The sequence below is a fragment of the Ambystoma mexicanum genome, chromosome 2p (genome assembly GCF_040938575.1).
Source record: "Ambystoma mexicanum isolate Mex_15411 chromosome 2p, UKY_AmexF1_1, whole genome shotgun sequence".
In the NCBI taxonomy this organism is placed as follows: domain Eukaryota; kingdom Metazoa; phylum Chordata; class Amphibia; order Caudata; family Ambystomatidae; genus Ambystoma; species Ambystoma mexicanum.
Window position 1 is genome coordinate 250,225,859 of NC_090923.1, and position 72,089 is coordinate 250,297,947.

The window sequence follows — 72,089 nt, forward strand, 5'->3', positions numbered from 1 at the left end:
CACTAGAATCTCTGCAACATTCCTGATTCTTTCTAATCATGTTGTGTACCCCCACATGCACAACACTATTAATGTAAGTGCTGCCCGGTACTCCCTTCCTTAGGAGATAAAATGTGCCAACTGCAGCAAGTCTTTGACCTGTTGCGAAATTGTCCAAGATCTGATGTAGTGCTAAGTGCCTGCATTAAAGTGTGAAGTGCCCAGTACCTAAATGAATTGTAGTGTGACTGGCTGCGTTTTCCTATGGGATTGTGCCATTATAAAATTATCCTGTGAATCAGGCCCTTAATATGAACATGCTCTAGTTTCGACGAGAACTTTGCCTTCAACAGGGCTCGTCTCTCTCTGTGTATTGACTTTGCGGTACTCTTCTGGTGTCCAAAAGAAACTGCTCACTTCTGGCCTCTGCTAAAACTGGGTGGAAGGGGCTCGTCCTTGCTGAGTCTCGTTGCATACAGTTAGATCGGTATGTTGAGTTCTTCTTGTCTGATTTTCATTGCTGGCTGCATCTGAATGACTAGATGTTAAAGTGATTTGCTCCTAAAGTAATAAGGGCTCCTTTTGGTCGTATCTTATAATAACGCGCTTCCCCATTGGCAAGGTATAACAGTAAACCATGGCGGTTTGTAACATATTGTAAGCTTGATATTGCTGCTTGGATGCTCAGAGTTCGCCGATATGCTCCCCTCGGTGGTGGTGCAGTGATCAGAAATGCAGAGGGCTCGTGTGTTACTGCTGCACTGTGCTCATCCTGCCGGTCTCATGTTGCAACCAATACCCTTTAACGTGCCGGAGTTGTTGATATGAGTTGCTGCAGTATGGGTTCTTGTGCCTTTTCTGTCTCTCCCCTCTGCAGATGTGATTGGTTATTTCTCTGCTGTCCTGGGACTTGTTGGCGAGCTCTTGCAGCAATTGTGGCAGTGTGACTTCAGCCTGCAATCTGACAGATGCCAAAACGTGTTTGATGTTACGTCCGCCCGTGGAGATGGGGGACCATCGTTGGAGTTGGGATGTTATTGAATGGGCAGGTCTCCACTGGCGTGATGTACAATGGAATACTGTGGGCGGAAATGGGATTGTTTACAGGGGATTGTTTACAGGGGAGGGGTGAGGAAGAAAGAAAAATAATCTTTATTGAGCAGCCGATCACAGTCGTGATTACTTTTGGGAGATCTGAAAGGTACATGTTAAACAGCAGTGGGGCCAGGGTACAACCCTGTTTGACCGCCAATTCCACCCCTCCCCCCTCCCGGTTGATTTCGACCTCGGCAGTTAATGTTCATAAATTGTCAAGCCACACCTGTACCTTTGTATGCGAGTGGAGACTAATAACTATGGGAATCAGCCAGTTTGGGCAGCCCTACTTTTGCAATTTTTCCCAAAGCCTCACCCGATTTACTGTATTAAAGGCTGATAAGAAATCAACAAACATAAGGCACACACCTGGGCTTCCCTTTTTGTATAGATTTCTGGATCAGAGAGTCCAATAGTCTAATATTATGGTTTGTACTCGATCACGGCCTGAAACCTCACTTTGTTTTCAATGAAAAATTTCAGCATCATTTACCCAATCCTGCATTTTGGTCAGGGTTAATGATGCAAACAGTTTCCCAACTACATCCAGGAGTGAGAGAAGCCTGACATTTTCTGGCAGCTCTCTAGCTGCCTTCTTGTAGACTGGAAGCATGATCCCACTTTTCCAGGTTACCGGGACCACCTTATCTCTACATACCTTGTCAAAAAAGATCTTCAAGATTCTGGACCATTCCACCGGGTTAGCCTTGAGCACTGTGTTAGATAGCCATTAGGACCGGCCGCACATAAGCTCTTTAACTGTACAATTTTAAATTGAATTTCCTTTACCATGGCAACCATTGGCCACTGGTTCTGTACTAAATGTTCAAAAAACCACAATTGCTGTAGTTATATATTTAGACAATATGTACTCGGTCCACTTTGAAGCCGGTACCGGGTTTACTAGTTTTCTGTGGGTATCTCTCCTTACATTATCCAGCTGTTGCCAGATGCTCCTGGTGTTTTTTCTGCACATAACCACTAACATTTGCAGCCACTGGATGTAATTTTTGTCTGCTCTCCATCTTGCTTAACCTTTCTCATAAATATTTTTGCATGTCTTTATGAGATATTCCATGGTTTCAAATGGGTCAACAGACAACTGTATTTGTCTGATGGAGCTACGTAATTTCCGTGTTTCCTCTTGCACTCCTTTGACGTACAGGTTTGTGTGTTTATATGTTTGTACTACCACTCTCACGGTACCCAAAGCTCCAGACTCACTGGCCAACGCACTCAAATGATCACTCATTTCAGGCACACTGTGCCTGGAGAAATCCCGTAGCTCGTGTCTGTAGAGCTACCCACTGTTTCCCTTTAGTGTCCCCCCTACCCTTGATCACACTCACAGGGAAAACTAACTTGAACCATGCTCACCTGCCTGCATCCCTACAATATGCATCTAGTTCACCTCCAATAATTATTAGACCATTTCCCTTTGTAGTAAGCCAGTCAAAACATACTGTGTCAATTGTTTGAAGGCTCCATGATACCTTAGGTATCTCAGAGCGGGCACTGGACTGGCTTACCTCCTTCCTAACTGACTGTTCCTCCAAAATCATTCTGGCCCGTCTTCTCCCCTACTGCGCCTCCACCTGTGGGCCCCCCCCCCAGGGATACATAATTTTGCTCTGGCTCTTCAACATATACCTTTCTCTACTGGCATGCCTCACTTCCTCCTTCTCCCCCAACTTTCAGTGCTACGCTGATGACACACAACTCTTCTTCAAACTTCCTACCAATGCCCTTGCATCTTCATTCACTCCTGACTGCCTCTTTGCCATCCAGGCCTGGTGCACTGCTAATGACCTCTACCTCAATGCAAGCAAAACAGAGATTCACCCCATTGGGTCCCCTTCATCCTGCTTCTTCCCTTCTCTCTGTAATTCCTCCATGTGCTCTCCCTCTGCCCCCTCCTCTGAAGCCAGGAATCACAAATTCATCTTCAACTTCTCCCTCCTTCATCCCTCATGTTCAGCACATTGGCAAGATGTCCCACGTTCAGTTCTTGATTCTCAAAGGTGCTCTACCCTTCCTCACCTTCCCCCTGAGACTGCATGTTACCTGTGCTCTGGTTCTCTCCAGGCTAGACTATTGCAACAGCCTCCTACTTAATCTTCCTTCGTCGACACTGCAACCCCTTCAGCTAACCAAGAATAGGACAGCAAGCCCATGCACCATATCTCTCCTGCCCTACAAAGCCTTCACTGGCTCCCGGTCTCAGCACATATTACATTCAAATCCCTTTGTATCACCCGCAAGGCTATCTGGGGCTGGGACCACTCTAACTTTAATGCTTTCTGACCAAACACTCTCCTTCCAGACTCCTACGCTCCTCTGGCACTAACTCTCTGCATGTGAAGCAGTTTGCTAAACAGAGTGCTGGTGGTCGATCTCCTGTGGAATAACCTCCCTCCGGCTATGCGTCTTGAGCAAGACCTCCTCAAGTTCCAAAGGAGACTCAAGATGTTTCTCTACACCTCTTCCTTCTCTTTCTCTCTTCCCTGCTAATCATTTAGTAGTGTGACCGATCTACAGGGCCCTTATGTATCCTCGGGGCTGATCAGAGCCACTGTCTATTCAATGCACTTGATTAGGCTCACCATCCCTCAGGAGGGTGCACTTACCTCTTCCCTTCTGAAGCACTTCACCCCTAGCACTTCGCCATGCACACCACAGCACCTATACTTCACCCCTATCCCCTCTGCACTTGCATGTTCTGAACACTCACAAGGCCAGTAGGTTTCTCTCCCCCCTTCATTCTCATCAGTTGTTTGTACTATTCATTTTAACTATTTATCCTTTTGTAATTCATTGTCTACCTTCCCCTGTCCCCACCTTGTTGTCCTCTAGGCTCTTTGAAACAGTTTTGCTAATTGTATAAGCGCCTAACAAGTGAGCAATAAATAAATAAATAAACACGGATTCCTCTTCCCACCTCCACCTCAATAGCCAAGACGCTGTCTGAGTCAGCCAGCAGGTGAATGTTCCCCACTAGAAGGTTTTGCCTTTCACCAATAAGTAGGCTGCCATACGGGTGGCCCAGGGAGCCATTTTCTGCCAACCTGTGGTATACCATATATCCCTCTAACTGTATGGACTTGGTTAACCATGTCTCCTGCTAAAATATAACATCATACTCGTACAGTAGGTTTTACGAGCTGTTTTGTCTCAAGAAGTGGTTATACCTGCGGGTATTCCAGAATGCCAACATTATAGTACATGTGCTATCCGTCAGATTTTTCATCAGGAATTATTTAAACCATTCCCATCCCTGGCCGGCTTCTCTTATGGCTATCTTAGGCTGATCCCCGGCCGACCCGCAGGGAGCATCCACCACTACACTTTTTAGAGCCTGGTCAAAGGACTGGCTGGCTACTTGATTCCTGAGAGGTAGGTGTAGTGGGCAATCCACCTTATAGCCCACCCTCTCAATGGAGTCTGGGTGAAGTCTGACTAAGGAGGTTACTTCTGATGAAACGAAGTGTACTCACACATAGTTCCCGCCCTCAGAAGCCACTGCTTCAACAACACTAAAGTCAGCCGATGATAGAACTCGTAGTGGTAGTACCTGATTGCAGATTGAAAGAAAATCCGACATGTTTGTTCTCTTTTCTGTGAATGTCAGGGGGCCACGCCCCAAGTTGAATGTTTTTTCCTCCAAGTTCGTGGGCTTTCCACCCCCTATGGGTACACTTGTTCTGGGTACCAGCATCAAGACATTCTTTCCCTGGAGCACTGCAAGCTCTCTGGTTTGCTTCATACAAAGGGAGTTTTATTGTTGTCGGAATACTGGTGAGGGCTGTGTCGAAAATGGACGTCTGGGTGATGCGTACAGCAGTTTCAACATTATTTTAACCTTCGCCCATTAACCAACTGATCTCCTGACCCGCTTTTGATTATGGGCCGCTTTCCTTTTTGTTTTCCTTTTATTCCATGCCTCTGGAGAACTAACAGTGGAATTAAGGTACGTGGGAGATAGGGTCTTAATTAGCATTGGGTATACAGCCTTTTCATAGGGTTCCGTGCTTTTGCACGTTTTGCCAGCCTACGTTCCTTCCTTGTTCTGTAGATTGGGACTTGAGGCAGGACCTCCTCCATTAAAATCAATGCTTCACTCTGCCCTCTGTTTCCCTGCCTTGACAGGGTTTGGGAGGCTGGCGAACGAGGGTCAGACTGGATGGCCCTACCACAGCCTGTTGGAGGATTTTCATGACCCCATATGTTTGTCCTCGCATCACTAATGTCTAGTCTCTTGCCCTGTTTTTGTACTCCTTTGAGTATTACCCCACACAATTTCAGCAGTATCTTTACTGCGAAGTGCACCACGTCCATGGATGATTTGTTCCTATTGGCGTGGCCAGACACGTCGCAATCACTATTAGTGCACGGGTCTGCCTCCTCATTCAGTGAGGTGTGGAATAGGTCTGGGGATGGGGAGAGTCGATACCTCTCTTCTTGCAGGGGCAAGGAAGCTGGGAGGAGTCGTTTTATCTGGGGTGTCCTGGGTTCCAGCAGGGGAATTGTTCTGTCTGTTTGATTGACAGTAATAATCTCCTCCACACGTGTCCCATTAGTAGCCTGCAGTGAGGAACACAGTGCGAGCAATTAATTGTTGTCAATGTCTCCGAAATCGGAGTTAGAGGCCTTCAGAATGGCACTTCCAACTAGGTTTACAGAGGGTAAAGTAGACGCCTTCCCCCCTTTTTCAAGCTGATTGTAGTCAATAATTTTTCCCTTCGCTTAGCGGCCCCTCCCCCACCCTCGCGGTAGAGACTTCTTTTTCTGAGATATTTCTCATGGGGGCCGCTGCACGTGTTACTGTTTTGGCATACGATGTTCCCTTTCTAGGGTTTCTGGTGTGCGGTTTTGTTTACGCTTTGCCTGGGATCACGTTGGGACAAACAACTCTCACTTCTGCCGTCTGAAAGTGTGTTCCCCACGACACCAAGTCGACAATGCTTGCTGCACTCCTTGGCGAGTATGTTTACAATTGAGATTTATTGTTTACATATAGGCAGAGTACAGTTTAAATGGTGTGAAATGGTGCAAATGTCTTACAGAGTCAGCCTGCACCACTCACCAAGATTTTGATTTGCTGAATTTCAGTATAGGGGTGTTGCACGGCCCAAGAGGCCACCCTGCACCCAGAGCCGGCCCTAGGGGGGCAAGCCGTGCAACCGCCCGGTGCGCCACGCCCCCCAGGGCACCTTTTGACCCCGCCACGCCAGCTTGGGGAAGTCTTTCAAGGGCCCCCGAGCTGGCGTTGAGGGACAAGGAGCAGCAGGCGGCCTTTTACTGTAAAATGTGCCTGCGGCGGGTGGTTCCCCTCCGCCGTGGGCACTTTTCACAAGAAAAGGCGCCATTAGCCCCCCACCACGCCAACCCCGGGGAGTCTTTCAATGGCTCCCCCGAGCTGTCGTGCGTAGTGGCAGAAGGCGTGGCAGGCGCCTCATTGTCATTGAATGAACCCGTGGCGGCAGGCTCATTCAATGGCAATGGGGTGCTAACGCGCCCTAATTAACCTCTTTGCTGGTGCGAGGAGGTTAAAAATGTTTTTAAAATAAATTAAAAAAGTGACCCCTCCTGGCTCCGCCCCCTTCCGTCCCGCCCCCTGTTAAAGCGCGGTGGGTGAGGGGGGCACCAATTCGCCCAGGGAGCTGCTTCCCTTAAGACCGGCCCTGCATGCACCAGGGAGCCACGGTCCTGGGTCTGCGGACTGCAGACTGCTCACTTTACTGCTCACTTTCGTGGCCGCTTCCACAGCAGTTTTCAGTTTTTGATGAGTCTAAAGGAGGAGCTCCACAAGGCCGACAGCAAGCAAGGAAAGACCGTTATTAGAATCCAGCAGTAACTGCAGAGTGCTCACTTGACTGATCACTTTTGATATTAACAGGCCGATTCATGGAATAATTAGCGCAGCGCAAGTGGCCAAAAACGTGCGATTCTCAGTGGAATAGCGAAAATCGCAGTGCAAGTGCGAAAATCGCACGAAAATCAGCGCACATCGATTCATGGAAGGCCGTGCGCAAGAAAACCATCGGATGTGCGCTAAAAAAGTGCACGGCGCACGTTGGCGCACAGGCCATCTAACGGCGTGCGCCAGGTCACAGCGAAAATCGCACAGGCCACAGCGAAAATCGCACATAGCGCGGCGCACACAACAAAAGTAGGCGGAACACGGGGTGTAACACTTCGGAATGGGGAACAACTTGCCAAAATGTGGGCGTCACGGGGGAAGTACAGGGTGCAAGAGCGCGGAACGCCCACACGCTCGCCTACAACACGTATTCATGGAATCGAATAGGGCAAAAAAGCGCACAGTCAAACCAGCGCACAGGCACAAACACGACCGCCACAAGAAAGCAGGCGGTAGCGTCTCAGCGCCTGTAATAAATGTGCGCCAAAAGGTGCACCAACAAATAGCACCTATATACAGCCATGATGAATGTCCTATACTGTAGCCCTCCAGAACAAATGATGTGCAAAGGGGTACCCACAAACACAGACACCCGCTGACTGAAAAATAACATGTGCGTGTATTCTGGGGTGCACGGGAACTTTCACACGCGATTTGGCTGGGTACATGGATCTCAGGGGTGCGCGGGAAGTCTCACACGCGATTTGGCAGGGTATGTGGATTTCAGGGGTGCGCGGGAAGTTCCACACGCGATTTGGCTGGGTACGTGCGCGGGAATTTACACACGCGACTTGGCTGGGTACATGGATCTCAGGGGTGCGCGGGAGGTCTCACACGCGATTTGGCAGGGTATGTGGATTTCAGGGGTGTGCGGGAAGTTCCACACGCGATTTGGCCGGGTACGTGGGTGGGAATTTACACACGCGACTTGGCTGGGTACGTGGATCTCTGGGGTGCGCGGGAAGTCTCACACGCGATTTGGCAGGGTACGTGGATTTCAGGGGTGCACGGGAAGTTCCACACGCGATTTGGCCGGGTACGTGCGCGGGAATTTACACACGTGACTTGGCTGGGTACGTGGATCTCAGGGGTGCGCGGGAAGTCTCACATGCGATTTGGCAGGGTACGTGGATTTCAGGGGTGCGCGGGAAGTTCCACACGCGATTTGGCCGGGTACGTGCGCGGGAATTTACACACGCGACTTGGCTGTGTAGGTGGATCTCAGGGGTGCGCGGGAAGTCTCACACGCGATTTGGCAGGGTACGTAGATTTCAGGGGTGCGCGGGAAGTTCCACACGCGATATGGCCGGGTACGTGCGTTGGAATTTACACACGCGACTTGGCTGGGTACGTGGATCTCAGGGGTGCGTGGGAAAACTCACACGTGATTTGGCAGGGTACGTGGATTTCAGGGGTGCGCGGGAAGTTCCACACGCGATTTGGCTGGGTACGTGTGCGGGAATTTACACACGCGACTTGGCTGGGTACGTGGATCTCAGGGGTGCGCGGGAAGTCCCACACGCGATTTGGTAGGGTACGTGGACTTCAGGGGTGCGCGGGAAGTTCCACACGCGAGTTGGCTGGGTACGTGTGCGGGAATTTACACACGCGACTTGGCTGGGTACGTGGATCTCAGGGGTGCGCGGGAAGTCCCACACGCGATTTGGTAGGGTACGTGGACTTCAGGGGTGCGCGGGAAGTTCCACACGCGATTTGGCCAGGTACGTGCGCGGGAATTTCCACACGCGATTTGGCTGGGTACGTGTATTTCAGGGGTACGCGGGAAATTCTACACGCGATTTGGCTGTGTGCTCCCAGGTATTCCCTGTACACCCTCCATGGCCCCTGCAGGCAGCCGACACCACAGGGGACTACCCTGCACACCTGCTCATGTCACCCAGCACCCCCAACCCCCAGCATCCAGGGGCACCCTCCACCAGGCCCCCACTCATGGCCCCTATCACCCCCCCCAGCCACCATGGGCAGACTCCACCAGGCCCGAACTCATGTCTCCCACCACCCCCACCCCCAGCAGTGTGGGGCACCCTCCACCAGGCCCCCACTTATGGCCCCTATCACCCCCACCCCCCAGCAGTGCAGGGGCAGCACCACCAGGCCCCCACTCATGTCTCCCACCACCCCCACCCCCCAGCCACCATGGGCACCCTCCACCAGGCCCCCACTCATGTCTCCCACCACCCCCACCCCCCAGCAGTGCAGGGGCACCCTCCACCAGGCCCCCACTCATGTCTCCCACCACCCCCACCCCCCAGCATCCAGGGGCACCCTCCACCAGGCCCCCACTCATGGCCCCTATCACCCCCACCCCCCAGCCACCATGGGCAGCCCCCACCAGGCTCCCACCCATGTCTACCACACCCCCAACCCCCAGCCACCATGGGCACCCTCCACCAGGCCCCCACTCATGTCTCCCACCGCCCCCACCCCCCAGCAGTCCAGGGGCACCCTCCACCAGGCCCCCACTCATGGCCCCTATCACCCCCACCCCCCAGCCACCATGGGCAGCCCCCACCAGGCTCCCACCCATGTCTACCACACCCCCACCCCCCAGCCACCATGGGCACCCTCCACCAGGCCCCCACCCATGGCCCCTATCACCCCCACCGCCCAGCAGTGCAGGGGCAGCTTCCACCAGGCCCCCAATCATGTCCAAACCATGTCTCCCACCACCCCCACCCCCCAGCAGTGTGGGGCACCCTCCACTAGGCCCCCACCCATGTCTCCCACCACCCCCACCTCCCAGCCACCATGGGCAGCCCCCACCAGGCCCCCACTCATGTCCCCCTGCACCCCCACCCCCCAGCATCCAGGGGCACCCTCCACCAGGCCCCCACTCATGTCTCCCACCACCCCCACCCCCCAGCAGTGCAGGGGCAGCACCACCAGGCCCCCACTCATGTCCCCCTGCACCCCCACCCCCAGCAGTGCAGGGGCACCCTCCACCAGGCCCCCACTCATGGCCCCTATCACCCCCACCTCCCAGCAGTGCAGGGGCAGCACCACAAGGCCCCCACTCATGTCCCCCTGCACCCCCACCCCCCAGCATCCAGGGGCAGCACCACCAAGCCCCCACTCATGTCCCCCTGCACCCCCACCCCCCAGCATCCAGGGGCACCCTCCAACAGGCCCCCACTCATGTCCTCCTGCACCCCCACCCCCCAGCATCCAGGGGCACCCTCCACCAGGCCCCCACTCATGGCCCCTATCACCCCCACCCCCCAGCAGTGCAGGGGCAGCACCGCCAGGCCCCCACTCATGTCTCCCACCACCCCCACCCCCCAGCAGTGCAGGGGCAGCCTCCACCAGGCCCCCACTCATGTCCCCCTGCACGCCCACCCCCCAGCATCCAGGGGCACCCTCCACCAGGCCCCCACTTATGGCCCCTATCACCCCACCCCCCAGCAGTGCAAGGGCGCACCACCAGGCCCCCACTCATGTCTCCCCCCACCCCGCAGCAGTGCAGGGGCAGCCTCCACCAGGCCCCCACTCATGTCTCCCACCACCCCCACCCCCCAGCATCCACGGGCACACTCCACCAGGCCCCTACTCATGTCCCCCTGCACCTCCACCCCCCAGCATCCAGGGGCACCCTCCACCAGGCCCCCACTCATGGCCACTATCACCCCCACCCCCCAGCAGTGCAGGGCAGCACCACCAGGCCCCCACTCATGTCTACCACCCCCCCACCCCCCCAGCCACCATGGGCAGCCCCCACCAGGCTCCCACCCATGTCTACCACCCCCCCACCCCCCAGCCACCATGGGCAGCCTCCACCAGGCCCCCACTCATGTCTCCCACCACCCTCACCCCCAGCAGTGCAGGGGCACCCTCCACCAGGCCCCCACTCATGTCTCCCACCACCCCCACCCCCCAGCATCCAGGGGCATCCTCCACCAGGCCCCCACTCATGGCCCCTATCACCCCCACCCCCCAGCAGTGCAGGGGCAGCCTCCACCAGGCCCCCACTCATGTCTCCCACCACCCCAACCCCCCAGCCACCATGGGCAGCCTCCACCAGGCCCCCACTCATGTCTCCCACCACCCCCACCCCCCAGCAGTGCAGGGGCAGCCTCCACCAGGCCCCCACTCATGTCTCCCACCACCCCCACCCCCCAGCCACCATGGGCAGCCTCCACCAGACCCCCACTCATGTCTCCCACCACCCCCCAGCAGTGCAGGGGCACCCTCCACCAGGCCCCCACTCATGTCTCCCACCACCCCCACCCCCCAGCAGTGCAGGGGCAGTCTCCACCAGGCCCCCACTCATGTCCAACTCATGTCTCCCACCACCCCCACCCCCCAGCAGTGCAGGGGCACCCTCCACCAGGCCCCCACTCATGTCTCCCACCACCCCCACCCCCCAGCCACCATGGGCAGCCTCCACCAGACCCCCACTCATGTCTCCCACCACCCCCCAGCAGTGCAGGGGCACCCTCCACCAGGCCCCCACTCATGTCTCCCACCACCCCCAACCCCCAGCAGTGCAGGGGCAGTCTCCACCAGGCCCCCACTCATGTCCAACTCATGTCTCCCACCACCCCCACCCCCCAGCAGTGCAGGGGCACCCTCCACCAGGCCACCACTCATGTCTCCCACCACCCCCACCCCCCAGCATCCAGGGGCACCCTCCACCAGGCCCCCACTCATGTCCCCCTGCACCCAGGTCCTCACAATCCCCAATCATGTGCGTTATGGTCAGCCTCCACAGCCAAAAGGCCCTACCAAGTAACCCATTCACCCACATGGAAATGGAAATGACATGTTACACCCCCAATGTTCATAAAGCAAATCAACCCATGTCCGTCACACACAATGGTTGCAATTGAATGGGAAAATACCCAACATGACATGCATGAAACCAATGAGATGATACCACACAGTGAAGTATGAAAACAAAATTGTATTAAAAAAAATTGAATGCAAATGAAATGAAACAAACTACAATGGCAATGAAAAAAAGTTAAGCTGCATGTCCGTCCAAAAAAATCAAAACTACAAATCCAAATCCAAAAAAATGTTGTCCAAAGTCACATTAAAAATAAAATCAATCCGAGAGAGAAAAATAAATGCAAAGACCATTGCTCCATGGAGAATAAATAAAAAATAAAAAATAAAACAATCCAATGAAGAACTATGTACAAAACATCCAAGGGTCCATGAGCCCAACTGAACAAAGGAAACCTACAAAAAACCCTAACTATATACAAAAAGTGGAGCAGTGTCCGTCGACTCCAAATCATAAGAAGAAACAAAGGAAACCTAAAACTAAAGAACTATATACAAAGGCGGTGGGCAAGTCCAGCGGCTCACTCCGTGGTGTTCCGGGCCAGGGCATCATCAAACTCCTCGTCTATGTCCCAGAGGCGGTCCTGTTCCATGGCCCCGAGGGTCCTCAGGGACAACGCCATCTGCTCCTCCAACACCCTGCGGATTGCCTCGAGGCACTCGGCCCGCCTCAGGGCTCTCCGCATGGAGTTCTCCGCCCTGACCATCGTGAGCCGCGCCTCTTCCGCCCGCCGCCGCGCCGCACCTATCTGCTGGCCCAACCGCAGCCACACGGAAGACACTTCCTGTCCTGGGTCCTCCTGCCCTCCGGCCGATGCCTGCCCCTCCGATGTTGATGGCCCGAGCCATGAAGCCTCCCACTTTGACTCTGCTGCTGCCTCCGACGCAACTGCCTCTGCCAGCACGACGGCATCCAGGCTGATGGAATCCACCGACGCCATCGTGCACGTGCCCTGCCTGATGATGCCGGCACATCCTCCATCTGCTGGGGTACAGTTGCTGTGGTGTCCACCCCTGCTCGACCTCCGACTCCCGACTGTGGCAGGGATGGGATCCCCACCGAGCTGGCTGCATTGGTCAGGGCAGGTCCACAGGGGGCCCTGGTAGCATCTGGGCCGGAAGACGGCAAGGAGAACGACCGGCGTATAGCCTCCACAGAGGAGGAGAGGGCCGCCAGATTGGCCAACACATGCAGGAAACCCCCGAACATGGAAGATCCCAATTGGGCCACGTCGGCACGGTGCTCTTCGTGATGATGTGCGTGCTCCTCCCAGGAAGCACGCACGTCATCACGAATTGCACCCGTGCGCATCGCGACCCCAATCAGGACCTTCTCCATACAGACACGGGTCCCCTCATCCGCAGGTGGAGGTGAGTCAGGTGACATGGACATCCCCTCTACCTGCGGACGGGCCTGGGACTGGACATCCCTGCTGGTGCATGGTGGTGCACTCACAGGGTCAGGGACAGCAACATGCACAGGCCCCTCCACGGTGACCTGTGCTGCCTCCTACCCCTTCCCCTGGACTGCATCACTTGCACCAGCAGGGATGCCCCCACCAGGCCCCATGTGTGCCTCAGTGGTGGCCTCCTCCTCCTCTGTGGAAACCACCAACCTGGATGGCTCCTCACCGTCTTCCGCCGGAGCAGGCCCCTGTGAGGGCTCACCCACCGCTTCCGCTGCAGCCGTGGGGGCATCCCCGCCGCCTTGCTCCACAGTGCCGTCTATGCCCTCTTCTTCACTAGCCGCTGCGTAGAGGGAGACATAGAACACAAGCATCAGGGTACTGTTCAATGGTCCCCTACACAGGAAGCAATAGCAGATGAGTACCACTGTCAAAGTACACTTCCATCATGTCCCTCCACAACACATGGGTCAGTCCAGGTAAAACACACACAGTAACAGGCATGGTGCATGCCATGGACATTTCCATACATGTCCAATGGACTCTTGAAACATACAATGATATGGAACTCACATGCATCATGGGTCATGCCTATCACATGCACACACTTCACCTCAGTCACATCCATCTGGCCTCATACACCCCAAACAGAGCGGATACAAGGATAACTAGGCTGCATCAGTGAATCTGTGCATTGTCACACACATGTGTCATGCATCCATGGCATTCACAAGTCACAGACACGCAGGTCAGGCACACAGACATGGCTACCATATATGTACCTAGCATCAGTACCCATCCCTCACCCCCACCCATGTCCAGGAACAGAGACTGGCATGCTCTCATGTGTAAAATCTGCATAGGGCACCCCATGTCGCATTTAAACACATGCAACAACCATGTGGTTCACACATCACTGGTCGCACATGCATTACCATGATGTCCCTGCACACATACATGCATACATGGCCTATGTCACACATACAGGCAAGTATCAGACAACCAGCACACCGCAACATGCCCTGTCTCACACAGCAATGCTTGGCCACTTACCGCTCAACTCCAGACGGGTCTCCCTCTCAAGGATCTGGGCGTGGAGCGCTGGGCGTACGTGTTCCAGGACCCTCATCTGGATGGAACTCATGCGGCCCCGGCCCTCCTCCACGAGGCGCCGGGCCTTCACGAGGGTCCTGGACCTCAAGTCCTCCCAGCGCTTCTTGATCTTCTGGACGTCGCGGGTTGCCACCCCCTCCGCGTTGATGGCAACCACACAGTCGGCCCAGATCCTCTCCCGTCCTTCCTTGCTGGCGCGGGACGATCCAAAGAGGGCATCATACTGCCCCAGGACATGCTCCACCAGGACACCAACTTCGGTGGCAGTGAAGCTGGTGCCCCTCTGCCCCTCTGGCCTGGGGTTGCCACTGGTGCCAGATGTGGAAGTGCCCGACATGGCAACCCCAGAGGCAGGAGTAGGTGGGCAACTGGGTCCTGGGGCTGGGCTGTGGAGCGATGTTATCCCAGTCGGGAGTCTTCTGTTCCAGCAGGGGTGGACACAGCAACTGGACCCCTGCAGATGGCTCATGTGCAGGCACCAAATGGCAGGGCACGGTGGCAGCAGGCAGGCAGGCAGGCAGCAGCAGCAGAAGGCACGTGGGAGGCTGCTCGGGGCACTGGGGGGCAGTAATTTGGCCTTCTGGGCAGGGGCGTGGTCTTCCGTGTGTTTTCATGTGGCCAGCTTGATACGGAGTGATTTGGCACGTGAAAATCCTGCACGTCAGCGTGAAATTCGAGGAAAGGCCCTTAGCGCGTAAGCGCGTCAGCACGCATACGTGATTCTATTGGACCAAAGGCCCTCGGCGCGTAAGCGCGTCTGTGACGTGACCCGCACGGGTGTTTCCCTCATAGCATGTGATGACGGAGTACACGTGGAAAGACTGCACGTCAGAGTGTCATCGCGTGTAATTGGACAAAAGTGCGCGTACACGCGATTGGCCTATGTACGTGTATTGCAGGGGTGCGCGGGCACTTACACACGCGAGTACATCAGCGCACGTATATTCTGGGGTGCGCGGGAATTTCCACACGCTATTGGCCTGGGTGCTGGATTTCAGGGGTGCGCAGGAAGTTTCACACGCTCGCCTACAACACGCGCTAAGAAACACGTACGCCAGTAGGAAGCAAGCATACGTAGACCCGCGACGCATAAATTTGCGCGCAAAAAAATAACAAGCTCAGACGCCAGGATGAATATACCGTTCCTAGCAGCAGTGGCCGTGGGCTACCAAAGGAGGAGGAGGAGGATAGTCAGGGCCAGAATATTCACACCCAGAACCAGCCTTTTCGGGATGCCTGATGACCAGGTGTATGGGAGGTGCAGGTTTCCACCACACATAATACTGGACCTGGTGAGTGAGTGGGAGGATGACCTCACATCACCCACCCTGTGCTCCCAAGCACTCAGCCCCCTGGAGAAGGTCCTCAATGTACTGCACTTCTTAGCCACTGGATCATTTCAGCGGACAAGTGCCATAGTGGGTGGGGTGTCACAGGCCACGCAGTCACGCTGCCTACACCAGGTCTTGAACATCATCACTGCACGCCCATCAGTCCGCAGGCACATATACCTGCCCAGAACACCTGCAGAAAGGCATGCTGCCGCCCTGGATTTTTACGGTGTGGCACGATTCCCCAAAGTGCTAGGTGCCATCGACTGCACCCATGTGGCTCTACGTCCCCCCAGGGCATCTGAGCACATCTATAGGAACCGCAAGCACTGGCATTCCATCAACGTGCAGGTAGTATGTAATGCCAAGGGAATCATCACCTCAGTATATGCCAACTATCCCGGGTCCACCCACGACAGCTTCATTTACCGAATGTCCGCCCTAAGCCGGGACCTAGAAGCTGGGCGGCATGGCGATACATGGCTGGTTGGTGAGTATGCATGCCACTACACATGCATGCATGTCAGATACTGAGCAAGGTCACAACCCCACCAATGATACCAATCACCACCTCCACAGGGGACAGTGCCTACCCTCTCAGCCCCCACATGATGACGCCAATTCGGAACCCCACCACGCCACCCGAGGTAAGATATAACACAGCCCACATTGCAACCCGGGGCATAGTGGAGCGCACATTCGGAGTGCTTAAGTCACGCTTTCGCTCCCTTGACCGTTCTGGCGGGCAGCTGTTATACGCTCCCCCAGTAGTGTGCAGGATCATAGTGGCAGCATGTGTCCTGCACAACGTTGCAACACGCCGGGGCCTGGCCGTGGACATGGTGGTGCCCCCACATTCCCAACCACATGCACGCCCGCTGCGCATGGGAGGGGAAAGGGCACGGGGGGAGGCAGCCCGTACACAGCTAGTGGCTAATTACTTCACATAGAAATCACACCCCTGTGGAGTGCACACTGCCCTGGCACATACCATCTGACAATCAATGATGATTCAACCTGACACTGATCCTGAAACCGTCAAAACCATATCAGCCTGAGATTGTTCACCTGGAAGTGTTACAATGTGTGCATCCCTACCTACACAGACACCACCAATGCAGTTTTGTGAAAAAACACATTCATGCAGCTAAAATCAATACCCACTTGCAAAATGCAACATGAGGACAGTGCCATGTCACCCAACCCATCCCCAGCTCCGTCACACGACACACCGTGCCATGTCATGCTATGTGCAGGTAAACAAAGTAATCCCCACAACATGACACAAGTGTCACAATGTACAGTGTCCCTAATTGAAACTCGCGACACCTGAAATGCTCACAGTAATGCAGGACCAACAACACACTTGAGCAGGTATTTAGCAAAAACACTTATCAGCTACTGACCCTCAAAACTACCATTAACATGACATTACGAATGTAAGGAATTAGTAGTCTCACCACCTGGAAATGCCTGCACTCCCACCACTTCCAACTGTATAGTGTTGCCGCCATGTAGAGTTGTAGGTGCACTGCTGCCAACATGGACCCATCTCCATAGTAGAGGGCCTTGTGTAGACATGAGGAAAGGACCTGCAAATTAGGAGGTAGACACGGATGATGAGTTACACATCAATGCAACATGCAGTGTACAACACAACAGCAATATGCACTAGGAATGTATACAGTATTGACTAGACTACCCACACATGTAGTGGGAGTCCAATGTCACCATGTACGTCAATGTCACTTGGGCACACCCTTTGCAAGCCCATGGAAACGGGAAGCAGGAGGGGTGTGTGTGACATAAACCCAAGCATCTGAACCAAATACATGACAAGCCTGCATGTGCCCAGCCACAATGCAGCGTATGCCCACGGGAGCCACACAAGGCAACACATTGTCCCAAAATAAAAATCAAAAATGGCCATTAATGGGCCCGGGGGGGTTGGGGAGGCCACCCAGGAGGACCGAGGACAGGGTGCACACGAAAACCCACCTGTGTGGATCTTGCAAAAAAAAAACACCTCCATGGGCTCATGGCCCACACGGCTACCCTATTGTGGGAGTATCACTGCTGTCGCTATTATCACCCTGTGCAGCTGCATCCGGAGGTGGTTGCACTATGGGAGGCAGCCCACGCAAGGCCCTAGTCTGTTCCTCCATGGCTGCAAGCATGCGGGTGTGGTAGGTCTCGTTCTGGAGGATGAGTGTGCGGAGGTCCCCATGCAACAACTCACAGGATGCCCGGATCTCTGCCCTAGTTGCCTGCATCTCAGCTGAGAGCGTACAGGTGAGACGCTCCAGATGCTGTTCTGTCCGTCGGTTTGTTGAAGCCTCAAGCCCAACAAGAGTCGTCCTGAGGTGAAGAAGTTCCAGCCTCAGGGCTTCCCTTTGGCCCTGGGACTCTATGGAGATGGCTTCCTGCAGAGTCGCCAGTGCCGCCCGCCTGTCCCTGTTGGACGCCAACATGTCCTCCCTGTGTGACTGGCAGATGGAGTCGGTTGTCTGCTGTAGTCGCTCCATCAGCCTTTCGGGGGGGACAATGGAAGTGGCCACCCTATCCATGGCCTGAGCCATCATCTCTGATGATGCTGCCTGTTGGGTTGCCATACCGTAAATGGATTGCTCCCATGCTGTATTGCCAGGTGGCATACAGCCACCATGTCGGCGGGTACCACACCTGTCTGGGGCAAGGCGAACTGCGCCTTGCTGTGCCGGCACTGCCTGAGGCTGCAGGACTGCATTCCCCCTCTGATCTGCTGGCCCAGGAACAGGATCAGATGTCGCGGAGTGTGACCCTGCATCCGTAACCACCAAAGGCGTAGCTGCCAACACTGACATCCCCATTGAGGGTTCTGACCCTGGTGCAGGTGGGTGGGACAGAACAGAATCCCTCCCAGGAACACTCACCTGCGACGGCACGTAGGTCTCATCATCCAAATCAACACCTGAGTACAGCTCGGGGGAGGTGCAGCCAGAGACACCCCTTGAGACCACAACCTGCAGCAGTTGTGGGTTCTCACACACCACCACACCACGTTCCTCACTGGTGGTCGGTCGGCCCTCGGACCCCTCCTGGGTCTGCACCATCTCCACAACCCCAGCAGTATCAGGTGCGTCTTCCCCTGCAAAGATATAAAAGCAAACAAATGGAAACAGGCATTAGCACCATGGCACACAATGAGGGCTGAGAAGCAACAGAACCAGTACTTGATTGACACATGTCCACATGACTAAAACCCTCCCATGCATGCACCCTCACTGCGTATGAAGGGCAGGCAAATGGCACACACTGATGACACCAAGATGGAAGAGGAACACATTTTCTGCATGCTGCCTGGCAGTGGCATCACACATTGGCCTGTGATTGCCAGGTGAAATACACATGCCATCACACAGATGGCATGTACCATTGCTATTGAGTGAAGATGGAGAGGAGGGCAGCACTTATTCATTCAGTCCAGTTCCCTCATGTAATAGCTTTTCTAATTCAAACAGGTCTGATTTTTCACCTGGAGCTGCCGGACAATGCCTCATAATCAGGCAGATCTCCCACGCCTTGGATCTGTTCCTCCGTGACGTAGGTCCCAGCGACTGACTCATGTGGAGTGAGTTCCATGTCTTCTACTGGAGACCCACCTCCAGTCACTAGAGTTGCGGCATGAGTTGAGGCCAGCTTATTCTTTGCCCTGCGCTTTAGGTCATTCCAGCGCTTATAGCTATCATTGGCTGTGCGCCTCACGATTCCAAGGGCACTTACGATGTCTGCAACGGTCTGCCATTGTGCCTGGCGTTGTGCAGGTGTGGTCTTGGATCCTGCAACAATGACCATCTCGTTATCATGTGCGGACACATACTCGACAAGTGCATTCAGTTCGGCATCCGTGAAGCTGGGCTTCCTCGACGGGCCGGACTGTGTAGCCGTGTCTGGGGCATCAGCCTGTGCCGGACGAGCACTCTTCCTCTTCCGCTTGGAAGGTGGTGGTGATCCTGAGTGTCCTACGCCGCTCTGGACACTAGGGGCAGGAGCCCTGGTGGACTCTGTATCAGGAATGTGGGATTGCACACTCAGCATGGGAGTTTTTGCAGGCATTGGCTCAAGTGTAATGGTGTCAGGGGGAATGTCAGCAGGATGGACCAGGACCGACACTGTCCTGGCTGGGTGTGTGAGAGCTGGGGTGGATGGAGCCGTAGCTGCCCCTGCAGCCTCTCCACCCTGCCTGCTTGGGGCAGCAGATGACCTTGCTGCCCCTGATCCACGTGGCCTGATGATATCAACGTGCACCAGCGCACGTGTCATAGGCCTGCTGACCTGGAAGTCAGCCAGGTCTGGTGCCACAATGGGCTGGTCCAACAAGGGCTGAGCATGGATGGTGTCATCCACATCAGCCTCAACCAGGGGGGGGGGATTATGGGTGCCCTTGACTGGTCCTCCACACATGGGGGGACAGGGTCACCCTGCAAGTAACGACCACGTCCCCTACCGGATCCACCACGGCCACCACTTGTGGCTCGTCCACCTTTGCCACCCTTACGGATTCCTCGCCTCCCAACCATGGCACTGATGTTAATGTGCGTATGGGAGTGGCTGTAAACTATTGTCCTGGGCAATTGGTGGTCAAAGGGGTTGGGTACCAAATGGTAATTGTACCCTAGTGCTCTAGCAAGGCTGAATGTGACCCCTGGGGAAAGATGACGGGTCACGCAACGCACAGGAAGCCCAAAAAAGGGAGATGACGTGCACGCAACCCCTCCTAGACCACGTGTGCGGAAAAAAAAACCTGCACTACGCTGTGGCACCCAGTAACACAAGAATGAACATATGCGTGTCACACGCAGTCTAGAATGACCTCTGAAGGGGTAGGCTACACACGGGGAGAGCACAGATGTTAGATACGTGCGTGACTCACCGTCTGCCAGGAAAAAGAGCGTGAAAAAGAAGCACGTGTGCGCGTTGGCAACACCCCCACCAAAAGAAGAATTGTACGCTGTCTGAGGAGACAGGACAACAGTAGAAGGGAACGCTGTTTGAGGGAACAGGCCCATGAAAACCAGAAAAAGAGAAAAAAGAGAAAAAGCTGTCAGAGGTAACAGGGAGTACGAACTTGAAACGCTGTGAAGTAAATCGCGTGTGAAACGACAAGAAGTACAGATTTCACCCACTCGCTCTCCACGAAAAGCACGTACAAGGAAATGGTGTTCTACACGTACCTTTTATGCAGGCCCACACGTCCAGCGTCACTTCCGCGTGTACGCGCTAGGGCCATTTCCACCAATTACACACTTTGTCACTTCCGCGTGTACTCGCTAAGGCCATTTCCACCAATTACACGCTCTGACACTCCGACGTGTCTTTCATTTTTTTAACACACAACATTTCAAACTTGTGCCATATTCAACGTGCACGTGACTTCATAGACGCGCATACGCTGGTGGCCTTTGGGCCAATGAATGTACAGACATGTGTTGACGCGTTTACACGCTAAGGGCCTTTCCTCGAATTACACGCAGACGTGCTGGATTTTCACGTGCAAAATCACTCCGTATCAAGCTGGCCACGCGTTCACACACGGAAGACCATGCTCCTGCCCAGAAGGCCAAATTACTGCCCCCCAGAGCCCTGAGCACGCTCCCACCTGCCATCTGCTGCTGCCTGACTGCCTGCTGCCCACGTGCCCTGCCATTTGCTGCCTGCACATCAGCCAGGGGTGCTGTTGCTGTGACCACCCCTGCTGGAACCGAAGACTCCCGACTGCTTTTCCATCGCCCCACAGCCCAGCCCCAGGACCCAGTTGCCCACCCACTCCTGCCTCTGGGGTTGCCATGTCGGGCACTGCAACATCTGGAACCAGTGGCAACCCCCGGCCAAGGAGGCAGAGGGGCACCAGCTTCACTGCCACCGAAGTTGGTGTCCTGGTGGAGCATGTCCTGGGGCAGTATGATGCCCTCTTCAGAAGGTTGCGTGCCGACAAGGAAGGACGGACTCGGATCTGGATGGACATCGTGACTGCCATCAATGCGGAGGAGGTGGCAGTCCGCGACTACGAACGTGTCAGGAAGCGCTGGGAGGACTTCAGGTCCAGGACCCTCAACAATGCCCGGCGCCTCCTGAAGGCAGCGGATGCAAAGGGGCGCCGGGGCCACTTGTCGGAAGATCAGATGAGGGTCCTGGAACGCATATCCCCAGCGCTCCACATCCAGGCCCTTGAGAAGCAGACCCGTCTGGAGTCGAGCGGTAAGTGTACATGCATACTGATTGTAAGCTGTGCGTGTGGTGGTGTGCCAGGAGTGTGCAGGTTGAACATGTATTTTTATGTGGGCAAGTAGGGGGGGGTGTACAGGGCCGTGAGGGTGACACATGCGAGGGGTCTCATGTGTGACACATGAATGGTGCTTGTGTGTGTTGGCTTGCATGGCACAGGATGTGGAGGAATGATTGTCAGGTGTGACATGGATGTCGATCAAAACACTGCGACAGTTGGCGGAGGTGTACACATGCATGCAAGTTTGGTGGTGTGTGTGCATGTGTAGTGTACTCCCTATGTTGCATGTGATGTGTGGATGACCTTTGGCTGCTCATGCTGTTGTATGTGAATGGATGGTGCTGGCTGTTGCAATATGGCTGTGGTATGGCTCATGTGTGCAAGTTGAAATGACATGTGTGTTGGGGATTGTGATGCCATGTCTGAGGTTTACCAATGCCACTTATGTATAACTGTCATGTGTGTATGAGTCCATTTTACAGTGCCCTGATGCCTGTGTTTTCTTTCTCCCTGTCTGCAGCGTCAACTGATGAAGAGGGCGGAGAAGGTTCTGTGGAGCACAGCGGCAGGGGTCGCACCACCAGCCGGAGACGCAAGGCCCGGATCCCCTCCCAGGTTGTGATCTCGTCGGGGAGTGAGGAGTCCGGTGCCGTGTCCCAGGCCGCAGTTGCCGAGGGGAGGTCCAAGAGGCGGAGGTTGGAGTTGGACTCCTCGGCAGCAGAAGGGGCAGCTGGGACCCCACAGGGCCCAACGGTGGAAGATGGCACGGATCCATCCAGGTTGGTGGGGGGTTTGGTGGAGGAGGAGGCCGTGCAAGCGACAGATGCGGGGTCTGGAGGTGGGAATTCCACTGGTGCTAGTGGTGCAGTGCAGGATCAGGGACAGGAGGCAGCACAGGCCGCCGCGGAGGTGCCTGTGTGCAATCCTGTCCCTGCTCCTGTCACTGCATCATCTTGCACCAGCGGGGATGCCTACCTCCAGACCCGTTCTCAGGGAGAGGATTGACTTACAACACCTGGCCTTCCTCTCCCTGTGGATGTGGCTATCCTGCATCAGGTTGAGCCTGTCCAGGGTGGGGTGGCGTTGCGTCAACGGGCCATGCGAGCTGACCTGCAGTCTTTTCATGATGAGTCTGCACGTCTTCTCGCATGGCTCGTTGACCGCGTTGACCCACTGGGACAGCTCACCAGGGCTGGATTCCTCCGTTTCCTGGACTTTGTTACGACCCCCTTCTCCACAGAACCCCCTATGCCCCAGTCGTCCTCCATGCCATCTTCCCACCCATGTGTCACCTGGGTGCCCTTTGGAGCTGCCTCCGACCGTGCGGCCAGATCCCTGCCACAGTCGGGAGTCGGACGTCCAGCAGGGGTGGCCACATCAACGACTGCACTCCAGCTGGAGGAGGATGTGCAGGCACCATCGGACAGGGTACATGGACAGCAGCAGCTGCAGCAGCAGGAGGCTGTAGGTGGGAACCACGATAGCTCGGGGCCTTCAACATTGGAGGGGCAGGCATCGGCCGGAGGGCAGGAGGACCCTGGACGGGCAGTGTCTTCCGTGTGGCAGCGGTTGGGCCACGCCATAGATGCGGAGCGGCGGCGGGAGGAAGAGGCGCGGCTCACGATGGTCAGGGCGGAGAACGCCATGCGGAGGGCCCTGAGGCGGGCCGAGTGCCTCGAGGCAATCGGCAGGGAGTTGGAGGTGAACATGTCGGCATCCCTGCGGACCCTCGGGGCCAGGGAACAAGACCGCCTCCGGGACATAGACGAGGAGTTCGATGATGCCCTGGCCCGGAACACCACTGAGTGAGCTGCTGGACTGGCCCGCCGCCATTGTATATAGTTATTTAGTGATAGGTTTCCTTTATTGTTTATTTTTATTTGGAGTCGAGGGACACTGCTCCACCTTTTGTATATAGTTCCATTTTAGATAGGTTTTTTTGTAGGTCTCATTTCTTCTGTTGGGATGATGGACCCTGAATACTTTGTACATAGTTGGACTTTGCATTTGGATATTTTATTTACTATGAATATTTTTTTCCATGGAGCAATGGTTTTCTATTTCTTTTTTCCCTTCATTTCCTTTTTATGGACATTTTTTTGGATTATCATTTATTGATTTTAATTTGAAAAGGGACAGCCAGCTTAATTTGCTTTATTTTGTACTTGTGTATATTGTTTAATTTTGATTGCCATTGCTGTTGTTTTTAATACATTATTTTGATTTTTTCATTCTTCAATGTGTGGTTTCATCTCATTGTTTTCATGCAGTCATGATATGGGTTTTCAGGTTCACTTGCAACCATTGTGTGTGTGTGAGACACATGTGTTCATTTACATTGTTTCCATTGGAGTAGTATCATGGGCGCATGTAATACTTGGTTGTGTCTTTGGGCTGTGGTGGCTGGCCATGAGGCCCATGCTTGAGGATTGTCAGGGCCTGTGGGCAGGGGGACATGAGTGGGGGCCTGGTGGAGGCTGCCCCTGGTGGCTGGGGGGTGGGGGTGCAGGGGGCCATGAGTGGGGGCCTGGTGGAGGGTGCCCTGCAATGCTGGGTGGTTGGGGTGCAGGGGGCCATGAGTGGGGGCCTGGTGGAGGGTGCTCCTGCACTGCTGGGGGTGGGGGTGGTGGGAGACATGAGTGGGGGCCTGGTGGAGGTTGCCCCTGCACTGCTGGGGGTGGGGGTGCAGGGGGACATGAGTGGGGGCCTGGTGGAGGGTGCCCCTGCACTGCTGGGGGGTGGGGGTGGTGGGAGACATGAGTGGGTGCCTGGTGGAGGCTGCCCCTGGTGGCTGAGGGGTGGGGGTGGTGGGAGACATGAGTGGGACCCTGGTGGAGGCTGCCCCTGCACTGCTGGGGGGTGGGGGCGGTGGGAGACATGAATGGGGGCCTGTTGGAGGCTGCCCCTGCACTGCTGGGGGTGGGGGTGCAGGGGGACATGAGTGGGGGCCTGGTGGAGGCTGCCCCTGCACTGCTGGGGGCTGGGGGTGGTGGGAGACATGAGTGGGGGCCTGCTGGAGGCTGCCCCTGCACTGCTGGGGGTGGGAGTGATGGGGGACATGTGTGGGGGCCTGGTGGTGCTGCCCCTGACCTGCTGGGGGTGGGGGTGGTGGGAGACATGAGTGGGGGCCTGGTGGAGGCTGCCCCTGCACTGCTGGGTGTGGGGGTGGTAGGAGACATGAGTTGGACATGAGTGGGGGCCTGGTGGAGGGTGCCCCTGCACTGCTGGGGGGTGGGGGTGGTGGGAGACATGAGTGGGGGCCTGATGGAGGCTGCCCTGCACTGCTGGGGGTGGGGGTGGTGGGAGACATGAGTGGGTCCCTGGTGGAGGCTGCCCCTGCACTGCTGGGGGGTAATGGTGATGGGAGACATGAGTGGGGGCCTGGTGGAGGGTGACCTGCAATGCTGGGAGGTGGGGGTGCAGGGGGCCATGAGTGGGGGCCTGGTGGAGGGTGCTCCTGCACTGCTGGGGGTGGGGGTGGTAGGAGACATGAGTTGGACATGAGTGGGGGCCTGGTGGAGGGTGCCCCTGCACTGCTGGGGGGTGGGGGTGGTGGGAGACATGAGTGGGGGCCTGATGGAGGCTGCCCCTGCACTGCTGGGGGTGGGGGTGGTGGGAGACATGAGTGGGTCCCTGGTGGAGGCTGCCCCTGCACTGCTGGGGGGTAATGGTGATGGGAGACATGAGTGGGGGCCTGGTGGAGGGTGCCCTGCAATGCTGGGGGGTGGGGGTGCAGGGGGCCATGAGTGGGGGCCTGGTGGAGGGTGCCCCTGCACTGCTGGGGGTGGGGGTGGTGGGAGACATGAGTGGGGGCCTGGTGGAGGGTGCCCCTGCACTGCTGGGGGTGGGGGTGCAGGGGGACATGAGTGGGGGCCTGGTGGAGGGTGCCCCTGCACTGCTGGGGGGTGGGGGTGGTGGGAGACATGAGTGGGTGCCTGGTGGAGGCTGCCCCTGGTGGCTGGGGGTGGGGGTGGTGGGAGACATGAGTGGGGACCTGGTGGAGGCTGCCCCTGGTGGCTGGGGGTGGGGGTGGTGGGAGACATGAGTGGGTGCCCGGTGGAGGATGCCCATGGTGGCTGGGAGGTGGGGGTGGTGAGAGACATGAGTGGGGACCTGGTGGAGGCTGCCCCTGCACTGCTGGGGGGTGGGGTGGTGGGAGACATGAGTGGGGGCCTGCTGGAGGCTGCCCCTGCACTGCTGGGGGTGGGGGTGCAGGGGGACATGAGTGGGGGCCTGGTGGAGGCTGCCCCTGCTCTGCTGGGGGGTGGGAGTGATGGGGGACATGAGTGGGGGCCTGGTGGTGCTGCCCCTGCACTGCTGGGGGGTGGGGGTTGTGGGAGACATGAGTGGGGCCTGGTGGAGGCTGCCCCTGCACTGCTGGGGGTGGGGGTGGTGGGAGACATGAGTTGGACATGATTGGGGGCCTGGTGGAGGGTGCCCCTGCACTGCTGGGGGGTGGGGGTGGTGGGAGATATGAGTGGGGGCCTGGTGGAGGCTGCCCCTGCACTGCTGGGGGTGGGGGTGGTGGGAGACATGAGTGGAGGACAGGTGGAGGCTGCCCCTGGTGGCTGGGGGGTGGGGGTGGTGGGAGACATGAGTGGGGGCCTGCTGGAGGCTGCCCCTGCACTGCTGGGGGTGGGGGTGCAGGGGGACATGAGTGGGGGCCTGGTGGAGGCTGCCCCTGCACTGCTGGGGGGTGGGAGTGATGCGGGACATGAGTGGGGGCCTGGTGGTGCTGTCCCTGCACTGCTGGGGGGTGGGGGTGGTGGGAGACATGAGTGGGGGCCTGGTGGAGGCTGCCCCTGCACTGCTGGGGGTGGGGGTGGCGGGAGACATGAGTTGGACATGAGTGGGGGCCTGGTGGAGGGTGCCCCTGCACTGCTGGGGGGTGGGGTGGTGGGAGACATGAGTGGGGGCCTGGTGGAGGCTGCCCCTGGTGGCTGGGGGTGGGGGTGGTGGGAGACATGAGTGGGGGCCTGCTGGAGGGTGCCCCTGCACTGCTGTGGGGTGGGGGTGGTGGGAGACATGAGTGGGGGCCTGCTGGAGGCTGCCCCTGCACTGCTGGGGGTGGGGGTGCAGGGGGACATGAGTGGGGGCCTGGTGGAGGCTGCCCCTGCACTGCTGGGGGGAGGGAGTGATGGGGGACATGAGTGGGGGCCTGGTGGTGCTGCCCCTGCACTGCTGGGGGTGGGGGTGGTGGGAGAGATGAGTGGGGGCCTGGTGGAGGCTGCCCCTGCACTGCTGGGGGTGGGGGTGCAGGGCGACATGAGTGGGGGCCTGGTGGAGGGTGCCCCTGCACTGCTGGCGGGTGGGGGTGGTGGGAGACATGAGTGGGTGCCTGGTGGAGGCTGCCCCTGGTGGCTGGGGGTGGGGGTGGTGGGAGACATGAGTGGGGGCCTGGTGGAGGCTGCCCCTGGTGGCTGGGGGTGGGGTGGTGGGAGACTTGAGTGGGTGCCCGGTGGAGGCTGCCCCTGGTGGCTGGGAGGTGGGGGTTGTGAGAGACATGAGTGGGGACCTGGTGGAGGCTGCCCCTGCACTGCTGGGGGGTGGGGTGGTGGGAGACATGAGTGGGGGCCTGCTGGAGGCTGCCCCTGCACTGCTGGGGGTGGGGGTGCAGGGGGACATGAGTGGGGGCCTGGTGAAGGCTGACCCTGCACTGCTGGGGGGTGGGAGTGATGGGGGACATGAGTGGGGGCCTGGTGGTGCTGCCCCTGCACTGCTGGGGGGTGGGGGTGGTGGGAGACATGAGTGGGGGCCTGGTGGAGGCTGCCCCTGCACTGCTGGGGGTGGGGGTGGTGGGAGACATGAGTTGGACATGATTGGGGGCCTGGTGGAGGGTGCCCCTGCACTGCTGGGGGGTGGGGGTGGTGGGAGATATGAGTGGGGGCCTGGTGGAGGCTGCCCCTGCACTGCTGGGGGTGGGGGTGGTGGGAGACATGAGTGGGGGACAGGTGGAGGCTGCCCCTGGTGGCTGGGGGGTGGGGGTGGTGGGAGACATGAGTGGGGGCCTGCTGGAGGCTGCCCCTGCACTGCTGGGGGTGGGGGTGCAGGGGGACATGAGTGGGGGCCTGGTGGAGGCTGCCCCTGCACTGCTGGGGGGTGGGAGTGATGGGGGACATGAGTGGGGGCCTGGTGGTGCTGCCCCTGCACTGCTGGGGGGTGGGGGTGGTGGGAGACATGAGTGGGGGCCTGGTGGAGGCTGCCCCTGCACTGCTGGGGGTGGGGGTGGTGGGAGACATGAGTTGGACATGAGTGGGGGCCTGGTGGAGGGTGCCCCTGCACTGCTGGGGGGTGGGGGTGGTGGGAGACATGAGTCGGGGCCTGGTGGAGGCTGCCCCTGCACTGCTGGGGGTGGGGTGGTGGGAGACATGAGTGGGGGCCTGGTGGAGGCTGCCCCTGGTGGCTGGGGTTGGGGGTGGTGGGAGACATGAGTGGGGGCCTGGTGGAGGGTGCCCCTGCACTGCTGTGTGGTGGGGGTGGTGGGAGACATGAGTGGGGGCCTGCTGGAGGCTGCCCCTGCACTGCTGGGGGTGGGGGTGCAGGGGGACATGAGTGGGGGCCTGGTGGAGGCTGCCCCTGCACTGCTGGGGGGAGGGAGTGATGGGGGACATGAGTGGGGGCCTGGTGGTGCTGCCCCTGCACTGCTGGGGGTGGGGGTGGTGGGAGACATGAGTGGGGGCCTGGTGGAGGCTGCCCCTGCACTGCTGGGGGTGGGGGTGGTGGGAGACATGAGTTGGACATGAGTGGGGGCCTGGTGGAGGGTGCCCCTGCACTGCTGGGGGGTGGGGGTGGTGGGAGACATGAGTGGGGGCCTGGTGGAGGGTGCCCTGCAATGCTGGGGGGTGGGGGTGCAGGGGGCCATGAGTGGGGGCCTGGTGGAGGGTGCTACTGCACTGCCGGGGGTGGGGGTGGTAGGAGACATGAGTTGGACATGAGTGGGGGCCTGGTGGAGGGTGCCCCTGCACTGCTGGGGGGTGGGGGTGGTGGGAGACATGAGTGGGGGCCTGATGGAGGCTGCCCCTGCACTGCTGGGGGTGGGGGTGGTGGGAGACATGAGTGGGTCCCTGGTGGAGGCTGCCCCTGCACTGCTGGGGGGTAATGGTGATGGGAGACATGAGTGGGGGCCTGGTGGAGGGTGCCCTGCAATGCTGGGGGGTGGGGGTGCAGGGGGCCATGAGTGGGGGCCTGGTGGAGGGTGCCCCTGCACTGCTGGGGGTGGGGGTGGTGGGAGACATGAGTGGGGGCCTGGTGGAGGGTGCCCCTGCACTGCTGGGGGTGGGGGTGCAGGGGGACATGAGTGGGGGCCTGGTGGAGGGTGCCCCTGCACTACTGGGGGGTGGGGGTGGTGGGAGACATGAGTGGGTGCCTGGTTGAGGCTGCCCCTGGTGGCTGGGGGTGGGGGTGGTGGGAGACATGAGTGGGGACCTGGTGGAGGCTGCCCCTGGTGGCTGGGGGTGGGGGTGGTGGGAGACATGAGTGGGTGCCCGGTGGAGGCTGCCCCTGGTGGCTGGGAGGTGGGGGTGGTGAGAGACATGAGTGGGGACCTGGTGGAGGCTGCCCCTGCACTGCTGGGGGGTGGGGTGGTGGGAGACATGAGTGGGGGCCTGCTGGAGGCTGCCCCTGCACTGCTGGGGGTGGGGGTGCAGGGTGACATGAGTGGGGGCCTGGTGGAGGCTGCCCCTGCTCTGCTGGGGGGTGGGAGTGATGGGGGACATGAGTGGGGGCCTGGTGGTGCTGCCCCTGCACTGCTGGGGGGTGGGGGTGGTGGGAGACATGAGTGGGGCCTGGTGGAGGCTGCCCCTGCACTGCTGGGGGTGGGGGTGGTGGGAGACATGAGTTGGACATGATTGGGGGCCTGGTGGAGGGTGCCCCTGCACTGCTGGGGGGTGGGGGTGGTGGGAGATATGAGTGGGGGCCTGGTGGAGGCTGCCCCTGCACTGCTGGGGGTGGGGGTGGTGGGAGACATGAGTGGGGGACAGGTGGAGGCTGCCCCTGGTGGCTGGGGGGTGGGGGTGGTGGGAGACATGAGTGGGGGCCTGCTGGAGGCTGCCCCTGCACTGCTGGGGGTGGGGGTGCAGGGGGACATGAGTGGGGGCCTGGTGGAGGCTGCCTCTGCACTGCTGGGGGGTGGGAGTGATGGGGGACATGAGTGGGGGCCTGGTGTGCTGTCCCTGCACTGCTGGGGGGTGGGGGTGGTGGGAGACATGAGTTGGACATGAGTGGGGGCCTGGTGGAGGGTGCCCCTGCACTGCTGGGGGGTGGGGGTGGTGGGAGACATGAGTGGGGGCCTGGTGGAGGCTGCCCCTTCACTGCTGGGGGTGGGGGTGGTGGGAGACATGAGTGGGGGCCTGGTGGAGGCTGCCCCTGGTGGCTGGGGGTGGGGGTGGTGGGAGACATGAGTGGGGGCCTGGTGGAGGGTGCCCCTGCACTGCTGTGGGGTGGGGGTGGTGGGAGACATGAGTGGGGGCCTGCTGGAGGCTGCCCCTGCACTGCTGGGGGTGGGGGTGCAGGGGGACATGAGTGGGGGCCTGGTGGAGGCTGCCCCTGCACTGCTGGGGGGAGGGAGTGATGGGGGACATGAGTGGGGGCCTGGTGGTGCTGCCCCTGCACTGCTGGGGGTGGGGGTGGTGGGAGACATGAGTGGGGGCCTGGTGGAGGCTGCCCCTGCACTGCTGGGGGTGGGGGTGCAGGGGGACATGAGTGGGGGCCTGGTGGAGGGTGCCCCTGCACTGCTGGCGGTTGGGGGTGGTGGGAGACATGAGTGGGTGCCTGGTGGAGGCTGCCCCTGGTGGCTGGGGGTGGGGGTGGTGGGAGACATGAGTGGGGGCCTGGTGGAGGCTGCCCCTGGTGGCTGGGGGTGGGGGTGGTGGGAGACTTGAGTGGGTGCCCGGTGGAGGCTGCCCCTGGTGGCTGGGAGGTGGGGGTTGTGAGAGACATGAGTGGGGACCTGGTGGAGGCTGCCCCTGCACTGCTGGGGGGTGGGGTGGTGGGAGACATGAGTGGGGGCCTGCTGGAGGCTGCCCCTGCACTGCTGGGGGTGGGGGTGCAGGGGGACATGAGTGGGGGCCTGGTGAAGGCTGCCCCTGCACTGCTGGGGGGTGGGAGTGATGGGGGACATGAGTGGGGGCCTGGTGGTGCTGCCCCTGCACTGCTGGGGGGTGGGGGTGGTGGGAGACATGAGTGGGGGCCTGGTGGAGGCTGCCCCTGCACTGCTGGGGGTGGGGGTGGTGGGAGACATGAGTTGGACATGATTGGGGGCCTGGTGGAGGGTGCCCCTGCACTGCTGGGGGGTGGGGGTGGTGGGAGATATGAGTGGGGGCCTAGTGGAGGCTGCCCCTGCACTGCTGGGGGTGGGGGTGGTGGGAGACATGAGTGGGGGACAGGTGGAGGCTGCCCCTGGTGGCTTGGGGGTGGGGGTGGTGGGAGACATGAGTGGGGGCCTGCTGGAGGCTGCCCCTGCACTGCTGGGGGTGGGGGTGCTGGGGGACATGAGTGGGGGCCTGGTGGAGGATGCCCCTGCACTGCTGGGGGGTGGGAGTGATGGGGGACATGAGTGGGGGCCTGGTGGTGCTGCCCCTGCACTGCTGGGGGTGGGGGTGGTGGGAGACATGAGTGGGGGCCTGGTGGAGGCTGCCCCTGCACTGCTGGGGGTGGGGGTGGTGGGAGACATGAGTTGGACATGAGTGGGGGCCTGGTGGAGGGTGCCCCTGCACTGCTGGGGGGTGGGGGTGGTGGGAGACATGAGTGGGGGCCTGCTGGAGGCTGCCCCTGCACTGCTGGGGGTGGGGGTGCTGGGGGACATGAGTGGGGGCCTGGTGGAGGCTGCCCCTGCACTGCTGGGGGGTGGGGGTGGTGGGAGACATGAGTGGGGGCCTGGTGGAGGCTGCCCCTGCACTGCTGGGGGTGGGGGTGGTGGGAGACATGAGTGGGGGCCTGGTGGAGGCTGCCCCTGGTGGCTGGGGGTGGGGGTGGTGGGAGACATGAGTGGGGGCCTGCTGGAGGGTGCCCCTGCACTGCTGTGGGGTGGGGGTGGTGGGAGACATGAGTGGGGGCCTGCTGGAGGCTGCCCCTGCACTGCTGGGGGTGGGGGTGCAGGGGGACATGAGTGGGGGCCTGGTGGAGGCTGCCCCTGCACTGCTGGGGGGAGGGAGTGATGGGGGACATGAGTGGGGGCCTGGTGGTGCTGCCCCTGCACTGCTGGGGGTGGGGGTGGTGGGAGACATGAGTGGGGGCCTGGTGGAGGCTGCCCCTGCACTGCTGGGGGTGGGGGTGCAGGGCGACATGAGTGGGGGCCTGGTGGAGGGTGCCCCTGCACTGCTGGCGGGTGGGGGTGGTGGGAGACATGAGTGGGTGCCTGGTGGAGGCTGCCCCTGGTGGCTGGGGGTGGGGGTGGTGGGAGACATGAGTGGGGGCCTGGTGGAGGCTGCCCCTGGTGGCTGGGGGTGGGGGTGGTGGGAGACTTGAGTGGGTGCCCGGTGGAGGCTGCCCCTGGTGGCTGGGAGGTGGGGGTTGTGAGAGACATGAGTGGGGACCTGGTGGAGGCTGCCCCTGCACTGCTGCGGGGTGGGGTGGTGGGAGACATGAGTGGGGGCCTGCTGGAGGCTGCCCCTGCACTGCTGGGGGTGGGGGTGCAGGGGGACATGAGTGGGGGCCTGGTGAAGGCTGCCCCTGCACTGCTGGGGGGTGGGAGTGATGGGGGACATGAGTGGGGGCCTGGTGGTGCTGCCCCTGCACTGCTGGGGGGTGGGGGTGGTGGGAGACATGAGTGGGGGCCTGGTGGAGGCTGCCCCTGCACTGCTGGGGGTGGGGGTGGTGGGTGACATGAGTTGGACATGATTGGGGGCCTGGTGGAGGGTGCCCCTGCACTGCTGGGGGGTGGGGGTGGTGGGAGATATGAGTGGGGGCCTGGTGGAGGCTGCCCCTGCACTGCTGGGGGTGGGGGTGGTGGGAGACATGAGTGGGGGACAGGTGGAGGCTGCCCCTGGTGGCTGGGGGGTGGGGGTGGTGGGAGACATGAGTGGGGGCCTGCTGGAGGCTGCCCCTGCACTGCTGGGGGTGGGGGTGCAGGGGGACATGAGTGGGGGCCTGGTGGAGGCTGCCCCTGCACTGCTGGGGGGTGGGAGTGATGGGGGACATGAGTGGGGGCCTGGTGGTGCTGCCCCTGCACTGCTGGGGGGTGGGGGTGGTGGGAGACATGAGTGGGGGCCTGGTGGAGGCTGCCCCTGCACTGCTGGGGGTGGGGGTGGTGGGAGACATGAGTTGGACATGAGTGGGGGCCTGGTGGAGGGTGCCCCTGCACTGCTGGGGGGTGGGGGTGGTGGGAGACATGAGTGGGGGCCTGGTGGAGGCTGCCCCTGCCCTGCTGGGGGTGGGGTGGTGGGAGACATGAGTGGGGGCCTGGTGGAGGCTGCCCCTGGTGGCTGGGGTTGGGGGTGGTGGGAGACATGAGTGGGGGCCTGGTGGAGGGTGCCCCTGCACTGCTGTGGGGTGGGGGTGGTGGGAGACATGAGTGGGGGCCTGCTGGAGGCTGCCCCTGCACTGCTGGGGGTGGGGGTGCAGGGGGACATGAGTGGGGGCCTGGTGGAGGCTGCCCCTGCACTGCTGGGGGAGGGAGTGATGGGGGACATGAGTGGGGGCCTGGTGGTGCTGCCCCTGCACTGCTGGGGGTGGGGGTGGTGGGAGACATGAGTGGGGGCCTGGTGGAGGCTGCCCCTGCACTGCTGGGGGTGGGGGTGGTGGGAGACATGAGTTGGACATGAGTGGGGCCTGGTGGAGGGTGCCCCTGCACTGCTGGGGGGTGGGGGTGGTGGGAGACATGAGTGGGGGCCTGGTGGAGGGTGCCCTGCAATGCTGGGGGGTGGGGGTGCAGGGGTCCATGAGTGGGGGCCTGGTGGAGGGTGCTCCTGCACTGCTGGGGGTGGGGGTGGTAGGAGACATGAGTTGGACATGAGTGGGGGCCTGGTGGAGGGTGCCCCTGCACTGCTGGGGGGTGGGGGTGGTGGGAGACACGAGTGGGGGCCTGATGGAGGCTGCCCCTGCACTGCTGGGGGTGGGGGTGGTGGGAGACATGAGTGGGTCCCTGGTGGAGGCTGCCCCTGCACTGCTGGGGGGTAATGGTGATGGGAGACATGAGTGGGGGCCTGGTGGAGGGTGCCCTGCAATGCTGGGGGGTGGGGGTGCAGGGGGCCATGAGTGGGGGCCTGGTGGAGGGTGCCCCTGCACTGCTGGGGGTGGGGGTGGTGGGAGACATGAGTGGGGGCCTGGTGGAGGGTGCCCCTGCACTGCTGGGGGTGGGGGTGCAGGGGGACATGAGTGGGGGCCTGGTGGAGGGTGCCCCTGCACTGCTGGGGGGTGGGGGTGGTGGGAGACATGAGTGGGTGCCTTGTGGAGGCTGCCCCTGGTGGCTGGGGGTGGGGGTGGTGGGAGACATGAGTGGGGACCTGGTGGAGGCTGCCCCTGGTGGCTGGGGGTGGGGGTGGTGGGAGACATGAGTGGGTGCCCGGTGGAGGCTGCCCCTGGTGGCTGGGAGGTGGGGGTGGTGAGAGACATGAGTGGGGACCTGGTGGAGGCTGCCCCTGCACTGCTGGGGGGTGGGGTGGTGGGAGACATGAGTGGGGGCCTGCTGGAGGCTGCCCCTGCACTGCTGGGGGTGGGGGTGCAGGGGGACATGAGTGGGGGCCTGGTGGAGGCTGCCCCTGCTCTGCTGGGGGGTGGGAGTGATGGGGGACATGAGTGGGGGCCTGGTGGTGCTGCCCCTGCACTGCTGGGGGGTGGGGGTGGTGGGAGACATGAGTGGGGCCTGGTGGAGGCTGCCCTTGCACTGCTGGGGGTGGGGGTGGTGGGAGACATGAGTTGGACATGATTGGGGGCCTGGTGGAGGGTGCCCCTGCACTGCTGGGGGGTGGGGGTGGTGGGAGATATGAGTGGGGGCCTGGTGGAGGCTGCCCCTGCACTGCTGGGGGTGGGGGTGGTGGGAGACATGAGTGGGGGACAGGTGGAGGCTGCCCCTGGTGGCTGGGGGGTGGGGGTGGTGGGAGACATGAGTGGGGGCCTGCTGGAGGCTGCCCCTGCACTGCTGGGGGTGGGGGTGCAGGGGGACATGAGTGGGGGCCTGGTGGAGGCTGCCTCTGCACTGCTGGGGGGTGGGAGTGATGGGGGACATGAGTGGGGACCTGGTGGTGCTGTCCCTGCACTGCTGGGGGGTGGGGGTGGTGGGAGACATGAGTTGGACATGAGTGGGGGCCTGGTGGAGGGTGCCCCTGCACTGCTGGGGGGTGGGGGTGGTGGGAGACATGAGTGGGGGCCTGGTGGAGGCTGCCCCTTCACTGCTGGGGGTGGGGGTGGTGGGAGACATGAGTGGGGGCCTGGTGGAGGCTGCCCCTGGTGGCTGGGGGTGGGGGTGGTGGGAGACATGAGTGGGGGCCTGGTGGAGGGTGCCCCTGCACTGCTGTGGGGTGGGGGTGGTGGGAGACATGAGTGGGGGCCTGCTGGAGGCTGCCCCTGCACTGCTGGGGGTGGGGGTGCAGGGGGACATGAGTGGGGGCCTGGTGGAGGCTGCCCCTGCACTGCTGGGGGGAGGGAGTGATGGGGGACATGAGTGGGGGCCTGGTGGTGCTGCCCCTGCACTGCTGGGGGTGGGGGTGGTGGGAGACATGAGTGGGGGCCTGGTGGAGGCTGCCCCTGCACTGCTGGGGGTGGGGGTGCAGGGGGACATGAGTGGGGGCCTGGTGGAGGGTGCCCCTGCACTGCTGGCGGGTGGGGGTGGTGGGAGACATGAGTGGGTGCCTGGTGGAGGCTGCCCCTGGTGGCTGGGGGTGGGGGTGGTGGGAGACATGAGTGGGGGCCTGGTGGAGGCTGCCCCTGGTGGCTGGGGGTGGGGGTGGTGGGAGACTTGAGTGGGTGCCCGGTGGAGGCTGCCCCTGGTGGCTGGGAGGTGGGGGTTGTGAGAGACATGAGTGGGGACCTGGTGGAGGCTGCCCCTGCACTGCTGGGGGGTGGGGTGGTGGGAGACATGAGTGGGGGCCTGCTGGAGGCTGCCCCTGCACTGCTGGGGGTGGGGGTGCAGGGGGACATGAGTGGGGGCCTGGTGAAGGCTGCCCCTGCACTGCTGGGGGGTGGGAGTGATGGGGGACATGAGTGGGGGCCTGGTGGTGCTGCCCCTGCACTGCTGGGGGGTGGGGGTGGTGGGAGACATGAGTGGGGGCCTGGTGGAGGCTGCCCCTGCACTGCTGGGGGTGGGGGTGGTGGGAGACATGAGTTGGACATGATTGGGGGCCTGGTGGAGGGTGCCCCTGCACTGCTGGGGGGTGGGGGTGGTGGGAGATATGAGTGGGGGCCTAGTGGAGGCTGCCCCTGCACTGCTGGGGGTGGGGGTGGTGGGAGACATGAGTGGGGGACAGGTGGAGGCTGCCCCTGGTGGCTGGGGGGTGGGGGTGGTGGGAGACATGAGTGGGGGCCTGCTGGAGGCTGCCCCTGCACTGCTGGGGGTGGGGGTGCTGGGGGACATGAGTGGGGGCCTGGTGGAGGCTGCCCCTGCACTGCTGGGGGGTGGGAGTGATGGGGGACATGAGTGGGGGCCTGGTGGTGCTGCCCCTGCACTGCTGGGGGGTGGGGGTGGTGGGAGACATGAGTGGGGGCCTGGTGGAGGCTGCCCCTGCACTGCTGGGGGTGGGGGTGGTGGTCGACATGAGTTGGACATGAGTGGGGGCCTGGTGGAGGGTGCCCCTGCACTGCTGGGGGGTGGGGGTGGTGGGAGACATGAGTGGGGGCCTGGTGGAGGCTGCCCCTGCACTGCTGGGGGTGGGGTGGTGGGAGACATGAGTGGGGGCCTGGTGGAGGCTGCCCCTGGTGGCTGGGGTTGGGGGTGGTGGGAGACATGAGTGGGGGCCTGGTGGAGGGTGCCCCTGCACTGCTGTGGGGTGGGGGTGGTGGGAGACATGAGTGGGGGCCTGCTGGAGGCTGCCCCTGCACTGCTGGGGGTGGGGGTGCAGGGGGACATGAGTGGGGGCCTGGTGGAGGCTGCCCCTGCACTGCTGGGGGGAGGGAGTGATGGGGGACATGAGTGGGGGCCTGGTGGTGCTGCCCCTGCACTGCTGGGGGTGGGGGTGGTGGGAGACATGAGTGGGGGCCTGGTGGAGGCTGCCCCTGCACTGCTGGGGGTGGGGGTGGTGGGAGACATGAGTTGGACATGAGTGGGGGCCTGGTGGAGGGTGCCCCTGCACTGCTGGGGGGTGGGGGTGGTGGGAGACATGAGTGGGGGCCTGGTGGAGGCTGCCCCTGCACTGCTGGGGGTGGGGGTGGTGGGAGACATAAGTGGGGGACAGGTGGAGGCTGCCCCTGGTGGCTGGGGGGTAGGGGTGGTGGTAGACATGAGTGGGGGCCTGCTGGAGGCTGCCCCTGCACTGCTGGGGGTGGGGGTGCAGGGGGACATGAGTGGGGGCCTGGTGGAGGCTGCCCCTGCACTGCTGGGGGGTGGGAGTGATGGGGGACATGAGTGGGGGCCTGGTGGTGCTGCCCCTGCACTGCTGGGGGGTGGGGGCGGTGGGAGACATGAGTGGGGGCCTGGTGGAGGCTGCCCCTGCACTGCTGGGGGTGGGGGTGGTGGGAGACATGAGTTGGACATGAGTGGGGGCCTGGTGGAGGGTGCCCCTGCACTGCTGGGGGGTGGGGGTGGTGGGAGACATGAGTGGGGGCCTGGTGGAGGCTGCCCCTGCACTGCTGGTTTTGGGGGAGGTGGGAGACATGAGTGGGGGACAGGTTGAGGCTGCCCCTGGTGGCTGGGGGGGTGGGGGTGGTGGGAGACATTAGTGGGGGGCTGCTGGAGGCTGCCCCTGCACTGGTCGGGGTGCAGGGGGACATGAGTGGGGGCCTGGTGGAGGCTGCCCCTGCACTGCTGGGGGGTGGGAGTGATGGGGGACATGAGTGGGGGCCTGGTGGTACTGCCCCTGCACTGCTGGGGGTGGGGGTGGTGGGAGACATGAGTGGGGGCCTAGTGGAGGCTGCCCCTGCACTGCTGGGGGTGGGGGTGGTGGGAGACATGAGTTGGACATGAGTGGGGGCCTGGTGGAGGGTGCCCCTGCACTGCTGGGGGGTGGGGGTAGTGGGTGACATGAGTGGGGGCCTGGTGGAGGCTGCCCCTGCACTGCTGGGCGTGGGGGTGGTGGGAGACATGAGTGGGGGCCTGGTGGAGGCTGCCCCTGGTGGCTGGGGGTGGGGGTGGTGGGAGACATGAGTGGGGGCCTGGTGGAGGGTGCCCCTGCACTGCTGGGGGGTGGGGGTGGTGGGAGACATGAGTGGGGGCCTGCTGGAGGCTGCCCCTGCACTGCTGGGGGTGGGGGTGCAGGGGGACATGAGTGGGGGCCTGGTGGAGGGTGCCCCTGCACTGCTGGGGGGTGGGGGTGGTGGGAGACATGAGTGGGTGCCTGGTGGCGGCTGCCCCTGCACTGCTGGGGGTGGGGGTGGTGGGAGACATGAGTGGGGGCCTGGTGGCGGCTGCCCCTGCACTGCTGGGGGTGAGGGTGCAGGGGGCCATGAGTGGGGGCCTGGTGGAGGGTGCCCCTGCACTGCTGGGGGGTGGGGGTGGTGGGAGGCATGAGTGGGGGCCTGGTGGAGGCTGCCCCTGCACTGCTGGTGGTGGGGGTGGTGGGAGACATGAGTTGGACATGAGTGGGGGCCTGGTGGAGGGTGCCCCTGCACTGCTGGGGGGTGGGGGTGGTGGGAGACATGAGTGGGGGCCTGGTGGAGGCTGCCCCTGCACTGCTAGGGGGTGGGGGTGGTGAGAGACTATGAGGGGGGGCCTGGTGGAGGGTGCCCCTGCACTGCTGGGGGGTGGGGGTGGTGGGAGACATGAGTGGGGCCTGGTGGAGGCTGCCCCTGGTGGCTGGGGGGTGGGGGTGCAGGGGGCCATGAGTGGGGGCCTGGTGGAGGGTGCCCCTGCACTGCTGGGGGGTGGGGGTGATGGGAGACATGAGTGGGGGCCTGGTGGAGGGTGCCCTGCAATGCTGGGGGTGGGGGTGCAGGGGGCCATGAGTGGGTTCCTGGTGGAGGGTGCCCCTGCACTGCTGGGGGTTGGTGGTGGTGGGAGACATGAGTGGGGCCTGGTGGAGGCTGCCCCTGGTGGCTGGGGGGTGGGGGTGCAGGGGGCCATGAGTGGGGGCCTGGTGGAGGGTGCCCCTGCACTGCTGGGGGGTGGGGGTGATGGGAGACATGAGTGGGGGCCTGGTGGAGGGTGCCCTGCAATGCTGGGAGTGGGGGTGCAGGGGGCCATGAGTGGGTTCCTGGTGGAGGGTGCCCCTGCACTGCTGGGGGGTGGGGGTGGTGGGAGACATGAGTGGGGGCCTGGTGGAGGCTGCCCCTGCACTGCTGGGGTTGCGGGAGGTGGGAGACATGAGTGGGGGACAGGTTGAGGCTGCCCCTGGTGGCTGGGGGGTGGGGGTGGTGGGAGACATTAGTGGGGGCCTGCTGGAGGCTGCCCCTGCACTGCTGGGGGGTGGGGGTAGTGGGAGACATGAGTGGGGGCCTGGTGGAGGCTGCCCCTGCACTGCTGGGGGTGGGGGTGGTGGGAGATATGAGTGGGGGCCTGGTGGAGGCTGCCCCTGGTGGCTGGGGGTAGGGGTGGTGGGAGACATGAGTGCGGGCCTGGTGGAGGGTGCCCCTGCACTGCTGGGGGGTGGGGGTGGTGGGAGACATGAGTGGGGGCCTGCTGGAGGCTGCCCAGGCACTGCTGGGGGTGGGGGTGCAGGGGGACATGAGTGGGGGCCTGGTGGAGGGTGCCCCTGCACTGCTGGGGGGTGGGGGTGGTGGGAGACATGAGTGGGGGCCTGGTGGCGGCTGCCCCTGCACTGCTGGGGGTGGGGGTGGTGGGAGACATGAGTGGGGGCCTGGTGGCGGCTGCCCCTGCATGCTGGGGGTGGGGGTGCAGGGGGCCATGAGTGGGGGCCTGGTGGAGGGTGCCCCTGCACTGCTGGGGGGTGGGGGTGGTGGGAGGCATGAGTGGGGGCCTGGTGGAGGCTGCCCCTGCACTGCTGGTGGTGGGGGTGGTGGGAGACATGAGTTGGACATGAGTGGGGGCCTGGTGGAGGGTGCCCCTGCACTGCTGGGGGGTGGGGGTAGTGGGAGACATGAGTGGGGGCCTGGTGGAGGCTGCCCCTGCACTGCTGGGGGTGGGGGTGGTGGGAGACATGAGTGGGGGCCTGGTGGAGGCTGCCCCTGGTGGCTGGGGGTGGGGGTGGTGGGAGACATGAGTGAGGGCCTGGTGGAGGGTGCCCCTGCACTGCTGGGGGGTGGGGGTGGTGGGAGACATGAGTGGGGGCCTGCTGGAGGCTGCCCCTGCACTGCTGGGGGTGGGGGTGCAGGGGGACATGAGTGGGGGCCTGGTGGAGGGTGCCCCTGCACTGCTGGGGGGTGGGGGTGGTGGGAGACATGAGTGGGGGCCTGGTGGCGGCTGCCCCTGCACTGCTGGGGGTGGGGGTGGTGGGAGAAATGAGTGGGGGCCTGGTGGCGGCTGCCCCTGCACTGCTCGGGGTGAGGGTGCAGGGGGCCATGAGTGGGGGCCTGGTGGAGGGTGCCCCTGCACTGCTGGGGGGTGGGGGTGGTGGGAGGCATGAGTGGGGGCCTGGTGGAGGCTGCCCCTGCACTGCTGGTGGTGGGGGTGGTGGGAGACATGAGTTGGACATGAGTGGGGGCCTGGTGGAGGCTGCCCCTGCACTGCTAGGGGTTGGGGGTGGTGAGAGACTATGAGGGGGGGCCTGGTGGAGGGTGCCCCTGCACTGCTGGGGGGTGGGGGTGGTGGGAGACATGAGTGGGGCCTGGTGGAGGCTGCCCCTGGTGGCTGGGGGGTGGGGGTGCAGGGGGCCATGAGTGGGGGCCTGGTGGAGGGTGCCCCTGCACTGCTGGGGGGTGGGGGTGATGGGAGACATGAGTGGGGGCCTGGTGGAGGGTGCCCTGCAATGCTGGGGGTGGGGGTGCAGGGGGCCACTAGTGGGTTCCTGGTGGAGGGTGCCCCTGCACTGCTGGGGGTTGGTGGTGGTGGGAGACATGAGTGGGGGCCTGGTGGAGGCTGCCCCTGCACTGCTGGGGGTGGGGGTGCAGGGGGCCATGAGTGGGGGCCTGGTGGAGGGTGCCCCTGCCCTGCTGGTGGTGGGGGTCATGGGAGACATGAGTTTGACATGAGTGGGGGCCTGGTGGAGGCTGCCCCTGCACTGCTGGGGGTGGGGGTGGTGGGGGTGGTGGGGGACATGAGTGGGGGTCTGGTGGAGGGTGCCCCACACTGCTGGGGGGGTGGGGGGTGGGAGAGTCCCCTGTTTTGTGGGCTGCCTGCAGGGGCTGTGGAGGGTGTACAGGGAACACCTGTGAGGACCCACCCAGCCTAATCGCGTGTGTAACTTCCCGCGCACCCCTGCAATACACGTACCCAGCCAAATTGCGTGTGTAACTTCCCGCGCACCCCTGTAATACACGTACCCAGCCAAATCGCGTGTGATAATTCCCGCGTACCCCTGTAATACACGTACCCTGGCTAATCGCGTGTAAAACTTCACACGTACCCCTGTCATACACGTACCCAGCCAAATCGCGTGTGATAATTCCCGCGTACCCCTGTAATACACGTACCCTGGCTAATCGCGTGTAGAACTTCACGCGTACCCCTGTAATACAGGTACCCTGGCTAATCGCGTGTAAAACTTCACGCGTACCCCTGTAATACACTTACCCTGGCTAATCGCATGTGAAACTTCCCGCGTACCCCTGATATGAACGTTACCCGCTTTGCGTTTCTTGTTTGGCAGCCCTGTAAACTGGTCCAGGGTTAGCGCAGCCCTTTGCGATGATTTAGCGATTTTGATGGCTTTTCCTTGCGCGAGGGCGTTCTTGGGGGCGTTACTGGCGCTGCTGCAGGGTCGCTGCGATACTCTGCGCCACGGCTGGTTTGGGAGCCTAAAATCCAAGAATACGCTGTGGGCGGAAATCGGTTTTGGCGCACGCGCCTGGCGCAGACAATCGCACGCGGACACTCTGCGCCAGCCGCTTGCGACACTTTTCTGCGAAATTCTATGAATTACCCTGTTAGTCTGGAGATATTTATCAGTACAGAGAGAGGAACAGAGTCCTCGGGAGAAGCCGACTTCAGATGGTCAAGTGCCGGCAGCACTTCATCCTCTTTAAACACAGGAAAAGAGGACCACTGGGGGGCCGAAGTACCAATGATAGTAGAACTCAAAGAAGCAGAGCTACCCTGTGAAGTCAGGGGAACGAGAGGCAGCAATGCCTTCTCGGATAGAAACTTAATCTTTTTCCCAAAGGAGAGAGAAAGCAAGTCGCTCAGTTCCTGGGAGGCAGGAATAGCCTGTACAGTGGGAGACTGATTAACCACAAATAAGGCCCTCGGCTGGTTAACGGCCTGCTCAATAATGTTACTGAAGTAGAGATGTTTTGCTTCCCTAATGGCTCTATGATATTGCGGGGGTCGCACGATGGTAATGATGATGTGTCTGGCTCAGATAGGCATATCTCCAGGCCTTTTCCGCCTGTCTCCGGCATATTTTGAGATGTTTTAACTCTGCTGTAAAGCAAGGCTCAAACAACGAGTCCTAATCGAACAGCGTCTGTGAGGAGCCAGGTTATCAGCAACAGAGGTCAGGGTCTGCGGGATAGTCGTCAAAGTACAATTGGTATCCTTGATAAGATCTTTAAAGATAGCAGGTGTTAAAATCAGGAAGAGAGACTAGGTGCCAGCCTCTCTTGAATGCAAACCATAAAGGACCAGACACAGAGTGGGCCATCATAGGTAAAGAAAATGATCAGACCAGGAAATGGGTAGTGCCGAGGCGACTGACAGGGATGCAGGAGATGCAAAGATAAAATCAAGGGTATTTCCAAGCCAATGCGTCAGATAATCGATCACCTGGGAGAGTCCTAGATCGTACATGGAAAGTATACATTGTTTGGCCAATGAGCCGTAAGTATCATTATTAGGGAAAATAAAATCACCCATAATAACATGGTTTGAATGTTTCTGGAGAAGTAAAGTAATCAATCCAGGGAACACCTCACAGAGCCTCCTATCGTAGCCAGGAGGACGATATGCCAGTAGTACATACAAGGTGGTAGAGGCAGACATAGAAATGCCCACTAAAATGGCATCCATATTAAAATCGTGCACCAAAGGCATATTGCGAATTTGGAGCCTAGACTTAAAAACCACTGCAACACCGCAACTCAGAAGAGGAGGCCTGCGGTCACACCTAAATATGGCATACTCTGAGGGCAACAGTTGAATAATTGAGGGATCAGAATGGGGACTCAATCATGTTTAGCATATACATACCAGATCTGGGTGCAGGCCATCCAGCAGATCCCGGCAACTTAAAACATGAGCTGACACGGATGGAGAATTTAGCAGTAGGCCATACATCAAAGGGGTTAAAGTGGAACGAGAGCCAAAATTAGTAGGAAAAATGGACAAAGCAAGTGCAAGCAGCTCTTCTCGCCTTAAGCGCGCCTTCCTTTTCACTTCTGCTTTCTCTCTTCCTCTCATCTGCTGATGCATCTGCCTGCTTTGTGCACTGGTCACCAGGTCACCCTATGAACCCAGGCCCAGCCTCCTGCATGTCCAGTCGCCCTTGTACTGCCTTCAGGATCCCCAGCACTTAAGAGTCTGTATCTGCAAGCCTACAATCCCTTCTCTCTGCAATTATGAGCCACATGCTGGCTGCACTCTTGCGTTGACTGCACATCCCCTTCCCCTCCTCCCTGGCACTTCTCCCCTTCCCTCTTCCCCGCACTTGCATGATCTGAAAGACACAAGGCTTGGTAAAATAGTTATTTGGTCCTCCCTTTGTTCCACCCTCCTTGTCTTGTTGCGCCTAGAAACACTTGTTTACAGGAGCGTTATAAATGCCATATCATATCATAACATATGGCTTCAGAAATGAAGAATGCATTGTTCATCCATCCTGTTTGTAAACTTCCATGTCCATAATTCATCAGTTTGAACATGGAAGTCAATCGCCCCTTCTAAGAGCTACTGGTTAGTTTTGAAAAAGAAAACAGTGTCAATGGCAATTGTGATCACCACTCTAATTTATTTGGTACTGTCTCGTGACTGCTGTGCTCCAGCACATTTCTGTTCAGTCACTCTTTCTTTGCACATACCTTTAGACGTCGCCTTTCCAGAGCACTAAGCTGTAAGCACAAAGGAGCGCAGCTCCAAGCAAAAATGCTATGAAAACATCACACCGCCAGCTGGGAATTTCCATTACAGACAATTCTGAAAAAACACAGCATGCCCATTTCCTGCGGGCGATCGACTTTGTTTTCCAGAGAGGTGATACTACTTATCTCACAAGTCTGTTGGAAGAAATGCTGCAGACTGACAATGAGCAACTCGGGAGAGCAGGCGTTGTGTCTCCCACCTACAAATCAATGCACGAATTGTAAATCTAAGTGGTTTTCCCTTTTCAACTGTTTAAAGTTGAGCCTCAAGAGCCTAAACAATGCCTTCTTAGCAAAATTATGCTTTAAAAAGACAGTGGAAACCTCTTTCGAGGATATACATTTCATGATGCGTTCTGTTAGAAAATGCAAGCATTGGCAGGGCAATTCAGGACAAGTCCATCAGCAGATCTATCTTCTTGACATAAATTCAGTTTCAGTCTCAAGTAGTGAAGCTTGCAATCATAGAAGTGTTCTGTACTCTTGTGCCACTTTGCATTTCAAAAATATCCTTTTCCATTTATTTGTGTTGTGTGCAGCAGCACACGAAGCATGGAAGCACTTTCAAGTTCTTGGAAGTAGTTGGGGGAAGCGAAAGGGGAAGAAGAAAAAATCATTTGCAAAGCCAACAGTTAATGCTTTTGTCTAGGCAATGGATAGGCATTTGTCTGACACTGCTATAATGAGCTACCTGGACATAATATGCCAACAGCTAAACTATGGTATAATTTGTAAGGATTATGATTTCTGTCTTGTGACTGTCTGCTGAGAAATAGTCACACACAAAACATGCTTCACCGATACAGCAACATGCTGCATCGTTAAAGGAATAGTGCGCTGAAAAATATTATCCCGTGCGTTCGGGCATGTGTTTTAAGCATACGTTGATCGATCATAATAACATTTCCTATGCACCTTTCCGTAGTTTTCCTCACTTTTACACAAGCCAATCAGGCCGCAGGGTGCAGCCATCTTGTGCTAATCTTATCCGTTGCTGCATCGCCCTAAGGTGAACGCCCTGCGGCACTAAATCATATCCCCCGCCCCTAAGGCTGACATCACTGGATGCATACGGCCCATTTCACAACACCAATGCACGACTCATGTCAACACTCTCTTCACTTCAGCTAATGACGTGTCTCCATGGAAATGGCAGGACACCTCTTTCCTCAATAGGTATAACCAGACCCCTTCTCAACAGACAACATCAGATTTGCTTTTCCAATCATTTCACTGTCTTTTTTGTGTATCCTGTGGCCCATTTCAGCTCTGTTCAGCTATCTGTGTTGCTTGTTGCCCGTGCAAAAAGATACTAGCACTATCATTACTATCTATTTTAATTTTGTCGCATAATGGCAACAATAGAGCCCTACCAGTACGAGCCAGAGTATTCCGAGGCAGAATTACTCGAAAGAGAAAGATGCGGAAATGATGGGGCTTCAGACGACAGTTGAGAGGACAAATTACCAGATCAAGAGCCTGAGCCTAGTCGCATGGACGACTTCTCCACCTGGTGTACCATCAATTGGTGTGAGGTAATGCCAAACGAGGAGGAGAACTGCTGCTGCCGAGAAAACTCTGAATGCTTGTACTACATATCAGAAGTCAAGACACGGCCGCAATGCGTTACCGAGCTGCATGTCTTCAGCGCAGCCTGCCTCACATGGTCCGTGTTGAGGATTATGATGGTGCTTATTCAAAAACTTTGCGCAACAGTTCGCCTCACAATCCAAGTAATGAGTATGTGTACTCTAGATGTGATGTCACTTAGGCCACTAACATTTCATGTTTGTCTCCTAAATTGTCATAACTTTGATCTATCACTGCCAAATGAATGTAGTCTTGCAATTCTATACATCACTCGCGATTTGGGGAAATCATAGTGGTCATCTTATGTTTCTTTTGTGTACAGTCAAGAAACAATATTTCTCTGTGTCCCAAATGTAATGGAATGCATAGTTATTCAATTTTGTAATGTGTCTACACTTTAAAGCCCACGTTGATTGATCAGTGAAGTAACATTTTTACTGGCAACAATGCCATAGGATACACGATTGCATTTTCAACTAAGGTTTGATACACTTACCTTGTTCATTTAAATACAGTTTGCATCTTTCTCTTCCACAGGTGGTACAGGCTGGAGGCCTATCGTGCATTTACATGGTGGCTTCATGGTAGGCTTGGACACCGCGTTTGACGAGTAATACCTGGCTGTGTCGTTGGTGCCATTAGAGACACATTCCCCAGTGACAACATTCAGTACAGGGGATTTTCCCACACTGTGCTGAAACCCAAAGTATATAATGTGCCGTCAACATCTGCAACAAAATAAAATACAACTGAACTTTTCATGAATGGTTGTTTCAATATTTCATTGAATAAAGGACACGCTCACTTGTCATGGCAGGGCTGACTGGGTGGGAATGGACGAGGTGCCTAAAACCATGTACACTTCAAAGGTGTCTTATGCACAGGGGCCATTGTACACATGGCCTAGCCAGACCCAGTGTCTTCAGGCAGGCTTCCTTGACGCAGGCTGTGCCCCTGCAATCCACATACGTGTGTCTCCAATCAGCAGTGTTCCGGCCCTTTCCTGCATGCCTCTTGGCCAATCGTCCCCCCTACCCTATCAATGGCAGTTCACACCTGTGTCCTTGCACTCCCAAGGGGGCTCTCATTGTGGCAACGGCCCAGGTGCCAAACTCCATGTACACTTCAAAGGTATCTTACGCGCAGGGGCCAATCTACACGTGGCCTTGCCAGACCCAGTGTCTCCAGACAGGCTCCCCTGAAGCAGGCCACGCCCCTGCAATCCACATACGTCTGTCTCCAATCAGCAGTGTTCTGGCCCTTTCCTGCATGCCTCTTGGCCATCCGTCCCCCCTACCCTATGAATGGCAGTTCACACCTGTGTCCGTGCACTCCAAAGGGGGCTCTCAGGGTGGGAACGGCCCAGGTGCCAAACACCATGTACACTCCAAAGGTATCTTACGCTCAGAGGGCATTGTTCACATTCCCTCCCCAGACATAGTGTCTCCAGGCAGGCTCCCCTGAAGCAGGCCGTGCCCCTGCAATCCACATAAGTGTGTCTCTCCCTTCAGCAGTGTTCCGGGCCTTGTCTGCATGCGTCATGCACATCCATCCCCCCACCATTATCGACGACAACAATTGTACATAAACAGCCCAGCCTTGAGAAGGACCAGAGTAGGGTCGAAACACTTGTTGGCGCATTGGGCATGGGATAAGTGGCATTAAGATAATTAAAGACACATTGAGATATAGCAAGATTCCATTCTTATTGAAATAATAACAATTATTGGATTTATAATCACATTGAATTTACTACCAAGAGTTTTGTGGACTAGGACCTTTCAGAGGTGTCATTGTGCTAAAAACTAAATAAGGATACGCTCGATCAATGCTTGGTAAATCTGGAAGTGACACAGACTCACCAACTGTATATGTTTTAGGAACTTTAGATGGTACTGGTGAATTTCCTTTTCCTACAGTCATAGTATCTATGTTTATATTAGTATTTTATTTTTAGTTGAGTTGTACTAACTACAGTGGAACTGTTGTTTTATTTAAGTATGTTCAGTAGTTTGATTTTAATAAACATTTCTAAAATATATTTGCTCATGTTTATTTTGCAAATGTGCTAATATTGCTGAATTTCTTAAATCATATATATGAGGGTTGTGCCATTTTAATTTGATTTGCAGATGGTGAAAATTACTTCTGTTTCAGTGTGCACATCATCTGGAGCAGTAGTTTCAAAGGAGTGCCAAATCCACAATCTTAATTTGACAAATGGAATTGTTCCAGAGGTAGTTACATTTTTGGGGTGTTCTTTTTTGATTATGGTATTAATATTGGATTATTAGAGGATGATTTAATAATAGAGGGAGGATTTAAATGTGTATTACTATTTTTAGTGTTTTTTAAAAATCATTTATGAATGGACATGATAATTGAGGGAGGAAGAACTGTGAGTGGGAACAGGGATGGTGTAGTGTGAATGAGTAGTCAGAGCGAAACACATTAATAGAGAGGAGGCCAGTTGAGAGAGGAAGAAAGATTAGGTATGATGAAATGCTCTTACAGGGAGTAAGGAGATTGTACATTTTGACTGGCCTGAGTCAAAGCAACCAGGTAGAGCACACCAATCGGAGACTCAACAAACAAGCCTTCCGTTTATGAAGAACTACCCAGTGAAGGTTCCCTTGAAGACCATGCAAACCTCCAACTCACATTGCTTGATCTACCTCTGAAGACACAGGACTGCAAATCGCCTCTCCCTGAGCTCACATCACCCTCACAACCAACAACTGCCACCATGCCCTATTGGAATAATGCACCCTGAAGTTCCACACTGAGGTACACACAAGAACTCAACTTCAAGAAAATCAGAAAACAAGAAAATCCAGAAGTGCATTAGACCTTGCCCTGATCAAATAACTCTGTGCTACGTACAGATGACGGATCACCACTGTTAAGCCGAGCTACTGCCAAAATATTATAGCCACAACCAACAATGAAAGCAGAGCTCTCTAGAAAGCTATTAAGCATTGCATCAATGCTCTACCTGACCCACCCTTATTGTATTCTATTGAATAATCTATCGCCAGAAACACTTTCTTCATTAGCAAGACCATCATGATCCATCAGCACATAGGCGCAAAGCCACAACTGCCAACACACTACATACCCCATCTGACAGGTCCACCAATGACTGGACAACTTTCAAGACACTCCCCATGGAAGACCTCCCAGCTACCTTAAGTTCCCTCATCATACACAGACAACAGCCACATTTCCTCTCTTCTCATGTCCCTTCTGGCTGAACCATTCTCCCCTTACCTGACAATAATGAAAAGCTCCCTTACTCAAGGAACCTTCCCGTCAAGAACCTAGCAGTGCACCTTGTAAACCTCAGCAAATACTGTCTCATAAACCAATCTTCCCTTCCTGGAATCCAAAAACCTCCTTCAGTCCTACCAATCTGGCTTCAGACCCATATGCAGGACATGAATGCCTACCATCAAGGTGATCGAAAATTCACTGGACATCCTCAGTGATGGCTATCCTTTCTTTCTGTTTCTCTTTGAGCTATCATTAGCATTTGACACAGCATACCACTAGGTATACCACTAGGCATACCACTAGAGACTCAACAACATTCTTAATCACCACATGGGCTTCAGTGAGAAAGTTATCATCTGTTTTAATCATATCTTGCTAACCACTACCTATTTATCCAAATGGATTCCTCCATATCATTAACTCCACCCATCACCTGTCGAGTCCTGAAAGCATCAGTCCTATCCACTGTGACATTCAACCTTTACATGGAACTCCTCAGAACCTGTCTAGATCCACACAACATTCACATCCACCAATATGCAAATGGCGTGCAGCTATACCTCATGATTGGTTCACTCCTGGATGTTCAGTGCATACCTAAAGCTTAATCCCAAGACCACATTCTCATTGCTGACCAACAACAGTGAACACCTTGACATCCAGACCTGACTCTCTCTTGTGAACATTGAGGCTGGCACACCACAACTGTCTAACTGCACCAAGTCCTTTGGGTTTGATATTGACAGACACATATCCTTTAAACTGCAGATATCAAGGAAGACATAGATGGCTTGGCACCAACTTCTTTCCTATGGAAAATCATGCCCTTTATACAATAAAACTTTGAATTGATACCCAAGCATTGGTCTTTTCCTGCGTGGGATATGGTAATGCCCTTCTGGAAGGCCTACAGGTGGCTACTTTGGCCCCCATGAACAATGCCTTATATGCTGCAGCATTACCCATCATATGACTGTAAGTTCCAACACATCACCCTGACACTCATCAAACTGCATTGGCTCTTGCTGCAAGAGGCCTATGATCCACTAGAAGTAAGGACATGTGCAGACTTGAACTGACTGCTCCAGCACAGGAAGAACAGAACCAATAGACAGGCAATCTATTTTGATTGGTAAAACCAGGTGTAAAGGGAAAGACCTGCAAAGGGACCTAGGAATAGGGCGCAAAGGGATTACCGGCACCAGTGTCATTAACGGTGCCCGGTATCGCTTTGCGCCCACCTTGTAATGAGGGCCAATCTCTTGGAAGAGATTGCTGAAGGAATATGAAAATGAGCAAAGGAGAATTTGGTGATGTCATAAAAAGCAAACGTGGTGCACAAAGAAGAGTGGCTGAAGAAGAGAATGTATTGACCTTATAGAATTTGATGACGAAGTAAAGAATCAAGTAAGCTTTCATGTGCAAAGTGAAGATTGCATGTGTGAAGAACACTGCAGAAAATGAAAGCCGTTTTATAACTGTACAGATGCAGCAATGCAAGTATACTAAATAATCATAAAGGCTGGCAATAGGTAGTGAATAGACTGCAGGCAGTGCCTCCATTATATAGAATCTGGACATTCAATGTCACAGTTTTAGTTAGCTCATTCCCACAGAGAACGCAGGATTGGAATCTGTGCCGTAGCAACAAAGCAGCTGAAGATCGAGCAAATACCGAGAAGGCTGTCTGGCCTGGTGTCAAAGGCTGGAGCGGCCAAGAACTGATTACCTATCTTTAAAACATGTTTGGGGATGCTTGTGGTCTTGTGTAGAAGGGATTTCACTGAGCAGTTTGAGCTGGACTGCCCCTTTTGGGGTGGGGACAAGCCTGATTTGTATATGGTCTTTCCCCTACTGTAACGGCTTGGCAGTCAAAGAACGATGGTCTGGAGGGTTGCCCGGAGCAATGCCAGTGGTTAAGATTCATTCAAAACCTTGCAGTCATTGTTAGGAAAGATTTCATAATTTTATGTAATTTTCACTCCATGTGGCAACCCCCAAACTTTTTGCTGTTGTTTCACACCCTGATCTAGAATTTGCCAGAGAAGCGCAGCCTTCCGCCACACTCCTCTGGGCTTTCGCTCAATTCTTATGGGGAAACTGACATGCCCTTAAGACAGTCAGTACTGGGAGACTTTGTTTCCCTTAGTCCTTTCCTCACGTTGCAGCTTTTGTGCAACATGAAACAAGAGTGCACCGTAACTTACATTACCGCGCTCTTGGGTCTCTAGTCATTCCAAAGACCCTATAAACTCTCACTGGACTTATTATGAACTGTGCAAGTGTGTCACGGACGGGACTGGTGGCAGAAATCGTTTCTCTTGTGTTTTGAACTCTTTTTTTGCCATGTATCCACGCTTACTGCGTTTGGCATGAATAGGTGGCCTGGCTCCCAAAATGGCCATGCCACGAGGTTCTTTGTCCTGTGCGCTGACTGTCTTGCCCCTTCACCTTCCCCCAGGTCGAGCCGACCCGGGGCAGTCCTTATTTGGTCATGCACTTTACCGCGAAACTCAACGCTTTCGCGGGCTTCTGCATGCCTTGTGTGTGCCTCCAGGATGTGGGCTGGCATGTCTGTTCCCAGTACACATCGTGGGTGCCAGAGATTCTAGAGTGTCCTGAATGCCTGGGTCCACCGTGGTCCGTGATAGGTCCACGTATGGTGTGAGTGGTTGTGAGCAGATCTCCCATTGGACCCTCTCCGTTTTGGCTCGAAGGGAACTTTGGATAAGAGGAGGCTGAAAACACTACTACCATGTCAATCTCCTGAGTTCACACGGAACAAGGGATAAGGAGCCAAGTATCCTGCAACAAGAAGCTGAGTCGAGGAACTGCTGGTGACCCGCTGAAGGTTTGGCACCCTGAACTGCTGTCATCCTCCGAGACCCCTCTGCATCTGATCATCCTAGAAGGTCTGCGAAGGCGCTTCGACCCTTTGGAATAGTGGGACCAACTATTCCCGGCACCTTCATCAAACCCTGCAAGTAAGCCACTTCGGAAGTGTCCCTGGGCCAACCAGTGGGCTGATCAGCTGACGCAGGACGCTTTGCTCTGTCACCGCCGCCGTTTCGGGTAAACTCTCGAAACTTGGGCTACTGCTTGCTCTGCGTCCACGGCACCCTCACACCGAATTCGTACACTTGGCATTCCCAGGTCTGAAGTGAGACGAGTGTGCCCGGACCACAGTAAAAGCGGTTGCCGTGTTTCCCTGCTGTGGTAACAACCTGTGCACGTCTGCTGCATTTGGGACACCTCTACCCTGCATCCTGCTACACAGAATCTGCACGGTGTCGAGACGTCCTGATCATCACAGCTGAACCTGCCAGCAACATGAACTAAACTGGAAAAGTCTGGGTCTGCCTGCGTCGGGGACCGGTGAGTAGTCCATACCCCAACCGGTAGCCCCTCGCGCAGGAGCCCGTTTCTTTTCTACCACTGTTGCGAAATAGCAACTCCGTCCTGCACTCTCACCCTGCCTCTGCCCACCAGTGGATGCCTTGCTTGAGTAGTGGGGACTTGTTCTGCATCGTTTCATTCACCTTCCTAAACTGCCTGATATCCTTCAAGAGGCCCTCCTTTGTCCATTAGCACCAACACGTGCAGGTACTTTTGAGCATAAGGCTCCTCTCTTCGTAGGGCTCGGACTTCCTCCTAGTTAGGTGTATTTTGGATGTCGAACTGTGTCTAATGATTACTTGCACTGCCTGTTTTCCTCCCCACCTAGGTGGTCTACATATTATGTGCTCATAACTCCTTAGACCCAGCGGTCTTGTATATATATTGTATTGATTGAGATGTGTTGGTTTACTTTAGTATTATTGTGATTCTTTGCTATGGTCGATGTTACAAAGGCCTTGTAATAAATGTGTCTATATTTTTAATATAACACCTGTCTGGAGTAATTTGTAAGTGTCCTTGCTTTGTGTGCTCATTGAGGTCTTTCCGTCCCCCTCACTTAGTCTTGACCGCCGCCATCGCTACCCTGATTGGTCTGGCTTGTCCAGAGGTTACCCTGTTCCAAGAAACTAGGCTGGCCTTCTGAACCTCTGCCCCTCCAGGTCAGAGTTCAGAAATCCATCTTAACAAATTGGTGGCAACTGTGGGATACGACTGAAGGTATCCAGTGTTGCGCACGAGCGAAAGCATTTCAAGTTATTGCTAACAGGACATTTAGTGAATTGTCGTAGTATAACTTTTTAAAGGCCATAGTCTTATCTAACAGTATGGAAACAAGTACCTTGTTAACTTTAAATGCTTCTAAATCCGAAACATTGAAAAAAGATGTGTGCTGAAAGAGGTTTCTCCTCGCAAGGCACAAAAATGGAAATGATCCAAAGAATCATGGTGTGGCAAGAAGCTCAGTTTAGCGCTATAGCTTCAGAGGACAGTGCAAAAGGAGGTGGGGCTGCTCTCATTGGTAGAACTGACAGTTCTGCCGCTGCACTGGTCCACCACAACCATGAGGACAGGGAGGAGGAAATGTCCAATGTTTCCTCTGCCTGTGCTGATGGGGAGGCCATACTTGAATTCAAGAATCAAGAGCTGCTGTTTAGGCAGAAGGAGCTTGATTTCAATATGGCCAAACTAAAAATCGAACAGGCAGAAAAACAGATAGACGGGGATCACCAGTTGGAACTGGCCAAGCTCCAAGATGTCAATGGATCCAAGGGTCCTGGACATGGGTCTGGGGCTTCCTCTCATCCAGGGTTTCCAAAAGATCTGCTCAGTGTGTATGAGGAAAAGAATGACATCATGGACTGGCTGAATACATTTGAGTATGCATGTGAAGTTCAACAAGTTGACAATGCTGATAGAATTGCCTGGTTACTTAGCATACTGCCCCTTTCTGGATGCAGTGCCATTATGGAAATGTCGAAGGCTGAGAGAGCAGATTTTGCAATGTTGAAGCAGACTCTCCTTTTAAAGTTTGGAAAGACTCCTGCCCAATACTTAAAAAGATTCAGAGAGTATAAGAAAAAAGAAGGTGGTACTTGGGTATCTCATGTCAGTGAATCCTTAAAACACTTGACTGGCTGGGATGAAGGTTATAAGGTTTCTACCTTTGAAGGTATGATAAGTCTTGTCATGCTGGAACATATTTTTGCATCTTCTTCCCCTGAGCTTAAGCAACATTTGGCAGATTCCAAGGAGATAGATCCTAAGAAACTTGCCATTGCAGCAGATTTATGGGTGTCACATCGAGTGTCCCATAAGGACAAGACTCATCCTGGTAAGCAAGAGGAAGGGAAAAAGTCCAAAGATAAGGAGGGAGGGGAAACTGATAAATCTTCTTCCCAAAAGGGCCACAAAAAGAAAAATAAGGGTAAGACACAAGAGAACTCACATGGTAGTGGAGGTCAGACTCCGAAACAGAACTCTGGTTATAATAAGCCTCCCTATGTAAACAGACCCAACGGATCTTGTTTTGCTTGTGGAGCAACTGACCACGTGAAGGGGGATCCCAGATGTAAGGTCAAAACCTTGGAGGTCCAGTCTGCTAATCTGGCGTTCTCCTCCTACGAGGAAGAAGAGATTACCGGAGCATCCTTCTCCTCAGACTCCTTCCCCAGTGGGATAGAAGCTGAGGTAGTTTTAGTTTCCCTGGGTCCCTGGGAGCCTAAAGTCGCAGAGGCTTATTCTAGGATTCCAGATAACACCAAGCACTACTTTAAAGACAGTGTGCTGATCAATGGAGTAGATACACCAGCTCTTATGGATAGAGGGTGCAGTCGCACTGTAGTGGATTCTACCTTGGTAGACTCAGAGGAAGTTGCCAGAGCTACTCTGATGCCCACTAAGTTGGCTGACGGCCCACCTCTCATGTTCTCAGTAATACCTGTAAATCTTACTATCAATGGTACAGCAGTCAGGATTCCAGTGAGCATTCAGAGGATTGTCCCAGGAAAGGTCTTGTTATGCAACGATCTCAGAGCTTTAGGGCTTGTGGGAGATACTGCTGACAGACCCTGTACAAGGTCTCAAACAAGGCAGCACTGGCCAAGACCAGTGCTCTGCTCCAGCCAAAGGGGAAACCCAAGGCTAACAGAGTCAAGAAACCAAGAAGAGGGAAAGAGAATATTCCCCCTAACTCGCCTACCACTGCGGTGGAGGTAGTTGGTCAATCACCCAGACCTGACGAGGAGGTGGTTATGCCTGAAGTGTTTGACCCCAGCGACCATCCTGAACTAAACGATCTGTTAGCAGAAGGTGGTCCTGACAGGGAAGAATTCAGTAAAGGCCAACGTGAGTGCCCATCTCTGGAAGGCCTAAGGAGACAGGCCTGCTCCCAGCTTGAGGGTGAACCTCCTGGGAAGCATCGGATTTATTGGGAAGGTGAACTCCTGTATAGTGATCCCCCAGAGTCTACAGAAGGAGACCATAGGAGGTTGGTAGTTCCCCTTGCTGTAAGACCCTTCCTCCTGCAGCTGGCGCATGAAGTGCCCCTTGCTGGTCACCTTGGGATTACAAGCAACGGTTATCCATGCACTTCTACTGGCCCAAGATGGGGGTGCAAGTAGAAAGTCACTGCAGGAGTTCTGCCTCCTGCCAGTTATCTGGTAAGAGTGGTTCAACAATCCAAGCTCCATTGGTACCACTCCCAGTTGTGGGAATACCAATTGAGAGGGTAGGAATCGACATTGTTGGTCCCCTTGACCCCCAAACATCCTCAGGCAATAGGTTTATCCTGGTATTGGTCGACCATGCCACCAGATATCCTGAGGCCATCCCATTGAAAACTGTGACTGTCAAGTCAGTCGCAAAAGCTTTACTCAGCATCTTTACTAGGGTTGGCTTCCCTAAAGAAGTTGTGTCTCACAGAGGCAGCAACTTTCTGTCGAAGTATATGCAGGCTATGTGGAAAGAATGTGGGGTCACCTACAAGTTCTCTTGCGCATACCACCCCCAGACCAATGATCTGGTGGAACGGTTTAACAGAACGTTAAAAAGTATGATTGGGGCTCTGGAAGAACCTCAGAGAAGAAAAAGGGATCTTCTTTTACCATGCTTACTGTTTGCCTACCGAGAGGTACCACAGGAGGGTGTTGGCTTCAGCCCCTTCGAACTTCTGTTTGGTCACCCTGTGCGGGGACCCTCAGCCATAGTCAAGGAGGGATGGGAGATGCCACTACCCCTATTACTACCAACGTATTAGTCTATGTGTTAGGGCTCCCAAAAAGGATGGTACTCCTGATGGGTCTGGCTAGTGACACGTTGAAGGCAGGACAAGCCCTGATGAAACATTGGTATGACCAGAAAGCTTCCCTCATCAACTTCTGCCAAAAACACCATAAGAGAGGGAAGTGTCAACACTCTCCCCCAAACCACAGAAGCCAAATGAAGTCGACCCTCCACCTGTGGTTGGCACAGATACCTGATATTTAAAATACAGGATACCACGTGGCAGCCAATGGTGGGAAGAGGGTTAGGGAGAGGTTGTGGACAGGGAAGGGGAGGTAAAAGGAAACCGAATAGAGGTTTAGGAAATGCCTACAGTGGATAGGATAGGGGGAAACACAGGGAAAAAACCCTACATTGTCTAATATATAGCCAGTAAACCATGACACATAACACACACATAGATCACAAAATATGCCTCCTTAATACAGGCTGAATAAGGACATTAGCTAGTGTAATTGCGCTCTCTAATGGCCCCTTGATACAGGCACATGTAGTGATTACAGGACATAGAATACATGTATGCAAGCGTAAATGAAACAAACTCATGGGATATGATTCCCAACATGAAGAACATGACACATGGCCCTTGGGCAAGCAGAAGCAACATAAACATTCATAGAACATGTAGGACCAAAGGTGTGAGTTCAACACAAACGGAGAATGGATTACAACAAACATATACACTGAGGGATCAGCCTATTGCCAAGCTGTGTGTGGTATGTCCTGACCGCTTATTGCCTCCATAGTAGAAACGTTCTGTAATCCCTAAACATGGACTAATCAAAGTGTTCGGCCCATATGATATGCTCCTCCAAGTCCAATATATGCAAACATTCCCCTACGTTAACACACGGAAAGCAACAAAATCATTGAGCACTTATCTGTACGTCTGGGAGACTCGCAAGCCGTCCCAGACGAGAAATGATGACGCCTTGATAGAAGCGAGAGAGGCCCCGTTCACAGAGTCAGCATTGGTATGGGAGCAGAGCCTGAATGAAGCGACGCAAGTCCTCCTTGTACTTCCTGTACTTCGCCGCTCATTCTTTCTAGGACCGTGTAGTTCACTGTGTGCTGCTGAGATCACATACCCGGAATCCTGATGTAAGGGGTGCGCAGACCGCACGAACCACCGGCATGGCTTCGCCTCGTGAAACAATAAGCCACACCTGCCGTGCGCAGTTGGCCTGTGATAAACTTTTGTTAATTACTGACAGCTGGCCAACGCGCACGTCAAGGACTATGAATGGACAAGGGGCTGCTGGGAAATGTAGTTTATCCAGCCCATGTACAAATACTAAGCTCTTTTAAGATTTAAACACCTCTTTCGTCTCCACCACCCCATATTCCTGACAACTTCATACCTGGTCAGCAAGTCCTGATCATGAATCCCATAAGGCCTTGAGCTTTACAGGATAAATGGTCAGGCCCTTACACAGTGGTGGAGCCCCTGGGTGAGGTCAACTGTTTAGTGGACCTTGGAAGGCCTGGACAGGCTCCAAAAGTGTTCCACGTAACTAGGCTGAAGGCTTTCATCCCAAGAGATGAAATTGCAGCACTGCTATTGGCTTCTGATGTTGAGGAAGAGGAGTCTGAACCTCTCCCTGACCTGTTTCAAAGCAGTCCTTCAGATAGCTCCTTTGAAGGTGTCCGAGTGGCCCCTCACCTGACTTCTGACCAGCAGGCTGAGGGGAAAAGTTTGCTTAGGCAATTTTCCCCCCTGTTTTCACAGTCCCCTGGTTTGACACCTTGGTACAAACATAACATTGACACAGGAGACAGTGTACCTAACAAAAGTAGGGGATACAGGATGTCAGACAAAGTACAGTCTTACATTAAAACGGAGGTCAACAAAATGTTAGTTCTTGGGATGATTGAACCCTCTAGTAGTCCTTGGTCCAGCCCTGTGGTTTTGGTTCCAAAAGCATGTACTTCTGAATTGAGGTTCTGCGTGGATACAGGGCTCTGAATGCTGTCACCAAGACAGACACACACCCCTTGCCTCAAACAGATGAGCTGGTGGATACCTTGGGTGCCTCCAAGTACCTCAGCACATTTGACCTCACTGCAGGCTATTGGCAAATAGCCCTCGCAGAACATGCCAAGGAGAAGACAGCATCCTCAACTCCGGAAGGTCTTTACCAGTTCTGGGTAATGCCTTTTGGGTTGAAGAATGCACCTGCCACTTTTCAGAGGCTTGTGAATCATGTGTTGAATGGGTTGGATGAATTCTGTCTTGCATATCTGGATGATATAGCAGTTTTCAGTGCCAGCTGGGAAGACCATGTGAAACACCTTGGGATTGTGTTACAGGCTCTTCAGAAATCCCACCTGACCATAAAGGCCAGTAAATGCCAGATTGGACAAGGCTCAGTGGTTTACCTTGGACATGAAGTAGGTGGAGGGAGGATACAGCCTCTACAAGCAGTACAAGACTGGCCTACCCCCACTACACAGACCCAAGTGAGAGCCTTCTTAGGACTCACGGGGTATTACAGAAATTTCATGGCAGACTATGGCACCATAGATGCCCCTATGTCTGCTCTCACTACTCCGAAGAAACCCAAGAAGGTAACTTGGACTGAAGAGTGTGAGAAGGCCTTGAATGGCTTAAAAGACTCCTTGTGCCAGGCCCCTGTTCTCAGGGCCCCTGATTACCAAAGACCTTTTATTATGCAGACAGATGCCTCTGACACTGGGATAGGAGCTTTACTATCACAAGTAGATGAGAAGGGTAAGGAACACCCTATTGGTTTCATTAGTCGCCAGCTTAAGGACAGAGAGCTCAGATGGTCCACAGTAGAGAAAGAATGTTTCTCTGTTGTATGAGCCCTACGGAAGCTGATGCCCTAACTCTATGGGACCCACTTCACTGTGCAAACTGACCATAAGCCCTTAAAGTGGCTAATGAACATGAAGGGAGAGAATCAAAAGTTGCTAAGGTGGTCCATAGGTCTGCAAGGCTTTCACTTCACTATTGAGCATAGGCCAGGTGTCCAACATAGCAATGCTGATGAGTTGTCTAGAATGTTTAAGCGACCTGAACAAGAAACTCATCCAGGGGTGGATTAGTTCCCCCTGTCTTTAGTCTAGGAGGGGCGAGTGTTAGGAAAGATTTCATAATTGTATGTAATTTTCCCTCCATGTGGCAACCCCCAAACTTTTTGCTGTTGTTTTACACCCTGATCTAGACTTTGCCAGAGAAGCGCAGCCTCCCGCTGCACTCCTCTGGGATTTTGCTCAATTCTTATGGGGAAACTGACATGCCCTTAAGACAGTCAGTACTGGGAGACTTTGTTTCCCTTAGTCCTTTCCTCATGTTGCAGCTTTTGTGCAACATGAAACAAGAGTGCACCGTAACTTACATTACCGCACTCTTGGGTCTCTAGTCATTCCAAAGGCCCTAGAAACTCTCGCTGGACCTATTATGAACTGTGCAAGTGTGTCACGGACGATACTGGTGGCAGCTATTGTTTCTTTTGTGTTTTGCTTACTGCGTTTGGCACAAATAGGTGGCCTGGCTCCCAAAATGGCCATGCCACGAGGTTCTTTGTCCTGTCCGCTGACCGTCTTGCCCCTTCACCTTCCCCCAGGACGAGCTGACCCGGGGCAGTCCTTATTTGGTCATGCACTTTACCGCAAAACACAACGCTTTCGCAGGCTTCTGCATGTCTTGTGTGTGCCTCCAGGATGTGGGCTGGCATGTCTGTTCCCAATACACATCCTGGGTGCCAGAGAGTCTAGAGTGTCCTGAATGCCTGGGACCACCGTGGTCCGTGATAGGTCCACGTATGGTGTGAGTGTTTGTGAGCAGATCTCCCATTGGGCCCTCTCTGTTTTCGCACGAAGGGAACTTTGGATAAGTGGAGGCAGAAAACACCACTACCATGTCGATCTCCTGAGTTCACACGGAACACGGGATAAGGAGCCAAGTATCCTGCAACAAGAAGCTGAGTCGAGGAACCGCTGGTGACCCGCTGAAGGTTTGGCACCCTGAACTGCTGTCGTCCTGCGAGACCCCTCTGAATCTAATCTTTCTAGAAGGTCTGCGATGGCTCTTCAACCCTTTGGAATAATGGGATCAACTATTCCCAGCACCTTCATCAAACCCTGCAAGTAATTAGCCTCGGAAGTGTCCCTGGGCCAACCAGTGGGCTGACCAGCTTACGCAGGACGCTTTGCTCTGTCACCGCCACCGTTTCGGGGAAGCCCTCGAATCTTGGGCTACTGCTTCCTCTGCATCCACGGCACCCTCACACCAAATTCGTACACTTGGCATTCCCAGGTCTGAATTGAGACGAGTGCGCCCGGACCAGAGTAAACGCGGTTGCCGTGTTGCCCGGCTGTGGTAACAACCTGTGCATGTCCGCTGCATTTGGGACACCCTCTACCCTGCATCCTGCTATGCAGAATCTACACGGTGTCGAGATGTCCTGATCATCGCAGCTGAACCTGCCAGCAAAGTGATTTGAGCTGGTGAAATCTGGGTCTGCCTGTGTCGGGGACCAGTGAGTAGTCCATACCCCAACCGATGGCCCCTTGCGCAGGAGCTCATTTCTTTTCTACCGCAGTTGCGAAATAGCGACTCCATCCAGCACTCTCACCCTGCCTCTGCCCACCAGTGGAGGCCTTGCTTGAGTAGTGGAGTCTTGTTCTGCATCGCTTCATTCACCTTCCTGAACTGCCTGATATCCTTGAAGAGGCCCTCCTTTATCCATTGGCACCAGCGCGTGCAGGTACTTTTGAGCATAAGTCTCCTCTCTTCGTAGGGCTCGGACCTCCTCCTAGTTAGGTGTATTTCAGATGTCGAACTGTGTCTAATGATTATTTGCACTGCCTGTCTTCCTCCCCATGTAGGTGGTCTACATATTACGTGCTCCTAACTCCTTAGACCCTGCGGTCTTGTATATATATTGTATTGATTGTGATTTGTTGGTTTACTTTAGTATTATTGTGATTCTTTGCTATGGTCGATGTTACAAAGGCCTTGTAATAAATGTGTCTATATTTTTAATATAACACCTGTCTGGAGTAATTTGTAAGTGTCCTTGCTTTGTGTGCTCATTGATGTCTTTCCGTCACCCTCACCCCTCTTGAGACTTAGTCTTGACCGCCGCCATCGCTACCCTGATTGGTCTGGCTTGTCCAGAGGTTACCCTGTTCCAAGAAACTAGGCTGGCCTTCTGAACCTCTGCCCCTCCAGGTCAGAGTTCAGAAATCCATCTTAACAGCCATCACCTCTTTATTTTTGCTGTGTCACCCCGAGTGGGACGGGTATGTGTAGAGACTTCAGTAGTTAGAATGTTGTGCCTAGCTAAGGTCGCGCGCGCTCTCTGGTATGCTGGTGAGCGAGAGCCACGTGACCGGTGGGAGGCAGTTGAAGTTTGAAAGAGGAGCGCTGGCTGGGGCTCCGGGGAGCTCCGTAATAAAGAGGAACTCAAACACATAACTTACCATGTCACTGTGCCTCTTTCATTTGGCGACGAGGCATGGAGCTCGCCACAGAGCTGGCGGGGCGTCCCTTCGAGGAGGAGCAGAGTGTGCCGGGATGTCCGCGGCACATCTGTCGGATCCCAGCGGGCGAAGAAGGCCGCCCAATTCGGAGAGGTGTGGGGCCGCAGGGGGACTGTCTCCGCAGCAGTTGTCAGCGAGGTACTGCAGGGGGACGGTCTCCGCGGCAGGCGAGGAGTGTGGCGCTCTTCGCTATCCCCGCCTCGGCTCACTAATTAGAGTTTGAGCCTGCGCAGCTGTTCCGGATTGGCGCCGCCCACTCCAGCCCTCATTGGATATAAAGGTGAGGAGCAGAGGGGGAGTGGGGACTAGGCTGGACACAATCAACAAGAGGGGGAGGCACATTCAAGTAGAAGGACTGGTCATAGGGCCACCTGGAAGATAAGACAGTGCCACCCAGAGGTTATACTATAAAAAGAAAAGGAAAAGGTATAGTGCCACCCAGTGGACACAACTTGGATATAGGAGGCTTGAAGGACTATTGAACTGTAGTCAGAGCATCCAAGGAAGTAGTGACATTGTGAAAGGAGGTCGTGGAAGGAAGAGCCAGTGAGAGACTGGCAAGGGCAGAGAGTACAATAAGAAACTCTAATCTATGAAAGTGAGCAGTGCAGTTAGGGAATAACTGCACCAAGATAAAATATAAAGATGGCTGCAGCGAGTATGTCACCACCACTGCCATTCCTGTCAGAACCAGGTACTCCGCCAATAAGATGGGACAGGTGGAAGAAGTTGTTTGACACATAACCTGATTGCCATAGGAGGTGATAAATTTGCATGTGCAAGGAAAGAAGACATTTAACTCCACAATTTAGGAACTGAGGGCAGAAGTGTCTATGATGGATTGCCTGATCTTCTGCAGCAGGGCCAAGGAGAAATGGATCAATACTCTATGGCAGAGAGGAAATTGGAAGTACATTTTGAAGCTAAGAAAAACATAACGTTTGAAAGGCATAAATTCCTCCAGAGGGTACAAGGTCCACAAGAACCAGTGGAGAATTTTATTGCAGCACTGAGGTCGCTTATCCATACATGTGAGTTTGGACCGCTCACAGATTCTCTTATAAGGGACCAATTGGTCCGATGCACGAATAATGTGAAGATACAAGAGAGGCTGTTGTCGAAAGATGCATCACTAGAGTCAGCCATAGACACGGCAAGAAGTATGGAACAGACCCATAAGTATATGTCAACTATCAAAGGAGACAAGCCAGAGGGGGAAGTAGCAGCAGTGAAGGGATTCCGAAAGGGGGTCCCGAACAAGGAAATAAGATGCTACAAGTGTGGGAGCAACCGCCACATTTCTACAAGCATGTTTTGCCCGGCCAAGAATATATTGTGTCTGAAATGCAAGAAGAAGGGTCATTTCGCGAGAGTTTGTCGTGAATCGGGAGTGGTGCAGAATATTGAAGCAGGTGGGAGAGTACCCGAACAAGAGGAGGATCAAGTAATGGGACTGAGCAGCCAGGCAAAGCATGTGCTGGAGGTATCAGAAGTTTCAAACAGAGGCGGTGCGCCCACGGATGTATTCATTATCAACTGAAAAGTGGTGACAATGAAGGTGGACAGTTGTTCACCATGGACTTTAATGTCAAAGGCAACATTTATGGGTTGCATGCAAGGAGATGTAAGACTATTGAAGGAGCACAATATCGAACCCTATGCATATGGGAACGTGAGAATTGAAATTGTGGGGATGTTCCAGGCTTCCATTAAATATAAAGGAAGAAGCTGCGAATCAGAAATATACGTTACTCAAGAAGGTTCATTACTCCTGGGATGCGGTGAACAGTGGAAGTTGGGAATAATAATACAAGCAAATGCGGAAAGGCCAATTGATGTGGCAGAACTGAAGGACAAGTGGGAGAAGGAATACCCGAAAGTGTTTTGAGAGGAATTGGGGATGTTGAAAGGATTTGAGCATCAGATTCAGCTGAATGTGGGTGCCAGTCCAAAGGAGCACAAGGTGAGGCCAGTGCCTCATGAAGTGAGTGAGAAGCTAAAAGTAGAAGTGGAGTCGTTACTTCATAGAGGAATAATAGAGAAGAGTGAAAGCTCGGAATGGCTGTCGCCGGTGGTGGTGGCCGCGAAGTCGAATGGAGACATTAGACTGTGTGTATATCTGCGAGATCTCAATAGGAATATCTTAATTGATAGACATCCCCTGCCGATAATTGGTGACCAGTTATCTGTGCTTAACAATGCCAAGGTATTTTCAGTTATTGATCTTTCTCAAGCATACCATCAGATTCCACTAAAGGAGGATAGTCAACACTTGACGGCATTCATTACGGTGTTTGGAACATTTAAGTATTGCAGGATGCCGTTTGGACTCGCCTCGGCGGCAGCGGTATTCCTAAGGGTGATGGAGACTGTGCTGAACGGAGTTAAAAACATTATTGTGTTCCAAGATGATATTATGATTTATGCTTGTTCCGTTGAAGAACATGATGAAGTGTTGAGACAGGTGTTGAACAGGTTGAGTGAGGCAGGATTAACGGTAAAAAGGAGCAAGTGTAAGATTGCGGTAAGCAAGGTAGAATATCTCGGCCATGAGATTGATGAACAGGGGGTGAGACCTAAGAGGAGTTTAGTAGAGGCAGTAAAATGTGCACCTGTGCCAAAGGATAAAGAACAAGTGAAATCATTTTTAGGTTTGGCCGAGTATTATCATAAGTTTGTGAAAGATTTTGCCAAAGTGTCCATTCCTCTTAGAATGTTGCTCAAGAAGGGTGCGAAGTTTGAATGGTCAGCAGAATGTGAAGTGGCTTTTGAGTGTATTAAGCAAGCGGTGAGTAGGGCACCATCCATAGGTAGGTTTGATCCTAAGGACAAAATTGTTTTGGTGGTTGATGCAAGCATGTTGGGGCTGGGTGCAACATTGGTGCAGTATGACAGAGACAATACAGAGAGAGTAATTGTGTTTGCGTCTAGGACGCTGAGAGGTGCGGAGTGCAAATATTCCGTCATTGAAAGAGAAACTTTGGCCATGTTCTGGGCTGTGAGTCATTTTAAGTACTTCTTGTGGGGAAGAAGATTTGTGGTCAGGTCGGACCATAAGCCCATGGTTCAGCTCTTTGAGAGTGCAAGGTGGGCCTTGGGTTCCCCAAGAATAAGCAGGTGGGGTTTAGGACTTCAAAAATTTAACTTTGATGTGAGCTATTTGCCAGGAAAGAGAAATGTGGTGGCGGACTGCCTGTCCAGGCTAACGGTAAACAGTTATCTGGTGGAAGAGAAGGAGGCAGAGGAGGAGTCGGTAGTAGCAGAAATACAGGGTGCAGTTAGCAAGGAAGAGTGGACACAGGAAGAAGATTTAGATGAGGATCTTAAACTTGTGAAGTGTTGGACTGTGAGGGGATGGCCAGTGAAAAAAGAATTGGATAGTGAATTCAATACCTGGTGGGAAATAAAAGATGAGTTGAATTTGTGTGACAACAGGCTAAGGAGGGGTAGGTGCATTGTTCCCCCACAATCACTCAGGTCTGTGTTGGTAAAGCTGGCACATCAGGGACATCCTGGAGAAGCTGCCATGAAAAGGAAATTAAGGCAGAACTATTGGTGGCCGGGGATAGACAGGAGTGCGGAAAGGTATGTCAAAGATTGCCTGGCTTGCCAAATAAGTGACAAATGCAGGGTGGTGAGGGAGGCACCGTTAATACCGAGTGTGGTACCAGACCAGCCTTGGAGCAAGCTAGCAGTGGACATTATGGGTCCAGTAGCAGGTTTGGGAGATGGGTTAAAATTTGTATTTGTGGTGGTAGATTACCATTCCAAATGGTTCGAATTGGAAGCGGTGAAAGAGGTCATGGCTAAGGAATTGATTGTTTTTTTGGAGAGGGTTTTTCTTAAGGAGGGAGTACCTGTTGAAATTGTATCGGACAATGGGGTACAATTTGTATCGTGGCAATGAAGACATTTCTTGCAGGCTATAGCATAAAACACACGAGGACAGCATTGTATAATCCCAAGGCGAATGGTCTTGTTGAAAGAGTCAACAGGTACATAAAGGGGGACTTCCAAATGGCCATGAAATCGGGACAACCATGTAGGGAGGTATTAAAGATGTTAACCTGGAATTATGTCACTACACCGCACTCTGTGACTGGCGTATCTCCATTTGTGTCCATGAAAGGCAGGGAACCTGGAACAAGGCTATGTCCAGGATGGTTAGGCATGACCAAGGTGGTCAATGTGGATCAGGGTCAAATAATGAAACTCATTACTTTGAATCAAGAAAGGAATAATAAATTGTTTGATGACAGGATGAGGGTGAAGGAACAAGAATGGAAGATTGGGGAGATCGTGTATGTTAAAATTCCCAGATTAGTGAACAAATGTGTGGAAAGTAAGTTCCTGGGACCGAAGAAGATATGTGCGGTGAAAAGCAATGTTGTCATCTTGGAGGGAGGAGAAGTTTGGTCAAAGGGAAGATTGGCAAGGGTGGGGGACGTGAAAGACAATAAGTTGGATGGGCAGTTGAAAGGAAGGAAAGTGAATGTGAGCAATGAAAAGAAATTGGAGGAAGAGATGGAAGAAAGAGAGGTAGTTGTGAACGATGATAATACTGGCGTGAGAGGCAATGAAGAAGGTTCGCATAGGTCTAGGTCAAAGCCTGTGTGGATGAGAGACTATGAAACTTGATATTCTGTTGTAAATGCATGTTAGATTTTAATGCACAAGGTTAGATTTTAATGCACATAATGTTTACATCTACTTTTCTGCTTTAGCCAATTTTCTCTTATGTGACTGTGTTGGTTACATTGGTTATATATTGTTTTCTTTATTGTTCTCTTCTTATACTGCTTTTGTTTAATTTCTGTAAAAGGGGGAAGATGTGTAGAGACTTCAGTAGTTAGAATGCTGTGCCTAGCTAAGGTTGCGCGCGCTCACTGGTATGCTGGTGAGCGAGAGCCGCGTGACCGGTGGGAGGCAGTTGGAGTTTGAAAGAGGAGCACTGGCTGGGGCTCCGGGGAGCTCCGTAATAAAGAGGAACTCAAACACATAATTTACCGTGTCACCGTGCCTCTTTCAGTATGCCAATATGTGGGTCCCGTGCATGCTGGGCCTAGAGACCAAAGCTACTCCTCACTGATGAGGCCCAACAAGGCCCATACATGTTTGGGGATGCATGTGGTCTCGTGCAAAAGGGATCTGACCTAGCAGGTCGGGCTGGACTGCCCCTTTAGTGGTGGGGCAAGCCTGATTAGCATATGGTCTTTACCCTTCTGTAATGGCTTGGCAGGTGAAGAACAATGGTTTGGAGGGTTGCCCAGTGCAATGCCAGTGGCTAAGATACATTCTAAACCTTCCAGCCATCATCTCTTTGTTTTTGCTTTGTCACCCTGAGTGGGACGGGTATGCCAATATGTGGGTCCCGTGCCTGCTGGGCCTAGAGACCAAAGCTACTCCTCACTGATGAGGCCCAACAAGACCCATACATGTTTGGGGATGCGTGTGGTCTTGTGCAAAAGGGATCTGACCTAGCAGTTCGGGCTGGACTGCCCCTTTTGGGGTAGGGCCAAGCCTGATTTGTATATGGTATATCCCCTTCTGTAATGGCTTGGCAGGTAAAGAACAATGGTCTGGTGGGTTGCCCATAGCAATGCCAGTGGTTAAGATTCATTCTAAACCTTCCAGCCATCAACTCTTTGTTTTTGCTTTATCTTTGAAGAACAGTGAATGTGAGAAGCGGAACCATCCCTTGTTAAGGTGCGAGGAAGAAACACTATGAGTGCCAAGTTTTATTAATTTAATAGAATGAAATGCAAGAAAAGGAGCCCAAGCACAGTCTCCTGTCACATGGGTAAGAATGAGATAGAAACAGGGCATAAAGCGCTAGACAAGGCCAAGTAGAAAGACAATCTACATGACAGAATGCATGATTGACGATGAATGTCGAGCTAATTGGGTCGGGAGACATGGTCAAGTCCACCCACTGACACCTGGTGTACCAGCTTACGTGCTGCTAGTGAATCGAATGTTCTACAGGGGCACAAGCATGTCAACCAATTGTTGAGAGCTATATAACGATGAGCCCTATAGTTTGATAGCCAATGATGTATCGTGTATATAATAAGTGTTGAAGATGATTTGCACTAAGAGTGGGCATAGGTTGTCCACCTGACTGTAGAGACACAATCAAAACCCGTCCCCATATAGAAAGTATACTAATTTGTTCCCCTTAAACCACCCACAAACCTCCTTAGGTTTTTCTTGTTTGCCACATAGTATGATGTCATGCATGATGAACTTTTTGTATAAAGTATGTGTCTTTTGCGATGTCCGTTAATGTCTGTTGTAACTCCCTGTTGAATTGATAATAAACCAGTCATAATAAGACTTTTTATATTTTTCTGAAAGACACAGGGGACCCCACACTTTGGGTAAGGGTATTAATGTAACAATTTATCACTGAAAGACATCCAGAGGAAACAATTTGAAAGTAGGTATCAAGGGATTTTATTAAACCTGATATAATTTAAATATATGACTCAAATCATGATTTTAATCTGCACTTAAAGGCAACAATTTACATAGCAGGAAAAAGCTTTAAGAACACATCTATGTAATAATGAAATACCTCCTATTCAATCGTACAACCATTCATCCACATGCAAACATCAACCATCCAGCTATTCATACGACATTCCGAGTTCTATATATATGTCCATTAGACAACTGTTGGTGTGTATTCTGCCGATGACCCAATTCCACTGTATTCTAGGAGACAAATTTATGATGGTTGCACTTTATCTGTTTGATGCTCACCGTCTACTTTAGAGATATTTACTCTAGGTAGCAGTATCAGCAGTAGCAGGCTGTTGTTCATGTTTACATATTGATTTTTAACTGTATATTTGTTTTTTAACCTATTGTACCATGTTGTCATCTACATATAGGAGACTTATGAGTTTGTGTCTCCCACTTTCTTTTAGAATGTACATTTTGTATCTCCTGAAGAAAACGTCACTATAATAGAGTATTACGTCGAAACCGGTAGAGAGAAACCTGAGATGAGGTCGTGGTTGAAGATTCTTGTGACCCATCTCAATTGTCTGGCCATCTTTATTATCTACTGTAGCCAAGCATAATGACCTCACATTCTTTCTATAAATAATTCCATTGATGAATTATATGTCATGGTTTTTATAGATTTTATATATTTTGTATCCCTCAGAGTGTCGTATGAATAGCTGGATGGTTGATGTTTGCATGTGGATGAAAGGTTGTTCGATTGAATAGGATGTATTTGATTATCACATAGATGTGTTCTTAAAGTTTTTTCCTGCTATGTAAATTGTTGCCTTTAAGTGCAGATTAAAATCATCATTTTGAGTCATATATTTAAATTGGATCAGGTTTAATAAAATCCCTTTATACCCACTTTCAAATTGCTCCTCTGGATGTCTTTCTGTGATCATTAATAAGACTTTTTGCCAACCTCCTGAGTCAGATTTATCTTTTGGTGTAAGAGTTATTCTTCCTCCTCATCCATGCATGATGTGTTACTGAATTTAAGGACCATAAGTGTTCACTTGGTAGCAGAGGATGGTTGATGAAGACCCATCGACATTTTTGACTCCGGAGCTTCGGACAATCGGATATCCTCCACTATCTAGCCAGAAGATTGCAGGTTTCCTGTGGAGAAGAGCCAAATAGACATCTTGCAAGAAAATCGATATGGTGGACAGGGTCCCTCTTTGACCAAATCCCTACCTGGATTCCACAGGTGCTTTGCAGATGGAAGATGAAAGTGGTTAATTGGAGCAGGATAACATACCGAGGGCTTCGAGCTAAATGAGCGAATCACAAGTAGTCTGAGGGGAATGGAAAACTAAGGGGACAGGGTTGTGGTAATTAAAAAGTTACGAAAGTAACGAAAGAAATGAAAGAAACAAAAGTAACGAAGGAAACAAGAGTAACAGGAGTAACAGTAAATATTGTGCAAAGAGAGAGATAGAGATAAGAAGCCCAATAGTCCTTACCGAAGGGGTTTAAGAAGAGGTTGCCACAAACTCCAATGGGAGTAATCTGCTACGTGCAGGTCAGATCCGCATAAGGAGACAATCTAGACTCTGTGATCAGGATATTGATAGGGGCAAGAGAATATTGGTGATCACTGAGATTTAAATGTAAAGATTCAACTAGTCTGTCTATGTATTTGTGTTGAATTAAGGGGTTAAAGAGAGAAGTTGCAAAAAGTGAGACAAAGTCAAGAAGTTATATTATCTGCTTCGGAAAGTGGTTGGTACCAATCCAGAGTCATGTAGAGATTATTGAGAATTAGAGGTTTTGAGCGGCGATTGATTGGGACGCACTCATCTGTGTTGTTTAAAGTGGAGGTATTTTATAAAAAATTCTGTCAAGTATTGACAATCAATTGGGACTCCTAACAATGGGAGATATTACCCCTCTGATGCATTTATGTAAGACATTGCCAAAGCACATGCCCAAGCTCAAACAGTACAGTGCATAATGGGTGAAAGGCACAGCAGATAATATGTTCATGCCATGGCCACAAGGGGGATCATTGTCAAAAGTGGTATTGCAACACATGACCACATACTTTCACTCTGCATACACAGGGAAGAAATTGGAGAAAAGGTTAGCTATTTTAGAGCTCTGGAAGATGTACCAGGAAGAGAGAGGGGATCTGCCCCCTGAATAGTGATGCTTAATCAGTGCAGGGAAAAAGGTGGGAATCCTTCTGCTCCCCTTACCTCATCAGAAGTAAAAGGTGATAGTATGGAAGATGTAGGATTGTATCCATTAAAGGAATTGAAAACGGCAACGCGGTATAGTGATCCGATAAACAAACTGCCTGCTTATAGCAGTGACGATAGTGCAGTGGAGAACAAAATAAAAGAAGAGATCTTTAAGATCTTGCAAGGCAAAGAGGAGAAATGTGAGTGATCAAATATTTTAACAGAGATAGACAGAGAGATTAAGAAATGGAAAGGAGAGAAGGATAAATCTGATGAGACAACGCTCGTGGAGAATGAATGGATGGGAGAACAGATACTACTCAAGCTAGATGGGAAAAGCATTGAGGATGTAAGGCAAAAGGAAGATCAGGACGAACAGGATAGAAAAGACGGGGAACAAGAAAAAAGATTGTAGGAAGATGAACATAAAAGAAAGAGCAGACAGCGGCGTGAACAGATGTATCAGAAATAGCAACCATGGAAAGGAGAAAGGGCAGAGGAGCAAAGAAATTATGACAACAGGCAGAGAGCAAAGGAAGAACGGGATAAGCATAAAAGGAAATGTGAAGAGGAGGAAGCACAGAAATGAAGAGATACAATAATACCGAGATGAAAAGAAGAGCAGGAGTAAGAAGAGACAAGATAAAACAAGAAGAGGAGAGAGTTAGATGAAGAATTAGAATGTGAGAGGAAACAGCGAGAGCGCAATATTGACATAATTCAAAAGGAGTTAATGAGCCTAGTCCAACAGTATGATAGGACATAATGGAATAGTTCCTCCTGTTAAATGGAGCGACGTCAGGACCATCTTGAGTGGCCTTAGAAGATAACTTTGATATTGGAAGAATCAGAGACAGAATCAATACGGCCTATCAAAAATTAAAGGAAGATAGAAAATTGGAAAGCCAAGGGAAGGGAGATCAACCCCTAGTCTTCCAACCATGAAGCAAAGAAGAAAATCTGTTCAGCTTTGAGTATAGGGCCTTATCCTTAAGCAGGCTGACCTTAGATAAGGGTGAAGGTGACGAGAGTCACACTAGTTGGGGATTAGACATGTCAGACGATGAGAGAGAATCCTTCCATGGGGAAGAGGGAGGAGGTGCATGTGCCTCCGAGGGAAGTCTACAGGCAGACAAAGAAGTGAGATGGTCTGATCTAGAGCTTACTAAGGATAGGACACCAGATCCCATAGAATATCCAGAGTGTCCAAGAGGATGATCGTATAGTGAGAAGGGAGAAGCACTGCCATATATGAGCAGGGTAAGATCGTTGCCAGGGAGGAGGCGATCAGGAATCATTGCCCCTACTATGGGAAGGCAAATCATTGGAGCCGATTGCGGGTTAGGGTTTACACAGTTTCTCTTATTGGAAAAAGGGAGAGCAAGATCACAATGTATTCCATGGCCAGATGTGGATAAGGATAATTTGAGATGCAAACTCCCGGGTTTAACATCTGGCACGGGAAAATGGATTTCTGAATTAGAAACAATGACAGGAGGAAATACCTTGGCAATAGGCAACATTACGGGTCTCCTAGCAGCCAATCTTGGAGAAATGGCTGATGACATATGGAAGAGAGCAGGCTATTCAAGTGTGGCAGCACAAAACACAGTGCACTATGGAGCGCCATTTAGTAATTTCAGAACAGATGTCTGGAGGGCTCTCAGGGTGCTGTTTCCAGTCACATCAGATATGGGTGCAATCATG